The sequence below is a fragment of the Argiope bruennichi genome, chromosome X1, assembly GCF_947563725.1.
Source record: "Argiope bruennichi chromosome X1, qqArgBrue1.1, whole genome shotgun sequence".
In the NCBI taxonomy this organism is placed as follows: domain Eukaryota; kingdom Metazoa; phylum Arthropoda; class Arachnida; order Araneae; family Araneidae; genus Argiope; species Argiope bruennichi.
Window position 1 is genome coordinate 34,959,933 of NC_079162.1, and position 72,089 is coordinate 35,032,021.

At 27.6% G+C, this 72,089-nt stretch overlaps 1 protein-coding gene across 3 annotated transcripts; it reads left to right on the plus strand.

The window, feature by feature from the left end:
- Window positions 1-12,936: 12,936 nt before the first annotated feature.
- LOC129959481 (uncharacterized) lies at window positions 12,937-53,590 on the plus strand. Of its 3 annotated transcripts, none has more exons than XM_056072333.1 (4): window positions 12,937-13,148; window positions 47,992-48,293; window positions 51,017-51,088; window positions 52,378-53,590. In XM_056072333.1, exons 1-4 carry the CDS (start codon window positions 13,097-13,099, stop codon window positions 52,768-52,770), a joined length of 819 nt encoding a protein of 272 aa, XP_055928308.1. In that variant the 5' UTR covers window positions 12,937-13,096; the 3' UTR covers window positions 52,771-53,590. The 3 variants fall into 3 exon arrangements, with proteins under 3 accessions (XP_055928308.1, XP_055928309.1, XP_055928307.1); XM_056072334.1 differs by lacking the exon at window positions 12,937-13,148 and adding an exon at window positions 31,444-32,473; XM_056072332.1 differs by lacking the exon at window positions 12,937-13,148 and adding an exon at window positions 39,546-39,693.
- Window positions 53,591-72,089: the final 18,499 nt, after the last annotated feature.

The window sequence follows — 72,089 nt, forward strand, 5'->3', positions numbered from 1 at the left end:
ATATTAATACACAGTTATTAATTATGTATCTTAATAACCAGTAATTGGAATGAATGATTTCAGTTTCATAATAAGCAAATTATTATTGCTCGTTTTTATTTAATTTGACTTTTTTCGTTTTTGGAAAGATAGAATTTCGTAATCGATTTTTTACGCTTTTGATGTACTAGAGTTTGTAAGCTTTCTTCAACTGTGAGTCACGATAATAATACAATATTTTAATATTTTAAGAACTTAATTTTCAGTTAATCAATTCAGTTAATCAATAAAATTTGATTCCATATGAATTGTGCCGTCTGATGGTGAATTTGAGTAAAATTTATTTTAAGATGGTGTAATACTTACAACAATAAATTATGAACTAAGACTAAATGTAGAAAATAATAAAAAATGAGAGCATGCTCTTATTAGTGTACAAATAAGAAATAATTTTTATTAGAATATACGGACCTTAAGACGAAATCATAAAAGCATAAGGCGCTAGAAACAACAATAGAAAGAAATTAAGCGAAAATCATAAGAAAAGTCTCTAATCATTCTTTAAAAATTAAACCATATAATAAATGTAATTGAAATTCAATTTGCATAGAATATTCCATTGGAATCTCATACTTTTACGATTTCAAGAAGTTTAATAAATTAAAATATTAATGGTTCTAAACAACTTTTATTTTTTCAGTTAAAATAAAAAAAATATTTATTCTTGGAAAAATGATATTAAATTATTATTGCAAAATCTGTCATTGAATAAACTATGAAGAAAGGTTATTGACTGATTAATATCACAGATTGAGTTATTTGAATCGTTTTTTTTGTAACATTTTTTAATCTTTGAAAATTCATTTACTTCGCAATGTCACATTGGAGTCATTCTGATAATAACTATTAGAAGAAGTTATCTTCCTGATGAACGAGCAAACAAATAAATGCATTTTCTGATAATAATTATCTGAACAAATGAAAAAAAAAACAGATTCAATAATTTAAAATCAAAGAAAACCTATCTTTACTTATAAACTGCTATTTTACTGAGGTCATTTGAGTAGAAACACATAAAATAAAGTTGTGTATTGAATTTTTTAAAAATATTAATAAAAAAAAAGAACTGTTTGCATGGAACATGAAACAGATAGAAAAAAGAATTTTTTTAAGCTTTCGGCCAGTCATTTTTATTCATTTATTTTGATATGATATCAATTCTTTCAAAATGTATCTTTAATATATGGACGAAAAGCTATCACATAAGTATGCAGATTCTCGCTTTTGCATGGTGGTTTCAGTTGGTTAACGAACTTATCGCCAATGACGGACTATATGTCTATCTGCGCGATTCAATTCATCGTTCAATTCATCTCAGTTGTCTGGAAAGGGTAGGAGAAATTTCTTTCTGATTTCTTTTCTATCTGCAAGATAATTTCAAATGCGATAAGTCGGATGACTTTTATCATTAAAAAAACACGAAAGATTGACTTTTATCTTGAGTACCAATTGAAACTTATTCATTTTTTACTGGCAATTATTTCAAAAGGAAATGCCTGAAGCTGATGAAGCTTTAATTGTGAACAGATCAATGTACCAGTTTGTTATATTTTTCAATGCTGCCGAACAGACAACAAACCATGAAAATGAAACAAAATAATGCTATTAATCCCATTTATAATTTAATATAATTAATTTTTTGAAAAAAAAATATTTCAGAAATTTTCCTTTAATATATGCACTTATTTTAAGGCCTGAATCAGTAACTGAACATTTTTAAATCACAAACTTTATACAATTTAGTTTGCATTATATAACAATTATTGAGAACAAGTCAAGATATAATAAACTAAAAATTTTGAATTGAGATTTCTGCAATCCGTGTTGGAAATATTAATTTTATATTATTATTAAAGCATTAATTTTTTGTGTATTTTAATAAAACAGATGCTGAAAATATCTTAATGATAAAACGCCATTTCAACTGCCTGTAACTGTAATCCTCATTTGGAGAAACTTGTCATCATTCTAAGCAGGAATTTTAAAAATTTAAAAATTTAAGAAAGTCTAACGACGGTTCAGCGATAATGAATGTCTTTTTCAAATTTTATAAATAGTAGCTAACACTCCCTTTTTTCTGGCATAATAACTTTTTTGAAAAATTTGTACTTATTGTCGGAGATCGGTAAGTGAAAAACTGTATTCTTTTTACCTTGCTTTCTTGTATTCTGAATTTATAATTGGCTAACGTTCTGGTTTTTATGGAAAAAAATGTCTTTAAAGAAAACTTTTTTTAATGAAAAATAACGTGCGACGTCCTTTGTTATTGTGTTTTAAAAGATTTGGATACAAATAGTATTATATTTCAAAGAACAAGTTTGAAATTGAACAAACGACTAACATAATAATGACATATAAAATATTAAAAGCTGGCTTTAATATTTCATATTCTGAAATTACACGTGGTCTATAAGGCAGGACTTCATAATCCACTTTCTAATCTACCAACGTTTTTCAGGATTTCAGAAGCCAGTCCTGTAGCATCATAAACAGGAAATCTTGGTTCAGAAGTGTAATCACAAGTCCTAGGAAACTGTCTTTCAAAATTATTTATATAGAAATTTATTTATATAGAAAACAGTTTTACCTAAATTTATACTTAAATGAACATCACAAATAAAATTAATTATCCGCGATAGAATGTACAACCAAATAGGAAGAAAAAGTGTTTTTGGGATCTATAAATATTTTACCAAACGAAAACGAATTATTGTTCATATTAATAATACTTTGTGTATTACTGTTTTTTAAACGAATACGAACTAATTGACGTCTGTTATTCGCTTTTGTTAATATGCTATTGTTTCAATAATATGTAACGATTTTTAAATAATCTAGCATATAACATGTGAAAAAATCCTTTGGGTGATACAGTTTAACAGGACAGTCTTTATAACGGGGAATCAAAGAATTTTGGAAATATATTGAATATACGCATATGAAATGGTGTGACATTTTAAAGGCAGCAAAGAGTTCGAGAATTTTTATTAAAGCACAAAAGAAATTATGAATAGAATTTAAAGCATCAATATTCCTTTAGAATGAATTACAGTTTAAATGAGAAGTAACCAAAATATTGCCGTCTTTTTTAAATGTATTAACATGTATTCAGAAAAATATTTACTATAATTCAATAGATGCAATTCTTTCTTCAAATATTATTGTACTTTAATTCACATTTTTTGTTGCAGGTACTGGAAATTAAGACTTATTATAACATTTTAATTATATTTGAATTAAATGCAGCATTAATTATATTTGCATTAAATGTAACCAAACGAACTGAATTTCTACACTAATGGAACGGGATGAAGATAATCACAAATTTAAAAACTAAAAGCAATTGCTGTTAAAATTATATGCTGAAATAAAAGGGAATTTAAACTTAACTGAAATAAGAATATTTTTAAGGATAAAAACAAGTGTTTCTATACTGTTATTGAGATTATACAAGAGTTTGTTGAGTGATTAGATTTTCTGAATTTAATACCAGGATTCTCTAGGATTCGGATAAACAATCCAGGGTATTATTATCAATGTGAGAAGAGAACGCAAGTCCTAAAACATTATATATATAATAAAAGCGAAAGCGAAAATAATATTTTGGAATTAATGCCTGATGAAACAATAAAATCTGCTTTAATTTCATTACAACAATAAAAAAGCATTAAAGTTAAAAAAATAAATTTGGAAAAATTTATTAAAGTTTCAGAAAATTGCACAGAAATAAAATTGTTACCATTGGAAAGCTAACATCTAAAATCTTGAACTGGTTTTAAAATGATTTTCCTGCAATAATAGACTTCGGAATTATTGAAAAAGAACGTTAAAATACCAATTAATTTTAATTAATTAGCCTTATTAAATTTCTGAAAAATATTCCTCAGTGAGTCTTACTACCAAAGAAATTTGGTAGCTTTAGGTTCAACAAAACGTCACATTTTGTGAATAACGGTTTTTGCATGACGCAATTTACACATTGTATGCCAGCCAGAACACATTATTATGCAAAAATCAGCACTAGGCTGTGAAACAATAACATTTACTTATAATATTTTTTCAACCGATTTATTTATTTAAATTGATTATAATAGAGTGACTATATTCTGTGTCTGAAATAAATTGGGAAGAATACCCCGAAAGGGAATTTGGAGAATTAAATATCATTAATTCTTTTTTATCATGAGCCATGTAACTGATTTTTTTATATATGAAAACGGGATAATCTGAAATACTTTTTATTCAAGTTGGCAAATCGAAACTATTCCAATTCATCCATTACGTCTCTTTACTTGTATACATGCTAAGTTTCGAGAAATGATGTAGTAAAAAAAATGCTATGAGGAAGTCAGATGAAACGTTACCGAATTCATTTAAAGAAAACATGCATTTAATGATGTAACAAACAGAATTGTTCTATTTATACATGTTTTTGATAGTGAAATAACGAAATAGGAAGTATGTAGGTAATTTGAATTACCAGATGATAGAACATTTTATTACGAAAGTAAGTCAAGAATTTTGAGCTTATCTCTTCCTTATACAAAGAAAGATTGGTCAAGAATGGGAAACACGCGAACTTCTACGCGTAGCAGACATTCAGCAAATACGTTATACTAGAAAACAAAACGGCTGATTATGAAAATAGTAGTTTGAATCATATAAAAAGAATTTTAATATGAACAAATGCAATAGATGTGCTTTTCTTTTGTTTACACAACAGAGCCTTGCTAACAGTGATGAGTTACGATTTGTTTTGACACATTAAGGTCAATAAGTAATAGGAAAGTTATTTTTTGAAAAAGAAAAGCAAATCATGACTCTTGTTTATTAGTTTTAGTACCATTTGTATTTGCAATTCTCATCGTTTCTTGTCTCTTTTGTTTGCTATAGTACAGTATATAACGAGTTGAAGGTCCTATTATTACATCATTTCATAGGACAAGGCACGTAAGTACGTTTATAAAAGTAAAAATATCTTTTGGGATAGAGTTATAGGGTACTTCATTTTCTAAAAATTAAACACTAGATGCTATAAAGAGTTTCAGATTAATTTTTTCCTACCAGAAAATTATATTTTACCCATGAGAATGTATATTCAGAAAGTATAGTTTGTTACGGTTAATTCATTTAATATTTCAGCAATAAATTTAAATTAAGGATAACGTTTTTACATTTTGGTAGGTGGGAACAAAAATTAGTAAATTTAAGATTGAATAATTTGATTAAGTCCTTAAAATTCTTCCATCTAATGTAATACCGGTGCAACGATTGCAAAAATTAAGTTAAATTGCAATTTAAGTTAAAACGAGGATAAATACAAAAAGGGAGAGAAATATTTTACATGCCGCACTCGAGTGAAAGTTTATAATATTGTCATTTGGTAAATTCCTAAAATGATTATCTCCTTTTTTATTAATATTCTAATAATATTTGGTTTTATATGGTAGAATTTGATTTTAATTGAATATCTTTCGTAAAATGTATTGTTAAACCATTTTTAAAATAGAGATTAAATAATATTTTAAAATTAATTTAAGTCATATTTAAAACCTATCATAATAAAGTTTTGCTTATAAGTGTTATCTAGATATCATGATTATGAGTAAAACTTTAAATATCTCATCAGTCATAAAATATTTTATTTAATGAATAAAAAGGAACAAATTTGCGTTTTACCTCTGTTTGTATAATAATGAAATATATGTTTCACGCAAAGTACATAATAATAATTCAACGTTCGAAGATAGTTCTTTTTCACGAATGTTAAATTATCCTGATACTATACTGTTACCATGGTTACATCAATTTTAAATATATTTAATTTCTGTTTCAGATTAAAAATTTCCACTTGTTTAAAAATTTCAGCAAAGAAAAATTTATTTTTTAAAATCTGATTTCAAAAGTAAAAGAGCTCTCAGCTTTAAAATGTTTATTTTTGTTTTAAAGGAAATTTTTTCTCAATTTTTCATCGACAAAATATTCTGGTGATCTAAAAAGATGATTTCATTACGAAACAAAGTTCAATGTGAAAATCCGAGACTAAGATATTTATTTAGGTTTGAAAAATTACAATTATTATTTATTGACTAGCATCAAATAAAAGTACTTTTACCCGCTCCGTTGTGATTAACAAAGGTGAAGTGTTTCACTTTCTTTCTGTTACTTATTAATATTAATAAGTAAAATATAGTCAAAAATCAGCGCTTAATTTTTTTCTACATAATATATTTCAATTTATTTTCTACATTATAAATTCCAATAAATAAAATAATGAATTCCAATTTTTATTTATAAATTATGAATAAAAGTTATAATTTATAATTCCAATTTAAATATATTTGGAACAGTAATGCTGCTTTAAATTTAGAGCTATAAGTCTATCAAGAAAAAAATATTTTATAATGCTCATTCATCTGCAACTTTTTAGAAATTTTCCAATCATAATCAGGATCAAATAATTTTGAATTTCAAAAGCTTCAATTTGAAACCAAACATTGAGTATTCTTACTGTAATTCAGTTAAGTGTCAGAAAATATATATTAATATTGGGACAAAAGTGTCAAAAAGCATAAATTTTATTTTGAAAATTTTTTAACAATTTATTATAAATTCAATATGCTCATGTATTTAACGCAGGTTTAAAATTTTATATATCGAATATTAAAAGCTCGTTGATTAGTTTTAATATTTACAAATAAATTAGAAAGTTTTAAATTAGTCCTCCGTTCAATTTCTATTTTTAAATAAGGTATTTTAATATTCATTATGAAAATAAATAACACGAAAACAATTAGTAAAAATGAAACATTCACAAGAGTGAATTGGCCAAATCTGTCCAATCAACTCCGACATAAAATTTGATTATATTTTATTTCTTTAATTTTTTTTATTTATTACTGAATCAAAATAATTTATGTAAGATAAAAGATTATTAGATATTTCAGAAATAATTATGCTTTAACACAAGGTTTGCATAAATCTCATTTTAGAAAAGACAATGAAAATTCTTTAAAAACTGAAAAAAGATCTTATTTATGCATATTTCTTTAACCAAAATTATAATTTATTTATTAATTTATAAACAAGATAATGCTTCTTGATATCATTTAATAACAAAAGCAATTTTTAAATATAAATTAAAATAAAATATAAGCGAATCTAAATTGGTTTAAACACGTTTTGATCCAACGTGAATGCGTTTCCTGTTCTTAACGAATACAAGATACACACCTTGAAAAGCTTTCAAACATCCATATGGATAGATCCATATAATGGATGTCCACATGATGGACAGATGTGACTAGAAAACTAAATTTTAAGTCAGGTGCGCAAGTCGGAAGTCTAACCTGCCCTTAGAGCTTGAACCTGATACATCAAAATATTGTCTTTTTTAGGGTGACAGGTTAGTGAGTGAAATGGATCTATTGCGACATCTAAAGGCAGTTTCCTAAATTCTACTAAAAGAAAAGATAAAAAAAAAAAGTATCGGGGCCAGTCAGATCTCACATTATTACAGGCTGGCCAATCCAAGGGTTACCACACCATTCTATTCTACCTTTATTCGCCAAAATGTATTTTTTTTTATTTTCAAAATGCGCCAGCCCATCTCTCAGGTGCTGCTTTGATCCAGCAAAATGTAACGATTCAGTAAATGAAATTTATAATGTGTCTCATTAAAATTATAAACAATAAATGCTCGAAAGCGGAAACTTAAATAAACAAAGTGAGAAATTACATCATATTTTTATAATACCGTTTTAGAATTTTTCTATTGCACGTGCAATAATTGAGAAAATCGGTTGTGAATCATATCTTTATAATGAAGGGCTGTGAATTTTTATTTCATAAGGATTCATATTTGTATCAATATCATTTTTTGCTTTTTTTGCTTAATATTTCGAAATTCAATGACGTTTTAATAAAATTATTCACTTATTTAACTTTTTAGTTGCAGATGGAAATTTCTAAGAAAACGAAGAAACAGATTATATTCTTAATAAATTAATTTTAATTAAATATTAAATTATTTAATTATTTTCCCTGCATTTCTTACATTCATTTTAAAGGTAGTTTCGAAAATAAAAAAAAATCGTTAAATATGGTGTAAATTTTCTTTTTACTTAACTATTTTTTTTATTAATAGTGACAAAAAGCTAAATTATTTTATGAAGTTCCACTTCAATTTTCCGTTGCTATTTAGGTAATTGAATTTAAATAAATTGTATCCCTCACATTTCAAAAATATTGATTTAAAATCGTAGTGAGGAGAATTTTTTTAAATTTTACTTTTTTTTAAAGGGATAAGGTGAAAATTATCTTATGAAGTTTCTCTTGAATTTTCCATCGCTATTTTATCTAGCTGAAAATTCAAGGAAAGAAACAATAGTTCAAGCAACTTAATTTAAACAAATTGTATCTTCACATTTCAAAAATATTGATTCACTATGACATGATCTAATTTTAATAGAAAAACTATTGAGAAAATATGTCTTAAAGCTTTGCTTTGAAGCTCAGAAAAAAAATAATGATGGAAAAATTATCTTTAAAAAGTGCTAGCAAAAAACTGTCTTTTCGATAGAAATTTCTATGTTTAAAAAAATGATCAAGCAAGTATACTTAGTTTCATATTCAGTGTGAAATTGATTCGACACCAAATATAAGCTTAAATATGCGCCATTATAATACAAAGGCCAAGGTGACCTCATGGCAGAGACTTCGGTGTTGGAGGGTCTCTGTTTCGAGGTCCACTTCCATAAAGAATTCGATGTCAAATATTCGTTCATGTCACCTGTCTTTTCACTGTTGTGAAATATTGGAGTGGGGGGGGGGGGAGGTTGTGATTTCGTCTTATTTATGGTTCAAAATTATTAATCCAAATCTAAATTTCGGTAGCTTCAAAACGGGAGATTATTCTAATTAATTCAAAACTTAAAAATACAATTTGGCGAGACTGGATTTACTTTTAATAAAACGTATTACACACATTACACTTTCTCGAACATACCATGTAACAGTACTTCATTTTACTCCTTAAAAAAGAAAAACCCAATCTAAATTTTCTATAAGTTAAATAAAATAATAATAATAAATTAATTAATGTTTTCAGGCATCATGGATAAGAAATGTATTTTGTTCGAAGATTTGTTCCAGTCTTCATCCAGTATCACCTGAAGATGCTAAATATTTGAGAATGAATAACTACAGGCAAAGACACTAAACTCTGAGAAACGGTACTGTATATCTAAAATAATGAAATCTTCCGTGTAGTATTGAATTGAATTGAATTTATATTGCTACTATCGTTTTTTATATTGATTAAATTTATTATTACATGAGCAAGAAAAAATCTATTTTCAATTCCAAATTCACGAGAAGATTTGCATTTTGTTTATTAAATTTTTTAATACTCGAAATCATATTTCATAATTTGGATAACACGAACGTCATTGCTCATTTTTATTTGTTTGATTTGTAGGAATGAATGAAGAAAGCAGATAAAAAAAAAGCTGTGTAAAACTGCAATATTTAAAACCATATTGCCAATTTTACAGTAGAGGTTCCATAACATTTGCATGTTACTAAAAAAAGACATTTATGAAAGCAATTTATTAACTTCACTACCTCTTGAGATTTAAATTTATCGAAATTAATTTGTTAAAGCCATCAATATAGTTAATATTATTTAAACTCTTAAGTTTGTATGCAGAATTACTCTTAAATAAAATTTTATTTGATTTGGCTTCAAACCATGAATTTAAGTAAACATTACATAATATGAGTCGAAATCAAGAAATATTCCACTTATCGCACAGCTTAAAATGATTAAAATGACTGAAGTGAAAATGAAATTTATTTCAGAATTTTTGCCTTGACCTGCATTGAGAAAGGTCTATTTGTCGTTGTTTTAGGTGCGAAATGGAAAAATACAGCATTTTTCCTGTGGATCTAATAAAAATAACAAAAGCTTTTGCAGACGAAGGAAAACCCCGCTGTCTCCTGCTTCATCTTCATTTCCATTTTATTTATTATTTTAGACACGGAAAATGTCTGCATTTTAAAAATCTGTTAATCAGCTTCCCTTTTATACTTAAATATTGTGGAAATTTTCATATGCTAAGCGCAGTATCTAATAAAATGTTATAAATTATTTTGAAGAATTGAAATTAAACTTTACAAAATTATCAATAAATGACGAAAAAAATCCGGAAGTCTAAGATATAATTCATTGAAAGCGCAAATAATTTCAGATATCCATGAATAGGCTCTTCATTGTTAAATGTTCTTACAAGCATGTAGTAGGTTAGGATTCAATGTGATAGCTGAGATACTAATCATCTGCTAATATTTTTATTTTCGTAGAATTATCCATTAATTATTTTAAGTATCCAATATTATTTTCATTACTTCGTTTATAAGTATTGCAGAAATACCTCTGATATTTTTCTGTTTTTAAGTTTATTAATGATGTTGGATATCTTTCATTATAAAATCAATGCAATGAAGAACGGCGAGAAAAAAAAAATTACCTACTTTGAGGTGTATTTCAAAACATTTTTTGAGCAAAAATAATTTACAGATTGTAAACCTTGTTTATTGAAAAATGAATTATTTTTAAGAAGAAAAAGCTTAGTTCTAATGCCTATGTAATAAGATTCCATAAAAATTTAGGGAACATATCATGTGAAGTCAGTACATAAAAAACCCACACACATTCACAAGGAAAAAGGAATTTAAAGTAATCAAGTTACAGATATAAGTCAAATAAAGTCTTTGATTATTATAGATTTCATATTATATTCTGTATGTGAATACAAAGAAGCTAAGTCGGTTTTTAAAAAAAGCTACCCCTGTTACAACTTATTTTGTAATAATGCAATGATTTTGAAACATTTCTTAATAAATATTTCGCAACATATGGACAGATTAAGTTAAAATTTCGAAATACGATTAACTATGTTCGTATCTTATAAAACTGTAAGAAGTTATTATTTTCAGAATTCAAATTAAATATCGAAGAAACGATAACAGGAAATTTTTAACGCCAGTAATAATTTTGCTTGATACAATTGCGGCGAAAATATTCATCTCGTATATATCAATGTTTAATTAGGATTTATTTTAAACATTTCGCAAAATATTATTAATGAGTATATATTTTAATAAATACTAAGCAAAAAATAAAATTCTTAAAAAAAATATCTTTCTTAAAACATATTAAAAAAGAACGCCAATTCTATGTTATATTGGTTCAACTATGCATTGTATAGTATTGTTTTATATGTAATTTTGGAAATTATCACTACAAAATATTGATGTCTTTTATATTAGAACACAGTACAATATAAAGAAATATATGCATACATACTCTTTCTTTAGAAAATTTATGATGCCAAAATTTTTTTTTGATTTGCAATTTGAAATTTAAATAAAATGAACTTTAAAATTTTATTTGAATTATTAAAAGTTATTTAGAACGACTAAATCTCGATATTCGAATGAAAGTTATTTCGATTTTAAAAATTATCTTAAATCTAATTTAGATAATTTTTAGCAGTTAAAATTCATTTGAATTTCTCTATAGGTGTTTCTATGCTTGATTTATTCTCAGTTGAAAATAATTAATTACAATAATCAAATATCTTAATACATACAATTATAAGATAGACAATAAAAACCTCTATTTTAATAAACCTCTATTTAAATGATTTTTTATATAACTTATTAGTATTTCAAAGAAATTTAAGATAAATTAAAATATTAACTTTCTTAATTTTTTTATCCTTGAAATTATTATTTGCATTAAATCAGTAAGGCATCGTAACAGAAATTCATTTCTAAATAAAAAAAAATTGCTTGTTCCTTATGGAATTTTATAAAATGCTTCTTATGTAATGCTTATTAGCACTAAATCTTTCTTTTTAGATTTTGAAATCATAATTAAAAATCTATGCAACAAAAATCACATTTTTCAGATTTTTGTTTGAAAACATTATAAAATACGATATAATTTTTACTTTTAGTTGAATATTTCTTACACTTTTAAAATTCATAATTAAAGTTTATTTAACCTCTATTGCCATTCGTATTTCACTCTCTTCTAAAATTTTTGATACTTATTTTTAGACATAATGAAACGAAAAAAAAAAAAGTTAATCTACTAACGAAAGGTTTGACATTAATCCTACAATTAAATAATTTTAACCTCAGGAAATTGGCAAATCAATACCAGTTAATATGATAATACAAGAGAAAGCGATAAAAAGTTAATTTGAAATTTGAATTAATGATTAAAACTAATTAATTAAAAATATATGATTTTAGTTAAAATCTCAAAAAATTCTCCCATTAAATTTTTTCTAATTTAAGTAAAATGAACAAGAAAATTATTTTACAACTTGATTATTAAATTTAAATTAATTTTAAAAAGGCACCATGCAAATATGAATCACTGAAAAGCGTAGAGTTAAAGTTTCCTTCATCTTGTCTGATACCTATAACTTGCATGTACAATAAAATAAACTCATTACAAATAGAATTTATCTGATGTTTCCACCTATTCCAACTATTTGCTATTCAACCGTCAGACTAAGGAAATCTACACTGGAACAACTAGAAAATGACATATTTGACGTTTCCTCAGACATTTATCTAGATATCAAATACACCAGAAAAAAAAATGCCTCTCATTTCTTGTCTTAGTCTCTCTAGTAGTATGTTGATGGTGGTTATCGTGAAAGAAAGTTTTTCTGTTTTCCGGCCTCAAACCGGAAATATTTTAACCAATATAATTGCTCGCCAACCAGTTGATTATACGCGTTCATCTGGCAACCCAGCTACCACTTTGGGCTCTAAAACTTCTCTGGATTGCTCTCCGATAACTTTTTAAGTGTCTCTATGTAATTTAAGCCTACCTTCTTTCCTATGACAGGTGACGTCATATTATGTCAAATCATATAAAAAGGTCATCGAAATGGGAAGATTTTAAGAAACAAGACAATCGATCTGAGGCAATCACCAAAATTAATGGCTGAATTTTTGTCAGATTTCTCATCCAATGGACAGTTATAGAATCTCTTCTTTTTCTTCCAGCATTTACTGCACCACTAGTAAGTCAACATTTCATTAATTTATTTAAATTAAATTTATTATTAAATTTTTTTAATAGGGGTTAATTAAATAAAATAAATTTAATAATTTTATTTAACTTGCAGAATATTTTGATATGCGGCATATATATTTGATCTAACATTTTAAGTGAACTTAATTACATCATTAAGCTTTTTTTATCATTATATGATAATAAATATAAATTTCCTTTTAAGATTTGATGTGAGAATTTTATTGTTTTGCCATATTTTAATAAAAAGGTTCAGAGAAAATTTGTGTGATGTGAATAAATATTTAATAGTAGTCTCATACATATATTGCGTGGATAGTGACAATTGGAAGGAAATAATAGCAAAAGAAATAATACTGAAAATTGTTTTGTTAATATTGTTGCGTGCAAACAAAAACAGCACTGAAATGTGAAAGTTCTTCAGGAAGTTTCATTTTATTTCTTGATAAACGAAGAAAAAGATCACATAAGCAAGTTACGATAATTTTTTTGTCTTGAATTATAATAAAGGAAAATAAAATTAAAAAAAGAAAAATAAATGTTTAATTCATGTTGTTTTATAATAAGATAGTATTATTTGTAGTCAAATTGTATGTGCATAAGAAAATTTAAGGAATGTTTATTATTTTTGAGAAAAATTTTATTTCCAAAACATTGCTATATATTAAAATACAAGAGTTAGATTTATTCAGATTTTCTTTATCTTTCTATCAATTAAGTCAGTTTTCCAACATAAGAAAGAAACTGAGTAACTGTTTCTTAGTTTTTGAATGTCAATGATTTCCTTATTACTTTTCAAAATTTAAAATATAAATATAAACAGTTTCATGCTTGTATCATTTTTACAAAGAAAAAAAAAGAATTAATCGTTTATCATAGCTCTCATGTGTTTAAGTAAAAGTTAAAAAAACATAAAAGCAAAATGTTGAAAAAACATTAAATATGTACTTAACGTTAGAGAATAATTTTGTTGAAATATTGTGAAATAACATCATGGTTTTTTTAAATTTATTTAAGATCAGAATTTAGAGTTATATCAAGGATAATAGAAAATAAGGATTTTTTTTTCAAATTTATCTTTAATTTTTCTTTTCCACTTTTAATAAAACCCATTTTTTTAAAAATTTCATTTAAGAATTATTTCCGTTTATCTAACGGCTTTTTAAAAGATTTTTTAAAATCAAACTATGAAAAAAATACAACCGCTAAATAATTTCCTTAAATTAACACTAATCAAGCTTGATTTGCAACTAGCGTAATCTATCTGTTGTCTAAAAAATATCCCGTTCCGACTGATATTTTATGTGTTAAGATTCAGAGTGTTTCCTTTTCTTCTAGCTTGGTAGAACTTTTTCTTTTTTAAATTTAAAAAAAATATTTCCACTTTCTTCAGCATGTCTAATTAGTATTTTTATCCCTTGTGCGATTTATAAGCAACAGTTATTTTTCTCTGAATTTGTACCTAATTAAAAATGATAAAGCTATATTATTAAGCTATGATGACATACAATTATTTGGAAATATATATGCAAAAATATTTCCACACATTTAGAGCTTCTCGGAGCGATTAATTTGAATGAATTATTTTGCTTTAATTTAAAATGAAGGTTGACAGTTTTTATTAATATTTGTCAAGAATATATATACATATATTTTATTATTGTTGTGAATTCATATTTGAGCTGTTCTACACGGATAAGAATGAGATCCTCTTACATTATTGTATCATGAGAATCAGTACTTAAACTGAAAAGTTAAAAAGTAATAGATGAGCAAATTAATGCAACTGAGAAGGAAAATGACGTCACAATGAACTATAAATCAAATTTATCAAACAGCACTAATTTTATACTAACTTCTCAGACTGTTCACCTAAATATTTACTGATAAATGCAGATTTCTTGGATTTTGACGTAATTTTACTGATGCACAATTTTTTAAAATCTTTTAAAAAATTAGTTCAATTTAGAAAAATAAATCAAACTTATTTCAAGAAAAGTTTCGTAGATTTAAACAGTTAAAACTATATAACCTCTAAAACTGTTTTTAGAAACGAAAATTTTTCTTTCGATTATTCTTAAAGCGATTCTGAAGAATTGAAAATTACCCGCTCGATCCAAATCGGAGGCTGAAAACTGATTTGACCTGCTCATGTTTCGATTTAGAGACCTTTTGGATTAAAACGCCGAAAGAAATTACAGAGAATACTTTCACTATTTATTACTTTATATATGAATGATCCTTTACTAAAACTGAACCATTCTAATCTGGCTGAAAAGAGTCGTTTATAATTTTTCTTGGGAAAAGTGAGGAGATACAGATGCTTATTTTGTAATACACGTGAATTAGAGGAAATGTTTTCATCTTCGCTTGGAATATATGAATGATCCTTTACTAAAACTGAACAATTCTAATATTGCTTTTATAATTTTTCTTGGAAAAAGTGAGGAAATGCAAGTGCTTATTTTGTAATACACATGAATTAGAGGAAATGTTTTCATCTTCGCTTGGAACATAAAATTGAATAGCTGTCTTTGTAACAGCGGGCTTGTCCATTGCAAGTGCCATAAGAAACAACAACAACATAAAATTGAATTATGATCATATTATTAAAAAAAAGCCGTTTAAAATTTTTTCCTTATGGGAATTAGGGAAGATGGAGGAGTTGTTATTTCGAATTACACGAATTTAGAGCAAAAAAATTTTAAGCATATTTGAGTACATTTTAGTTGTGCCATAACAGGTTTCATTTTTATTTTTACGATAAAAAAGATAAAAATAAGCGTTTTTGTGAAAAGTTTAATTCAGGATGGGGAAGGGAAAATCATAACTGAAAATATATTTAATTTTATTTATTAAATAATTTATTATTTTATTCTTTCAGAATAAAGTATATTAGTTGAGGTAATATAGTACTTTTTTAACCATTTATTTTTTTAGAGAATGCATTATAAAAATGATGGAAAAGCTAAAAGAATCAGTATTTGAAACAAAAAGATATGAGAAAAAAACGGGCAGGATATGACAGAATTGAAACATTTAGATTTATTAAAGGTAAATTAATGAATTAATTTTTAAAAGAAACATTATTTATTAAATTTTAAATATTATTTAAGATTATATTTTATTTTTTTAGTATTCACATTTTTAAAGAAGGTATTATAAAAATGACGGAAGAGAATCAGCATTTAAAGCAAAAAAACATGAGAAAAAAATGTAGAAATTATGTCAGAACTGAAAAGTTTTAGGGTTATTAGAGAAAAATGAATTATTTAACATTTTAAGAATGAAGAGGGGAAAAAATCCAAAGGATTTAAAAATTAGAAACAAGAGTCATACTTTGTTATTCTTTATTACTATTTAACAATTATAATCTTCAAAGGAGATTTGAAATAGCATGTAGAAATAATTAATATTTATTATATGGAAATAACTCTTTGAAATGTTTTTAAAGTAAATAAAGGTGTGTGTATAGAGTTATTAAAAAAGCTTTATTTGCGCATAAAGTTCCTTTTGTTGAAACGTGTGCGTGCATAAAGAATCAATAAATCTTTTTTATGACTAAAAAGAAATAAAAAAAAAATTGTAACCAAACACGCTGAATTAATTTGGCAGATTAAGAAACCTCAAAAGCTTTCGAATGGAAATGCAACTCTAATTCTAAGGTTTGAGTAAGCTGTCCTTGGTAAATTATATATTAGGCATTTTTCTTTCGCTTTTGCGTGGTACTCTCTCTGAGTAGTTTAACTAACGCGGAAATAGGCGAATTTTCCTGACTTGTTCACTCAGATTCTACAAATATTATTTACATAATTTTGTATTATTTTATTAACTTTTTAAGAAACGAAATTTTTGAAAAAAGAGCATCATTTAAGAAGAAATATTTTCAAAAGACTAAAAGATTAATTAATGAACAGAATATTAATAAGATTCCATGTTACATAAAATAAAGGAAGTTGATTATTAACTTTCTTTATTTTAAAGTTGAAATTGACTTCTATATACATACATTTTCTATTGTTATTTTAATCATCCCATCATTCTGTTTGAATTTTACAGTCACTTTTTATTATTTTATTTAACTAGATTTGACTTTTAAAAACCTGTTTTCTGATAAGTAAAAAAAAATGAATGAGCAAAAATGCTACATCACAGAAGTTTCTATCTTTTTATAAGGTTTAATAGAGTATTCTTAATAAATTTGACATGTCATAAAAATAAGGTACATACGACAAAACAATACGATTTAATATTGAAATGTAATATTGCAACAACAGGATCAAAATGCTAGAAAAAAAAATTCTGTAAAATGTTAAATATAGTATTAAAAAAAACATTTAAACCCCTACCCGGAGTCCAGGATTTCATTAGTGTACAAACTCTTGCTGCACATAGTATTATAATGTTTACTTAATGCTTATATCAATTTTTTCATTCATTCATATTATAAAAAATCCCATTTATTTATACGAATAAACGATATAAAGGTTAAAATCATTTCCTTCTTTTTCTTCACTACATATTTATTTAATTTTTTTTAAAAATTTGTCTCCTATAGTATAATTTTTAAATTATAATTTTATTTTAAAAATTTGGTACTGAGCTCCATATAATCCAAGTAAATTTCAAATCATTTCATTTCATTTTCTGAAAAGAACTTTAATACCTATTCGATTATTATTAATTTTATTTCTACTCGTGTATGGAAATGTTCCTTCTCCGCGCATTGCTTGTAGTAAAAGTATAATCATATAATAAGCTTGTAAAAGAGATAATATCCAAATCTTCTTTCGTTTATTCTTAATCCTACATTACATAACATTTTAAATATTTATTATAGAAGTTGCATAAAGCGAAATAAATGAATGCAAAATGCTGGAATACTTGTTGATATTTTTTCTAAGCTTAGTTTTTAATAACTTTACTTTAACAATAACTTTAATGGTTAATTAAAATTTCTCTCCTAAAAACTTCCGTTTTTGAAGTCAAAGTATTCAATCAAATAGTTTTACTAATCAGTTATTAAATTTTTAAGAATTAACATTACAAAAAATTTAAAAATCCTAGTGATGAAAATTTGAATCATTATGTACTAGGGCGGAAAAGTTCGAAAGTTTCTACATTTTTAGAAAGTGTTAATCTAGAGCAACTCCTCTTGCCATTATATTAAAATGTGACATATATTTTCTACATTTTGACTTTTTAGAAAAATGCCTCATAATTTCAAAATAAGGCTTGGCGTTTAAGAAAATTATTATTTGGTAAAATGTATTTATTCCGAGTAAACAAAAATGGCAGTTCGGAGTATTTATTCAGACTTATTCATATGCAGTTGAGTATTTATAAGTGATTAGATGTCACGTAAATTCCCACCATATTAAAAATGTTTTATTGAATTGTAGGTAATTTTCACGATATAAATTAAAGGAGTTTTCAGTTTCTATTTAACATGCCAAACATGGCAAAACCTTCCCTTAATAACTTAAGAGCATCAGATCAGAGTTTGCTTCATTAAATTAGCATTTGAAAGAAACTTGTAATTTTCATGCAAAAACTGCAATCTCCGCTTGTTAGGTGCTCTCATGTGTTGCTCCATTTTATTCAGTGAAACCGGAAAATAAATGATAACAATAGATATTGTAATCATTCACAATAGTGGATGAATATTGTTTTAGGCATTTCAATTGAAACCAGCTCCATTAAAGTAGTGTTTCAAAGAAACATTTCGTTTTCATGCAAAACTGCAATCCACTTAAGTCAAGTGCTCTCACTTGTTGTTCCAGTTTATACATCGAGTGAGAAAAATGAATGCTTACAATTAATATGAATATTATTTTTTAATGATATCTAATCTCTATATTTCATCGAAATTTTAAGTTCTACTTGAGTATTAAGTAAAAAAAAGAAAATGAAAGTTTGCAATATTTAATTTCAAGGTGAATTTCTTTTTAAAAGACGATTAAAAAGAACCTTTTAATGTCAGAATATATTTCGATTTTTACCAAGTAAGAATCAGAATTTTATGAAATCGTTCGATATGCGTGTATCATATATAGTTTGCTACCTTCTGCAAATAAAAGGAAGGAAATAACTCAGACCGACTGTAAAAAAAAAAAATGTGAAAGACATAACAATTTTTTTGAAATATAAGAATAATACGGAAATTCAACCACGACGTACGAGTTTTCACTGGCCGAAACGAAAATAATTCATCAATAATATGCCTGTGTAAGAGTAATATATCATTTGGCATGGAATTTTTTTTTAAATGATTATTTGAATTTTGAAAATTCATGTCTATTACATTTTATGCAATATTATTTGTTACTTTAAAATATTTAAAATACAAATCTTTTAGCTTTATGAGATGAGGTACACTTTAGAAGGCCTAACTTTTTATATGAAATACAAATAAAAAAGTTTCGTTTTTTATCTTTTTGATTGAATATTACCTAGTTTTTCATTCTCTTTTGTGCATCCTGTTGTAAAAATAACGATCAAAACATTATGAGATGAGAAAAATATTTAGAGCATTATTTCCAAAACTTTTATTGAACAAGATTTTTTTGGTACTTGTTGATAAAGAGTTATGGTAGCTATTAATTTTGGAAATTTTCTTCCAAATTTAAAAGTCTCAAATAATTTTAGCAGTGTGTGTCCTTTAAATGTTAGCATATCTTATAATCTAAAATATATTAATATTTAGTAATCTAAGATGTAAATTTCTGTTTTAATTTAAAGATAAGCAAGATTCCAAAGATAAGCAAGAAAAGGATACAATTATTGTTTTCGCTATATAAAGAAAATGAAGAATATCTATGTTTCTACTTTCCAAACCGTTGATCCCATTCTAGAATTTTCTTAAAGATGAAAGATTTTTTTTTTTTTTTTTTTGTTCTTCTCTGAACTCTTATTTTATATTTTTACTAATCACATTAGAAAATTATTGTTTTAATCTCCCAAGAAATTCATTCAGTACATTTTGATAAGATATGTCGATAATAACAAAATAAATGGCTAATGAGTCATCAACAATGAGATAACAAGACATTTATTATTTCTTGTTGTTTGCATACGAATGAAAGGAGTCAAAATTGTGAAATTAATATTAGAAAATGCATGCCCTAAAATGTTTCGAAAATATTTCATTGCTGCGTTTCTTTGTGTTACATGTTATGATTATTAATTAAACCTTATTTAGCATTGTTAAATAAAAATAAAATAGGAAATAGCTAAAATCATAGAGCGTACAGAAATATCATAATGTATAGAAAAAGAAATAGCTTGAACAGTTGTTAAACAGAATAACATTAGCCAACTACAGTTGTAATAATGCTATTTTACTGCATTTTATAATATCTTACATTTTTTGTATAGGAAAATACAAATAAAATATTTGCTTAAAAAACTGATTAAGTCAAATGCAAAATATACGGTTTCATTCTAGTTCAGACGATACTTTCCGAAATTGTATGTATCCCTATCACTACCATTCGAAAATGGTCATTTTGAATGGTTGTGTTAGTCTTCAAAAATAAGGTGAAATATGTCATAATAATTTCAATTCGAAAATTGGAAATTTATGCGTAAAATGAGGTTTTAGGCACAAATGTCTATACCAAAAACGCTGAAACCTACCGATACTGCAAGCACTGCTATTATCATAGGAAAACAAACATTTAAAAACGTCATAAAGCTGCCGTGAAAGATAATATTCATGTTATAAGGAGTCTGGATGTTCAAAGCTTAAAATCAAGCGTCAGACTTCAAAGCTTAAAATCAAGCGTCAGACACAGAAGTGCGTTTATTAAGACATTTTCCCCTAGTTTCTCCTATATTCTGTAGTAATAAACGATAATCGGTTTCAACTCTCTGTGCCTTCTTGTTTCGTCAGTGCTCGATAGTAGCAGGCCAAATATTTCATGTTTTGACTTCACGTCACCATCTGACTTCTTTATGATGAACATGAGAGGGAATAAAGGTAAAGCTCTACTACTTCCTCTCTTAATAGATTCTGTAGAGACACTTAGATAGCAAATCGGTCATGTCGGAAGTAGCAAAACTATTAATTTTCACACATATACTCTCCTTCGTGGTCCCCTAATGTTGCCCCAAATTGTCTTTCCTTATAGTGTATCTCTCCTTCATTTAATAACCGTAGTTCTGGAAGGACACCTCTTCATTCAACACACGTAGAAAGGAAAAGCGGCAAGTGGGCTGATTTATCAGTTTTTTCTACCTTGTTGTCCTGCACTGTCATTTCTAAATCCAATGCACATACTTAATGTATAGGAAAACTCATTATTTATATCGCCTCGAAGTAAAAGCCCATTACTCTCATTTCATTCTGGATGTTGTGTAAACCCTGATAAAAACACCCATAATTTTACTTTGTTGTTACTGCCGTAACTTTCCGTATCCTACACTTGAACGAACTATATGAATTATTCAATGTATTGGGATGAAAGACGTTGAATGGCTTCTTACATATGTCCCCACTGATTAAGAAGTTCAGCTCTTGCAACATTCTTGCCAAAATGCCTTTTAATTTAGTGCTTACATGTTTTCAAAACGTATAATTAATTTATCTATCGCTGCTGTGAAATATATTGACGCTTATTAGAAATACTGACTTATGTTGGCGATTCGATCAATGACCTTATATAATGCAACTTAATGAAGGAAAAACAGAATTTAATTGGAGTAAAGATAGAAATAATTTGCAATAAAAATGATATTCGAATATATGAGATTTTTAGTAAAGTGAATTTTTAATACTAATATATGAGATTATTAGTAAAGTGAATTTTTAAAACATAAGCATATTAACAAAACTGAACTTTTTTGACTTCTTCTCTTCCTTATTTAATGAGTAGATACCCATGAATAACATAGCAGTCATCTAACATCAATTGATTATTTCAAAATTAAACTATTGTGCTAAATTAGCAGCGAATTATGCACTTATGCGTTAATTAGTCAAAAGATGGAGACACAAATTTATTCATTCAAAGCTCTGAACTGCATCAAATGAAAAGGGAAAATTAACTACGAATATACAGAATGAAACAATTTCCTCAGATAATAAAGCATAGCTGTTTTAATAATTGTGTTACCTATGGAAGATCTAGAAAGTTTTGAACTCGAATAATTTTTTTTTGAGAACGTACTATATGTAAAAAGTCTAACATAGTTCCTTACAATTATAATATTTTCATATATTAATAGATAATTTAAGCAAACAGCAGCAGGACTCCAATTGTGCTACCACTTTTGATACTACTTTGGCTATTAAAAATCCATTTGTCCTTTATTTAGAAGCAAATTATCAGATTCGCCTGGCCAATTAAATTCATTAGGATATTTTAAGCTTCACTTCATCAGTCTACGAAAAGTAAATTCGTAATAGCTTGTATTTTAATATACAGTAAAGAGGATAATAATGCTAATTTAATTCTCTGTAAGAAGTACATAGTCTGATTCACTGGATAAAACTTTGGCTCATAGACTATTTAAATAACAAAAACAGTTCTGGTTATCCAAGACATGAAGTAGAAATACCTTCATATTCGATAATTTGACTTGAATATACTGAGCAAAATTTGAAACTTGCAATACAGTCTTTTCCTTTAAAAATCTTAGATAAGGAGGTTTAAATAAACATGCCGCTTTCCTCACGTCCGATTAAATGACTTTTAATTAGCTTAATTAATGAATTATTCATTAATTTCATTAATCAGGCATCTATCTAGAAAACTGATTGTAAATTTTATAGAATTGTCTCCTATTCATTTGTAAACATTGAAGACAAAGCTGAAAGAAATGAAATGTAAAATACCACTTTAAAATTTAAATCGCTTATAGAAATTTTAGTTCCAGAATTAGCACAAACATGAAAATTAACCCAAGAAAACCATATTCAGTTTTCAAACTTTAAAATTAATTCAGATAATACATACTCACTTTTTTACCAAAAAGTCTATAAAAATAGAATATAATTGGCTCTAAGAATTTAGTTTATTTAAACAATAAACATGCTTATATTCAATACAAAGTAATTAACAATTTACTTAAATAATTTACTTCCCAAATACCTCTTTGCCTCAATTTACAAAATAACTGGTTTACGAAGTTATTTTATAAACTACTAAAAATTATTATTATTCAGTTGTTATGCACAAAATAAATAATAAACTATTAAAAATTATATATATCGCTATTCTTTAACTGTAACTATTAAAAATTATAAAAATAATAGCGTAAACTTCGCTTTTCAAAACGAAATTAAACATCAATTGTTATAATTTTTTTAATCTGTTATTGCGTAATAAATTTGTATCATTAACGCTCCCACACCCTTTTTTTTTCAATTATTCTGAAATAATCGAATAATTATGAACAGTTGGAACTATCATTTAAGATTGAATTTACTGTTTAATTTTGAATTCACTATGTAATTTTTATTAATTCGTTATTTAATTATTCGAAGTTTATTTCAAACATTTTTGAAGTGGGAAATGTTTATTAAAAAATTGGAATCAGACAAGCGTTCTTAATCGGTTTATTTTAAATAAAAATTATTTTATTATATATATATATATATATATATATTAATCCTTTCAATTATTTATATAGAATTATATAAATTCAGCTGAAAAATAAGAATGTGCTAATTAGGCTTAATCTGTTGTAAAATCTTCATGCATTTCGATTTCACAATAAGAAAAATTAAAGCATAACTTCAGATATCCCCGATATTGAATAATTATTAAAGCACTTCGTAAGCAAAAGGATTAAATTATGTATAACAAAAATAATGATGCCAAGGAAAATTGTTCGAGAAGGTGAAAACGTTGGAGCCACGGAGTTCGTAATAAATTTTCCGAACCAAGAAGAAAGGTCAAAATATGCATTTTGTTTTTTTATTCGCTTGGGAATCTGAGACGCGGATCATTGACTGCGTTTCCTCATGGTTACTCATGTATGATTTTTAACAGAATTCGCACCAACTTGGTTTTCATAACATAACAGCCTCTGACAACCGTAGTATCTTTTAAATTACTTCTCATTTTTTATTGTATACGCCGGTAAGAATGCTATCATACAGCGGCATCAAAAGCTCAATCAAACTTCTTTATATTGTCTTGTGTTTTGATTTACAGAGTAGATTTTTCAAACGAGTATGATTGACTGAATTTAACCTCACGCTATGCTGTGATTCATATTTGCATCACTACCATTTTTGACTTCTTTTCAATTTTATTTTCAATCTTTCATCGCAATTTTTTTTATTTCTTTTCAATTCATTTTGAATAATGTAACTGGTTTATTAACAAAATGTATAAACTACATTTCGGATATGATGAATAGAAATTTTGCAATAAAGAATTTTTTATTTATCTGCTAAAGTTTTAATTAATTATTAAATTTAAAAAACTAAGTTGAAGCCAAAATATTTAAATTATTTTCTTGTATTTATACAGATTTGTGCAACTTTTGTCGAGAAATAAAACATTGAATAGTATAAGATTAAATGACCACAGTGGTCTGGTGGCAAGGTTTTAGGATCAGAAGATGTCAGGTGAGAAACTCGATTCCACCAAATATTTGGTCTTGGTTCACCTATGAGCACGTTCAATCGAAAATCAAACGTCCAACCACTAGGGTGACATAGAAACAGGCAGTGAGAGTAATTACAGTTTCAGGATCATAACGTAGAAGTATGGAGAAAGGGTCATTCATTCTCATTTCATCATTTGACCATGACACAAAATTTCAAAATCGTTTCTAAAACAGTCCTCATATTATTTCAAATATAATTAGAAACTAAAAAAGATATTAATATAATTAAAAACTAAAAAAGACGGCAAGGTTCAGTTTATAGATAAAAATACTATCAAACAATTTATAGAAAAAATATACAGATCTTTCAACACCAAAAATTGCAAGTATTAGGAAAAATAGTTATCATAAATGTGAATAACGGAAAAAAAGAGACTTATTTGAACTAATATTTAGAGCTGCGGAATTCATTAATATTTTATTAAAGTGCTAATATTTGATGGTAGAGTCTGCGGTTTAAAAATGAACGACCGCAGATTCACAATACAATTTTCAGCAGCTGCCATTCTTATATGTGAGCTTATAACACGTTAAATTTTCGTTAAAAATCCAACCTCCTCACGTTGGCATTGAGTTTGCAAAGAAAGTTCTCGAATCAGGCATCATCCTAGTATTGAAGGTGGTTTAAAATTATGAAACTTATATAGTTTTAAAACGAAACTTTAAAATATCAAATCACATACTTGGTATCAGTGTCAATAAAAGAGTGAAAATATAAAACTTCTAACTTTCGTGTATTTTTGATTATTCTTCTCACGTGACATGCTTACAATACACTTAACTACTCTATTTTCGTTTCAGATCTGGATAGAACAATTTCTGATGCTTTTCACTTGATTAAGCTTAATTAAGATGAATAGTTTGCTTAATTAAGATGAAACATTTAAATTGAAATGAAACTGTTCCAATTTACAAAAAATTATCAGAAAATTTGCATTACTAAGTTTTTTTTTTTTTGTATAAATTGTCTTTTTATATCTATTTTCATGCCTTACTACATTTTCTAATAAATAGATACATTAAAGAAATGAATCGATCACTTTTTTCTAAAGGCAAGTCATACTCGTAATTAGGATTCTATTAAGACATATAATTGTATATTTAAAATTTTTGGGGAAATGGTGATACAAAATTTTGAATGCATTTAATACATAAATGTAATATATATATAAAGATGAATGATATTATCGATATTTATTTCTTATTCTCGAATGTATGATTCTGAATATGGATTAAGATGAATTAATATGTATAATTTAGTATTTACACATGTGACACGCATATTTGGTCAATTGAATTTTTTTTTAATGTTGTTAATTTTTGTATGATTTGCACATTAGTAAGATATTCTTAATATTCAAAGTTAATCCTAATTCAATTAAACATTCGTTATGCAAACTACAAATGGAAAAATAAAACAATAATCAATTTTTATTCTGCTGGATTTTACTTTATTTATCTTATCTGGTTTCATTCTATAATATCCTATGTTCTTCTGTTACAATTATTCAAAAATTAGTTCACCTGTTCTTCTGTTACAATTATTCAAAAATTAGTTGCTTTAAAATATGTAAAAAAAAGATTTAATTGAAATTATTAAGGTTTTTAAATTTTGTGTTTCATTTATTCGCAAGGAATTATATAAAAAAAAATTTTATTTTAAATATAAGAGAATAGTGAGAATTTACAAACCGAAGCGTGGAATTAATTCATCCAATAAAAAAATTTGAATTAATAATGAGTTATTTTTGCCATAAGTTGTATATTTTCTTCAGAAAATCACAGTTCTAATTAAAGAAACGAAAATATGTGCATTTAACCGCGAAGGCCTGATGGCGAGTGTCGGCTTTGGGATCGGAATATCACGGTTTCGAGGTATCGTCCTTGACATTTGACCACCTTTCAAAAATACGCAGCCCTTCCTCAAATGACCCTTGTGTAATTTCAGAATGAAGCATTATTTTAACAAATTAACTATCATTATACATTTTTTTTTATCAGATTGCTACTTTTTCCCATTAATAGTAATAGGAATATTTGTTACTAAAAATATAGGTCTACATCTATCAAACTAAAGTAAAAGTTAAAAGCGTTTCGGCGAACCAAATATTCCATCGTGACGGACCTTTTAAAAGTGAATAGCAAAAATCTGTGACCTTCAAAACAGCTTTAAGCATGGTTGCCCAATTTGCCTGCTAGATAGAAAAAAAAAAGTGTTTTTCTGACGAGAAAATAAACAAGGTGATTCATACTTTTCAATGAAACAAAATACTGTTTACGGTAAAAGCCTTGATAATAATTCCAGTTAAAAATTCCGAGTTTTTAACATAAAATCTGATAGATTATTTTGTGAATTTCTTACCTGACCGCGAAGCAGCACCTTGTGTTTTTGCTTTCATAACTTTTTTATTACTTGAAAAGAGAAACTGAAGGAGAGGATTAACTTTTAAAAACGGTGTATACCATACGCATCACTGGTTGCCTTGTATGATAAAACAGATATGTAAAGTATTTGGTATTGTACCTACTTATGAAAAGTACGTTTAAAGAAAATGATATTCAATAGCCCATTTTAAAATTTCTTTTATATTAGTAATCTGAAAATTTTCTGTCAACTTTATTTCGTTAAAAATGTAATTTCATTAAACAATACAAAGTGACAAGTCATATGTATGGTGGATATGGTAAAAATTTTTGATTTCATTTATTTAATTAATAGTCTGATACATACTGCATGGTTTTGAATAGCGGCGAGATGTTGAGTCAAAACTTGATATGGTACATTTTCTCTTGTGCTACCATTACCATCTAATTTGAAAATGTTAGACATGTTAGCAGATTTGATTTTATATACGATACTCATAATAATTTAACTTGTCTCTATATAAAAATACATATATATATATATATATATATATATATATATATATATATATATATATATATATATATATATATATATATATATATATATATATACGAAGGATTCCTTGTAAAATTTATGGCTGGAAGAAGAATTATAAGTTCCACCTTCAGAAGTCTAGCTAAAAGCTGGCCGTTATGGGAAATTAGATATTCAATAACATGCGATTAATTTCATATATAAGTTTCTGTTTACAGAAATTTTTAATTTACGCATTTGAGGAGATAATCAATACAAGTCTTGATTTTCAAATAAATAATTTTCTTGAGAACTTATCACCTAAATTGGTCAATGCATTTTTTAAATTGATGTTAAGAATTATTTATTTAAGTTCATCAATAGATTTATAGAATAAGCTGTATTTTTCTAAAAATCATTGTTAAGGTAATTAGAGTGTTATAGGAGTTTTTGATAAAATTGAGCTATATAGCTATCTTTTTTTTTGCTGAAAAAACAATAATTAAAAATTGAATATTAAATTAAAATATACATTTAAAAAAATATCATCGTTATTGGATTTGCTGTTTGGGAGTTAAAAATCACAAATGTAATTATTTTCTTGATCAAATACTGTTTTCTTTTGTCCCTATTTTTTAAAAAAACTTCCGAGCATTTTCTCTTGGAAAATATTCTTAGTCGCATATGCCTAAGTTTGCAAGAAAGATAAGCTCTAGTCTTTGGTAAACAATAAGAGTAAGTTTTCACCAAATATACCGGAACTGCAATAAACACATTATACTTATTGCTTACTCTGAAATAGTAGAGTTCCTTAAATGGCTTTTAATGTATTTTTAATGCAACTCTAAACGAACTGTGAGGCTATTTTTTCCCGTATTATCTTTGCCTAATCAGTAAACTGTTGTTTCTATTTTTATCATATCTACAAATCTAAACTGAGAAACCATTCGGTGGAAATTTGAAGAAAAAAGGATCGAAGAACCCTTTGGGCGTGGCGTATTCCCTGATTCTAAAGAAATCTAAACGTGCCCAGTATTTTTATTAGATAAATACGATGACCTTATAAATATGACTTCTAAAAACACTGGATATTAAACGACTTTTCTAGACATATTCATATAGAGACAGAATTTTTTTTAAAAAAAAAAGATGACTTGTACAGATTGTGAAAATCTGATGAGGGTCACATCATCACCATCATATGAACTTTTGATAAAGAGGTCATTGCTGAAAAGTCGTTAATTTTCTGACAGGAATACCAATCAATTATTTCCTCCGAAAAACTTCGTGCGTATGGATGTGGGAACGTCAACCAGCAATCTTCAAAATTTACACCAGTCACGTCCCATACAATTGTAGGACACCTAAGTTCAGTTACGGAACACCAAAGATAGATGATAAAGGGAACGGAAGCGGCTACAGAAATTATCTCGTTATTTGATAATAGATAATGTGAAAATTCCGTAGGCGAAATACTAAAAATTCGATCAGAAGCAGCTGAAGTTAACTGAGCTAATTGGTCACGTGCTGCAGATGTTAACTCTTGGTGTTCAATACCATCCAGCCCCCCACCCCCCACCCCTTTTAATCTGAACGCTTTTGTCTGAGTGACTTCATCAGTAACAACGTCTCTCCAACCTTATTTTCAGATTCACAAAATTCAAATATTTTGAAATCTTTGTCAGATTTAGATGTCTTAATACTTTTTTATATTAATTTTGAGTTTCCGTCATTTATGAGTGTGTTTATCAATAAAAATAATTAGTTTTCTTCGGAATGGTAAGTATCATTCATCTTAATAAAAATTAAAATTTTTGTCGTTTATACATAAGTTTTTTTTTATATAAGACTGGCCGAAGGTCGAAAAAACGTGAACAAAAATTTAAATTCATAACTTTTTTATAATTCATAACTTTTTTTTATATAAAAGTCTTGCTTTTTCTTTATATTAGACGGCGAATATTTCACTATTTCAGATTTTCTAGTTTGAGTAAATATATAAATTTAAAAAACTGAAAGTAATGCAGAAAGTTTTATGTTGTTCTTACAAAAACAGATAACCATTTTATTTTATGTTCACAAATAAATAATGCTGTAAGATTAGAAGAACATTTATATATATATATTTATTACTCAATAGAAGATATATATATATATATATATATATATATATTACTCAATAAACAGAAAACTAAGCGATAAAATTTAAATTGCTTAAACATCTTACAAATATAAAAAGAATTAATGTGTGACTGAAAACCACCAACTATGACTCTTCACTATGTCATAAAATGTACGTTTTTGGGAGATTTGACCATATTCGACAATGTCACTTAACAGCACCTATAAAAATAAATATTCTACTTACATGGAAATGTTTATTCAGAATTCTTTGTTGAAATTATTGCAATTTCAGTTAAATTTTGACGCAAATTTTTCAAAGAAATTTTATTAGTAATGAAATGATTGCAATACTTCAAATTGCAAATTGCAAAAATTCTTTCTGATCTTTATTGAAATGTTCTTTGAAATTTAACCAATCTGATTCTTGTTCTAATATTTCATGTAATTATACTTTACTTTATAAAATTTATACTTTAAAGAATCATTTTGACTTTGATTTATCAGATTGCCTTTTTGAAAACTCTAAATAAGGACTCTCCCGATTTATAATATAAATTGATTCAATTCAGAAAATGAAGTGAAAAATTTTCAAAAAAAAAAAAAAAAAATGAAACTAATTCTTATCCGTAATGAAATTATATTAATAATTTATTAGTATGAATAAAAGCAGTAATTTAGGATTTGTTTTATATAACTATAAATTATTAATATATGATATTTACAATTATTTTTATGTCTCATATTAATAATAACTAAGACATGTTATCTTATGCAAAATTTATCTTTCCTATCATAAACTGAAAATTGGATCTTTTTTTTTATTTATTAGTCAATAAAATAAGTGACAATAACATGCACATAATATATCTTTAACATCAGAAATTATTTTTTTAGCCTCTTGTATATTGTAAAATTATTGATATGCATTTAACATCTGAAGTTGTTTATTTATAAAATATGTAACAATATTGATTTTTAATAAAATTCTATTGTTTGATGATAATTTTTATTTATATATAATAGTATTTATGAAAAAAAATTTTTTTTTCCGAATTTAAACCGAGTTTGAGTAATAAAAGTTTTTATTAAAAAATGTGCATGTTGAGGAATTTCTGCACTTTATACATTTATTTGAATAGCGAAAATCGTGCCTCAGAGATACTGCGAAGAATTAAATGTGTACTTATAAAGTGTTAGGTCATGCAAGTTCAATATCCCTGAGTGAAAAACTATTTCGTCGTCTGTAAAGATTGGTGCAACATTTTGGAAAACTTGCCAATGTATTTTATTTTCTTCTGAAGAACTAAAACAAAATTAAAAAAAACTAGCTGATGTTTTAAACCGATCGAGCGTTGTATGGTAGTTGCCAAAACAAACAGGTGTGTTAATCTTTATATAGTTTTGTTTTAAATAAAGAACACGTCCAATACCTGGCATTGTTTATTAACCGATAGCATCGAAACGGAAGCAATTGTTTCGAAGCCAACTTGGAAATCCCCGTTACTTTTCTTTTTTCCGCGGAAACACATTAACATTTTAATTTGTGTTAAGAAATGTCAGATTTGGTGGTAAGTTCCGGCTCTTTGAGGTGACCTTGAATGGAAGTATACTTTGTTCTGAGAGTCAGATCGGGAATGATTGGCCTATTGAGGCGGCAGCGCGTGTATTCCACACTTCATGATGTCATCGTTTGCGTCCTTGCGCACGCCTCACCACGCAACTGTGCAAACTCCCCCTGCTATTTTAAAAAAATAAAATAGACGTAAAAAAACGAGAAAAAAAAGGAGAAAAAAAAAACGCATGGAGTGAGTGAGTGGAGTGAGATAAACAGAGCATTCAGCCGGCTTGCGCACAATACTCGTTTGTGAAGTTCTATTGAGTGAAGCAGTCTCATTGTTCATGAGACGAGCGACCGACTCACATGGTTTTGTCCGTCTCACTATCTATCTTTCCCTTTCATTCTCTATCAATCTTAGCTAAATCCTTGCGGCACATCAACCACTGGCTCACTCTCTTCATCTTGCCAGTTGCCGATATATGGGACAATGACGAAAAGTTTTCGCCACGGATCAACGACATCGCAAATGTCAGTGGTTTGGGAAAGGGTCGAAACTCATCATTACCTGAGGAAATAGTTACGAGAGGAGGAAAATCCCGCTCTTATCCTTGTTTGTTCTGGCGAGGGTCAAGTTTACTAGGGATTGGTTTTCAGCAGAATCAACTTGTTGCTCGCCGGAAAACCACCGGATGTAATTGTCTAAATGCCACAAGTGGTGCACCGCAACTTTTGAGATTTATAAAAGCAGAGCGGACTTCATTCATTATCAAAACAAACGTGCGTGGTGGATGCGTTGTGTGGACTGTTGTTCGGAAAGATATATTTTGATGAGCAGAAATTTTCATTTTGTCTTTACGCTTTAATCGTCGTTATATATTCAGATTGAAATGACATTAACAATTCATTACGAGTGAAAGTTAATTTATCAAGCACTCGTCCGAGGAGGAAAAGACGATATCTCTAGAAAATTACCCGTTGTTTTATTTTTCTCCTCTGAAAATAGAGCAATTCACGAGTGCAGAATCATTACTTTTTCTGCTCCAAGTTCCAGTGAGAGTTTCCTAATTTTTGATCTGAAGCATATTGTAGCCGATGCTTATTTGGATTACGGCGCCCTCTGCCGCCATAGGTAAGCTAAATTTTATAATTATAGTTAAAAAAATTTATGCTTACAAAAGATTTCTTTAAATATAAATGAAAGCGGTGTAAGTATTTTTTTCTCGATCATTTGGATATTGCTATCCTTCTCCATGCTTGTGTATAATGGCAATTTTTTTGAGAAATTATATAAAGCTTACTCCATTATTTGTTAACCCATGTCTGTTTCAGTAATTGTTTTGTAAAAGCATTTTAGTGATGGTATCTAAACAAACAATCGTATTCATTTCGGCAGTTTTAATTGAAACAAATTTTAAAGGAAAGAAAGAAATTAAAGCAATTTTCTTAAATTTTATGATAAAACATTCCTTTTTTAAAAGCAGAATAAAAGAAGCTAATAAGTAGAATAAACTTAATCTAAGTTCAAATTTATTTTGTCAAAATTTCAAAGTTCATTGATTTTTAGTACTTTATAGTATTTTTTCTTATTAAATATAATATGTTTCATAATTGGAATTAATCTTAATACAATTCTTTCATTATTAATGAAATATTTAACTCGAAGAAGAGTTTAAGTCTACACATTTTTAAAAATGAAGTTAAATACATTTTATCCTTTTTTTACAGATTCATTTAGTTAATCTTGCTCGATAATATTAAATATTCTTTATTAAAAGGAAAGCATATCATTATAAGAAAAGATCGTCTTATATATTTGAGAAGAGTTTATGATTAAAAGAATTTGAAATAATTGGGCTATGAGCTTTTAATAATTATAAGAACTTTTTACTGTACTTTCTATTGATATATGAATAATTCTCCTATACACATGTAACATTTATTTATATTTTATTTGTACTATCGACTGGAAGCAATCATGTATAATTGCATATTGCTTGTCTAATGACTGAAATTTAAATTGTGAACAGTGATGAAATTTGTATATAAATTAGTTATTCCATGGAAGTAACTAGCATTGATGCAAAATTTTATATTGTTATTTCATAGTATTCAAATAAAATCTGTATCCTTTTAAAACAAACAAATTAAAAACTAAATGCGCAATCCAATTTTAAAAAAATCTCCTATGAAATTTTTAGTTAATACATCAAAAAGAATTGGACAAAAATTCACTTAAAATATATAACCTAACCTTAAAAAATATAGAAAAGAAACTAATACTAAATAAAAGTTTATTGTGAAAAATAATAAAGTAAGAACAGAAGGGTCATTTTATCAATGAATTGAAGCAGTTATAATGTTTCATGACATTTCATTCAAAATGAATGACTTTGAAATATGAACTAGCTCACCTACTGTTTTCGGATTTTTCCAATTTCTTTATTGTATTCAAAATACTTCGGAATGTCAAAGCTTTAATGAAAAAAAAATTACATAAGCTACACGAAATTATGTATTTGTATGTCCAACATTCAGCAGTTACAACCCATGCATATGGAAGTGCGGTGCACTCCAATCAATGAATCCCTGCACTTCCGTCGCTAATGCATTAGACCTACTGAACTATAGATCTAGATGACTAATTGCTCTGGTAATTTGCTTCCTGCAACATTCACGCTTCTCTCTGCTTTCGCCTACTTCCTGCCGAAACAAAAGTATCCAGGGTCAATACTACTCAAATGGTGGATTCACGCCTCTAGTTTTGGGTCAGCGACTTTCCCCGGCAGTGAAAAGATTCTATACACAGTCGGTGAACCCGAAAAATCTATTGATGAACGCCGACTTCGAACATGACATTTGTTGATTTAAAATAGAATCTACTAAAGTTAAAGTATGTGAGATCAATAGCTGGAATGTGGATGTTCTGCACTTGTGTAAGTTTTGAATAGTTGAAATCTCTCTCTCTCTCTTTTTTAAAAATTAGAATAATATACATTAGCATTCTATTCTTTTTAATATTCTTGAATGTCTACATTATATAATTGTTGCTGAAGTTGAGGCAAGAATGTTTTACTGCTTTGCAGTCATTTCAATGGCATTCATTTTCTACGTTAGTACCAAAAAAATAATATTCTAATAACTGCTCGGAAATTTTATTCTTGTTTGGGAATGAAGCTTAATATTCAAATCAATGATTTATGTAGATCTGTAACCTGCTGATATGTGGAATAAATTATGATTCGGATCTTTATTCAAAGTAAAATCTGAAGATCTTTAGAACTATCAAAGCTAGATAATAAATGTATAAATATATATAAGATAAACTCGCACATATAGTACAAACTTTTATAGTTTGATTCTCTATTTTTCTAAAGTAATTTCCATTTTCATCTTAAAACTAAAATTATATTATAAGAAATCAATAGCTAAAATTAGAATTAAAAAAAATATTTTCTTCCGGAATTCAACATGATTTGATAATGCTTATTTTGAAAATATTCACATATATATTATATTCCAATGCGATGCAGCGTTATGATATTAATAGGGATGTATTTCCTATGTTACTGATGAAAGATTTTAAATTAATTTTTGTTAATAAAAAGTATGAGAATTAATAAAATGATTTAACTTTTTACTATATGAGATTATTTTTTAAAATGCTCTGATACACACAAAAAATTATTAAATATGAAAAACTAACTTATATTTTTCTTATTTATTATAAGAAGAAAAACATATTAGTTATTATCCTTTGTCAAACTTATATAAATTTTCAGAACATAACTTTTTTTATTGATAAAGAAAATTCTGAATTGAAGATTGTAAATTATTAATTATATTAATCCTTTTTTATCAAAATTAAGTGTTTACGTTAATTAAAACCTTAATTACGTTATTTAAAAGTTACATATTTTTTAACGAACAGAAAGAACCAATTATTGACATGAATCATCTTAAAATTCTTTACTACAGATTTTTTTTAATGAGAAACCTTTAATCAGTTGATAAATTAAAAGAAATCTAATATTACTACAGAGACCTAAATGCAAATGATAAAATTCATCTATCATATGAAATCAGATTATGATGTCAGATTCTGAATGAGAAGCTGAAGAGTTTTGTTGTTCATGAAATTTTATACTCCTAAAACAAATCTGGAACAAGATCATGACTTGATACAATTTTATTAATTCTTCTTTCTATGCTAGAAAATGTTCTTCTAAAATCCATTTTCTTCGACTAGAAAATATCCATGCTTTTATTAACTATTACTTCTAGTTCCAAAAGCGTTAACAAAAGAATACCTTCCCCCATACTTGATTCTTCTAGACATAACCATTTAACTTACGGTACGCATACGCTCTGATGATTTTCGAGAAGCAATCTTTTGAGAAACTTTCATCGTTTAAAAAATCTCATTCTTCTAGGCTGTTACGTCATATATCAAAACAGTTCGTTATATGTCAAAAGAGTGAGAATATTTGAAAAACTAAAGGCATTCGCAAACAAAGCAGAATTCTAATAATACCTTATCGAGAAGAGATTGTTAGGATGGTAAAATGTCATGATTTCTCGATTATGGGAAACATAAAGCAATATGATTAAAATTACAGAGTGCAATGTTCTACAAATCAAAAATAGCGCAGTCTGTCAGCAATACGCTGAAATATTTATATGAAAGAGAATAGAAAAAATAAATCAGTTTTTTGGATTTTTTTCCAATTGATTTGTTTATTTTTCTTGATTGATTTGGAAATCTTTTCTCTTTATTTGTCAAGCTACACTTTTGACGAATGCATCCCATTTCTGTAATTTTGCATTTGAAGACCATTTATTTATTAATTTGCAAATCTTTTATTATATTATACCACTAACTTTTATATCAAGAGATAATTGTGTATAAACTAAAGAGTGAAACTTGATGATGTTTTGAAAAGTCTAGAATAAATCAACACAAGCTATAGTGAAGAATAACACAGTTACAAATTTTTGCTTTTTAAAAATTCTCAAATTTGTGAAAAATTGGCTCTGTTGATTATAAATTTTTCATCTAATAGTCAAATTTTGAGCCACACTTAACATCGCTTTATTAATTTGGTTCAAATATATTTTGCCCCACTTTGTTAAATATGTCATTTTAATAGCACTACTATTTATTAACCTTTTAATATTATAGGCTGTTTTGTTATGTTTTCTTCCAATGCTCTAATGATTGAAAATATAATTTCTGCATATTTAAATATTTCTGAACAATTTTGCTTGAATAAATTTTATGTATCTGATCAGTTTTCTTAATACATATAATTAACATTTTATAAACAACACAGATAACCAAAATTTGTACCAGTACTTTCCATAATTATTAGCTTTGTTGAAGTTACTTCCTAAATATGAAAAATTCGTTAATTTACTAGTGACTCGAGGATCTTTTTCATTATATTATATCTTGGAAAATATAAAACTACAGTTTTAAAAATCCTAAAAAATTTTAAAAAGTAAAATTCCTCTTGATAAAAAAATTTATATATCAAAGCCTGCATAACATTTGTTGCCCTTTTTAGCATATTTATCATTTTGCTTATAGAAAACATTAGAATTTTTGTGTATAAAATCTAAAAAGAATTTTTAAAAATATTTCGTTTCTTAGCATGATGGGAATATTATTCTCTCCATGTCGGAAAATGTCTTTCAATAGTTTGTTTCTGAAAAAAGCAGACATTTTATCCACTTAACATCTATTCCCACATTACTTTAGAAAAGTCATTGTCATATGCTTAGGAAGAGATCATTACTGACAATGCATGCCATCATTTTTAGACGTAAATTACTCGCTTCGGCAAAGCACTGAAGGAAATACAGCGAAAACAACATGCATTACCTTCATTTTTTGGAAAATCTTATCTATTTGCAGCTCTACATTATAAAGCGGCAAAGTTATTTTTTATTTTCAGTTCAACAGTATAAAGACAGTAAGGTTTTTTTTGTTTTTTTTTTTTAGCGCTACATTATAAAGGATTTTCAAATCTTTCTGATCTCACGTTATTTTGTCAAAAATTTCAATAATGAAAAGAAAAACACATCTGTCCTTGAAGAAGCAGTTTTGTAAAAATTACGATTTTCATTTCATAGATAGCGGAATGTTTTGGGGGGCGTTGAAAGTTGAGATTGCGTGCTTCTCAGACAATGGTTGGTATTAAATTTCTAACAAACAAGACGGTGAATATTGTAATTTTCCATTGACGTTTCTGACGTAGTAGAAGGTTATATACCCAAAGAAATAATTCTGGCCGACCTTTAATTTTATAGCGGAAGACATACGAAAGAGTAATGACACTAAAAGGCCGGAAGCTTAGAGATGATTAAGTAATAGTCAATTCTTTTTTTTTTTTTTAAATCGCAGACTGATTAAAAGTCGGAACTTGATTTTATTTATGCGCAGTGTTATTAAGATGCTGATCAATAAAAATGACAATGTTTTAGCTCATTTTTTCAGTTTTGATAATTTTCTGTCATAATATTTATAGTAGAGAAATTAATTAAGTTAACAGGAATTTTGTGAATTTCGTTAATTATTAGCAGCTGATTTTTGATTTTTTTTAGATCGATTGAGTTGTCGTTTCTTGAAGTCTATACACTATGTAGACAAGATGTGATGTAATATTTAAATTCAACTGGAATCCGATTCAATTCTTGATTTTTTTATTTTATAATTCTAATAAAAAATAGTTTTTCCTTTTAATAATGGATTTAAAATCTCATATTTAAATATTCAATACTGAATGCTGGCTCGAATATTAGTGAGCAAATTTGTTGAGCGTTAATTTTTTTTAATGAATTAAGGATAAAAAAAATCCACACTTGTTTGACAATCTATCAGTTTCAAAGTATATTACGGAGTACTTGGTTGAATAATGTCAAACATTTTCAGAATTTAAATCGAAATCTTATTTGTAAATCAAGAAGTAAATTAAGAAATAAGGATAAATGGGAAAATAAATATTAGCAACTTCATAAAAATTGAATTTCGAAAATTTTCTGAATTTTTTTATTAACTCAGAGAAAAAAAATAAGGCTCAAACATAAGTTTGTTATCGATTCAATTCAAAATTTCAAAATGGAAGTCTGTCTACGATTTGCTTTCAAATTGAACGGTTTAAAGCAAATCTACTTCATAACTCATAAAACAAAACTGTTTAAACTGTGCAGAACGTTAGTTAACGACCATATAACTTCTGAAATATCTTTAGTAATAGATTTTTTAAATTATATAAAGAGATCCTAAAACTTAAAATTGTTAATATCAAAGTTAGCTAGATATTTTTGAATGGTTTAGCCACCTTTTATGTTCGGAAATACATTTTTGACTTGAAATAGATGCTTTATTTAGGAAACAGCTAAGCTTTAAGCTTTTTAAAGATTTATACCTTTTATTAATTAATTTTCAGTGCGATCTCAATTGTATTCAATAATAATTGCTCCCATATATAGAAAAAAAAATTTAATGATATGAAATGCCATCAGAGCAATTAAAACACATTAATGAAAAATTTTAATATTTTTCGTCATTTTAAATTTCAGAGTTTTTTTTTAATGTAACATATTTTTAAACGGTTATAATGTATTTCCACTTATTGCTTAAATGATAATATTATATTCTTTTGGAGCACAGTTATTTTTGGGAAGACTGGCGCAGCATCTAATTAGTAGCCAAAAATGTATTATGAAATCTCATACATATATTATTTTAAAACCCCATTTTAAAACACAATATTATCGAAAATAAATTTAAAAATAATAAAACATGCATTAAGCAAAAGAATTTACGGAATATTTATATAAGATTGAACATAAAAACTTGAATCATATTTATTTTAAATGACAATAGAAATAGAAATAAATTTTATTCTGATGCATTGCACAGTATAAGCTAAAACTTAATCTAAAATTTTAAAAATAAAAAAGATAGCCATTTTTTTAATAAATATAAATAATCTTGAATAAATATAATTGAATTCATTTAAAATGCATTTCTTTTTTCACCAAAAACATTCACTTAGAAGTTCTGAACACTCAGTTAAATTATTAATAAATTAAATCTCAAGAAGAAACGAATACAAATCTTACCTTTCCAAAGTTAGTTAAACTTCAATATCTGAAAACTGGAGTTACATCTTCATTTTTGAGGCCCCTACCCTTGAATGAACTTGCGCTGTCATGTTGCAACTCGCTTTTATTGCTAACTCGCCTGACAAGGAGTACCTTCATTCCTACTCAGTATAGCTGCTACTGTAATGCTACGAAGTACAGAACTGGATCTGATGAAAAACCAAACGGATGGAATCAAAGGTAATACAAAGCATCGTAGGTGCCATTATAACTGCACTGTAGAGTTCCCAGTGTGAATTTATTTTGAACAGGGAAGGGGGAGAATCCGCAAATAAAATCTTACCAAGATAGGTCTTACTATGGTCAAACAATGATATTTTAATGCAGAATGTTAAAACAAAAAAATGTAAATAGCGTTGTTTTTGTATTAATTAAATTAATAAGTTTAAATCTTATTTCGTTTTTTTTAAAGAATCAGCTTTTCCCAGTCAGTTATGTAATTAACTATTCTGATAAGTCTAGTCTCAATTATTATGGATAATCTCAATTCTACTGCATTAGCGAATACGCATATATTGATTGCAAGAATGATTGCAAATGAAATAATACTTCCTTATCTTGGTTATAGATTTTAAAAAATGCTTGGTTTACTGTGGGTGTTTGTGTTTAGGAAGTGGAAGTTTGTGTTTAGAAAGTAAATTGTTTATTATATCATACTTTTTATGCATATTTTACAATTGTTTTTAAATATTAAAATTAAAGATTGGATTTTTCATGGAATTAGATTTTTTCTCTGAATATTAGGAATCTTATTACAATAAGATATGCTTATAATAGATTGGTTGTAAAGATTTATATTTTTTATCCATATTTTGCATGATCATTCCATTTTTTTTTGGTAGCTTATTGGTATCCATTATAAAATGAGTCTCATATGTTTATATTCAAAAGTTAAATATTCAATGAAATTTTATTTTTAGTACGTGTAAAAATATTCTCTTTATTTATGTTTGAGATTGAAGTATAAAAATTCTTTTTGAGTTTACATGTTTACAAATCCTTAAATTTTCACTACGAAAAATACCTTATTAATCATGTTAAACATTCGCTGGTCATCAAAATAAAAGTTATAAGCTTTGTTCTTAGAATACTTTTGAATGAAGTTAAACTATTGCTAATTGCGTTTATCTCTTTAAATGGAATTTTAAGTGTTATCATAACAGGTAAAAAGTAAACAAAAACTTTGAAAATTATGAAATTATCCTTATTGTTATTCTAAATAATTCCTAATAAAATCCTAAATATAGAATCAGTTGTAAAATTCTACAGTCAGTTAATGTAAAAATTGTACTGCTTAGTTCAGCGGTAATAGTATGACTGGCTATAATTAAAAAAAATAAAAGTTCATGTAAACAGAACCTTAAAAATTTTATTACTATATTCAAAATTGTATTCCATTTCGAATGTGATTTCTTTCAATAAATATTAGAAAGTGTTAGACCTTTGATAGATTTTCAATATCATTTTTTTATAAGCTTCGAGTGTCAGTTCACAATCTTCTTGTGAATGCTGATCTTAACTATATTTAGTTTTGCATTTATTACATATTTCAAAAAGCCAACATTTTTATTTTAAAAATTCTTAATATTTTTTTTAACTTATATGTTGATCAGTGATATAGTATTCTACCTCTTACTGGAGAGTGCTGTACCTCTGACCTGAATTTATCATGAAAAGAAACCTTAATGAGATCCAATCTCAAATACGTAATAGCAGAAGCATGTCATTTACAAGAGTTCATAGTTTCCAAAAAGTTTCTTCGTTTAAAAATACATTCAGTATACTACCATTTAACGAAAAAGGAAAATCTTTGCTGAACTTTATAAACTGTAAAAAAATTTACCACTATTTTCAGAATTTATTTTTTGAAAACTTTTTTGTTAAAACAGCAGTAACAGTTCCTTTTGATTTTTTTTTTTAAATTTTTGAGGGTATCGTTTGATTTCAATGCTTTCAAAACTAGATTTTAAGGATTATTTGTGATAATTTTTAATTTAACATTTGGTCTTTCATTATTTGTTCCTATTCTTTGGTGAGCATTAAGGAAAAGCCTCATATTTTCAGGAGATATAATTGAAGAGGTCGATGGTATATTTAGATTGACAGGACTTGGGTCAGAGTCGGTGTTGACAAACCTGCAATGGCTGAACCATGCATAAGATTTGGATGGATCATCAGCCTATTCTTACAGATGAAGGGATAAACTCATCATGAGTAAAAATATTTTTATTACAGGGAACAAAATCTATAACATTGAACCCTTCCATGCTACTGTTTGGATTCAGATTTAGTAAGCAAATGAACCACATTATATATGGCAAAATGTTAACTACTATTACTTAGTCTTAACATCTAATTTTTCATCGACTGGTTGTAATAAATTTTGAATGAGCCAAGTGCATCCTTGTCAAATGGATGCATTCGATGATTATAGTGAGAATGAAATATCTTGAAAATCATACTATTTTCTATCCTCTCATTAACAAGAATAGCTATGCAAGTTTCGTAGTTGTTAAGAAATAATAGTGCAGAGTTTTCAGGAATTACCCAGATATGATCGATAAGTGCTTAAATAACACAATACAAGTAGTTATGTAATGTAATCTAAAGACTAAAAGTAATGAAAAATAATCTCGCAAGAAAAGAACCGTTAACGAAAAGTAATCTAAAAATTAAACCACTTAGAATTAAGATATTACTCAATATTATGTTTTAATTGTAGATTGGAATTATGCTTAAAACTTAAATAATCTTTCTTTTCAAGAGTAAACTTCCAATCTACCAAAACATATATAATATCCAAACATATCTCCCGAAATATATTTACATGCTCACCATCATAAAAGCTTAGAATGGAAATCTCCTGCGATAGGACATATGACCAAGTGTCAAATAGAAATGGAATACACAGATTAATATTTTCCTTACAACCTTAAAAAATGATTTTGAATGAAGTATTCCTAGTTTTCTTTAAGTAAGAAATATTGTACCTCTTTTTGAACAAAGGAACAACATGTCATGGTGGCCAAAGGTATAACATGGTAAAACTTCAAATTTAAACTTCTGCTTCCCAATTTTTCTTTAGGAATAGAGAAATCAGAATTTGTACAAAATAAGAATACAAATATAGTATTGAAATATGAAAAAAAATTCAAATATAATACATATACTATATTATCGTTTCTTAGTTGTATAAAAATGCTATAAAGCAAAGGTGATTATTCGAATTGGAAAAACAAAATTTCAAAAGAATCAGCATGGTCAAATGGCCCTTAAGCGCCATCGAAATTAAAAAAAAAAACAAAAAAAAAAAGCCCAACTTAAATAGAAATACATCTTCTAAATATGACACAGAGTAGATAATTATCCAGACTATTCAAAATTTCATTTGTATGAGCAAAATGTCAGATTAATATGAATAATCTTATTTTCTTATATCCGATTAATTTTGTCAAAAGCGCAAGATTATGCCATTTTAGAGTGGGAATTTAAACGATAAATTTTTGTCACTTTTAATATTATGTCAGACAGCTTTTGTTTGGTTTATAAGTTGAATTTATCACAGTTAAAGATACAAGAAATTTATTTAAATGCCAATTCCAATTTTGATAAATCTGTGAATTAAAATTCAATCTATATATTATCTGAGAAATATATAGAGTGAAATATTTTAAAACTAATTATGTGATATTTAATTTAGATATTAGTTCCAGTTAGAAGATTTTTTTTCTATTCTGGAATATATTACTCTTCCACTAATATAATTCCAATAATTTATATCACAGGCCTGTAATAATCCGATAATAGAATCTCAGCTTTGGGATGTGAGAATTATGTGTTCAAGACCAATTTCATGAAATTTTATCCTATACATAGGTATGGTGCACATAATGGGACAAATAAATTAGTTTATAAGTTCAGGGAACAAGCGACCGGGATTAGCGTCATCCATTCATCTATCCTTTGGTCAGAAATTGCAAAGTCCTGGAGCATTCTTAAAAAAAGGTCCAAAGTGGGATTTAAATATACTGATTCAAATTCTTCCAATTTTTTTCAGTCGCTTGAAAAAATTTAAATGTAGTTATGTCTTACACATTAATAAAATTAGAATATACAAAATTGTTACAATTTTTTTTTTTTTTTTTTTTTTTTTTTTTGTAATTTTGAAACAGAGAAATTTACTGTGACTAAATGCTAGAGGTCTTTTCTGTTCTTGTTGCAAGGCACTTACTTCAAATGACAGTTCTGAATGTTTAAATGTGGAAATTTACTGTGATCGAATGAGAGAGTTTTTGAGAAACCGATATCTATCTTTTGGACACTCGTCGCAGTGGCAACGCAGCTACTTCAAACAACCGTTTTTGAAATTTAAAATGTAAAAATTTTCTATGACCAAACGCGGGAGGCCTTTTTTGGGAGAAAGCGATATTTTTCGGTTTGACACTCGTCACGTTGGCAGCGAAGCTACTTCAAAACGACCGTGAACTTGAAAGCTGTGCGTAGCTTGTGAAACTTCCTTATTCCTGAGCGAAACGTGATATAAGTTGACTAATGCCTTTGTATGCATCAAGCGTAACGACAACAATTTTATTCTTTTGCCATCAGATATCTTCTAAATATAGAAACCCTTGCAATGACGTTAATTAATTTTAATTATTGCTATCACAACTGCGACCAGTAGTTTCTTTTTCAAATTATTGCATTAATGCGTAGTAATAAGGAATGTCTAGTTTTCTCTTGAAAGATGTGAAAAGAAATGGAAAGTTTAAATTAGTCACAATAAATTAGCTATTTAATCAAATAGCTCGAAAGTAAAGGAATTAAACACTGCTGTTTTTACACAATGTTATTTTTCATCAATATACGGTTTTATGAATTTACTGCAATACAGACAATAAATCCTTTTGTCTATCGAGATGCAAATTATATACTGGCTAAATCATATCTATGAAGCCTATTATTAATTTACTTTAAAAGAATTATTGGATCAAAATGCATAAATGACAGTTCAAATTTTCTCCCTAATATATTAGTTTTCTTTTATCATTGATAATAAAAAAATGTTGGAGCTGCTACAAAAGTTTTAATAATAAATTTAATAAAACCATTCTTAAAATAAACTTTTATTTATGAACTAAAAGCAGAATTTATTTTCTACATCTCGTCTTTAATTTTCATTTAACTATTGAAATTAATATTTTTTTATCAAATTCACTATAAATATGAGGCCACTAATATGGAATAGAGTTTTATTCATGGATAAATAAATTATTTAGAGCTTAAATGATAGTTATGTTCTGAAAATTTCAAAATAATATCTTGTAACCGAGAATACAATGATGTATGATCATGGGGAAAATTTCAAACATCTAGTCCATCAGGATGCGAGTGAAAATTCTGTTACAAAATGCAACCTTTATAAGCCTGAAACAAGTCAGGGTAAATAAAAGTCATAAAATATATTTTTTGTTTTGAAATTATGCAATATATTACGTTTTTAATACAAATAAAACATTGTCACACAAAGCAAATTTTTGTTTTTTAATTCAGGACAGTTTCAAAGCTTCACCCGCATCTTTTAATCTCTGTAATTTACCTATTGATAGCTAGATTCTTGCCTACTGATTAAATTTTCGACAAAAGTCCAGATATGTTTCTAAACTATGCTTTTAATAAAATAAAAAAAATACTTAAGTTTCAAACCGAAACTAATGACATATATTTTTGGTCATAAAAAGATACATATTTGCAATTGATATAAAAAGTTAAAAGATTTTATATACCATTAATGTTCTGTCAAGGCATTCATATAGTACACAATCTTATTCCATCATAGAAATAAATCAGTGTTTAGTTTGATTTATAAAGCCGCGGTGGCCTCAAGGTAGAGTCTCGGCTTTGCTAGTCGACAGCCGCCGATTCGACATCCATTTCCATGGAATATTCACTATGTATAGGGCTGGGTAAATGTTAAATCCTTGAGAAGGGAGGGCGTAATAGGACAAGAAGTTTAAGAGACGTGGTGGTGAAGACTAGGGGTGGCGTAAAGTAAGAAAGGAGGGTGCCAACTTAGCTATGATCATCGGCAACTGACTACGATTCAGAATTATGAGTTCAGTCCCCAAATAACTCGATGTATTTTCAAAATGGAATGATAGTCTAATAAAATTAAACTAGATTGTTTTAGATTTTATACAAAGAACAGAAGCACATGAAAAAAATATTTGTTATGCAGAAATATGCTTTCCAGAATCACAGGTGTAGTTTAAACAAGCAATAAAAGGTTAAAAGAGCACTTCGCTGAATGTAAAGACTAAAAATACTCGATATCACAGAATTTATTATTTTCATAGATTTAAATTCGTTCTTTTTCATTAATTATATTCTGATTTATAAATGGAATGGCAAGGCGATTCTCCAAAATTGATTTCTCAGGGGAATGTAAAAAAGCCCAACTTAATTTTTCTTATTTATGGGTTTTAATCAAAGATTTTTTTACATTATAATTTTACTTAGTTATTTTCCATTCTTTTTTAGCATTTCCCTTTGAGCATCTATTTGGCAATAAGCATTTTCTGCACAATGTGTTTAGATATTTTGGCATTATTTCCTTCAAACTGCTGAACGAAATTGTCGCTGATTTGTATTTCTTTAAGAAAAATCGATCATAATCTTAATTAATATTAAAATATACTTAATATTTAATAATCGAATTTAATATAAGTAGAGAAAAGAATAAACTTTAATCCTATTTTCTGTAATACTTACAAGTGAAATTTTGAGTAGAATAGCTTTACAAGTTGCATGATTGGTTATACACAAGAATAACAAACGTTTCTGATCTCCTAATATCCGATGAACCCAAATTCTTTTAGTAGTAAAACTTGAATTAAAGAATTCCCGGTATAGTATTTGAACGTTCTACTTTGGCAACAAAAATTTTATAACATGCAGTAAAACTTCTATATTCCAATCGACAATAAGAGCAACTTATTTTGTGCAGAGAAAATTTTGAATATAAATTTAGAGATTAAACCACAGAGCTGAAACTATTTAGTTTTTTTTTTTAAGTAAAAAGTGTTGACAAGAAGAATATTGTTGATTAAAATTTGACATGAGAGACGATCCATTATTCTACATTGACATTTATTTAAAATGCATTACAAACGTTTAAGACAAATTTCACTTGACAAGCCTTCCAAATTCGTCCTTGAATTTTCTGTATTGACTTCTAAGACAGTTTTGAGTAAAAAAAAAAAAAAAAATCATTAATAAAAGAAAATGTTTCATCCCACCAGAAAGAAAAAAAATGATAAATTTTTAATATAAATCACAATGACTAATGCACTTCAAGAATATTGCCATCAGAACTCGAAATAGTTCAAAATGGCCTTTCATGCTGGTTGCATTTGCTTTTTGTTTTATAACACTCAACTGCCCTGAGACTTGATAGATGATGATGAATGCTCCAAATGCTTGAAGAATCTTTAAGAAATAAACATGCTATATTGAAACTGAAGAATGACGAGTTACTATGAAATCGAACTTTTCATTAATATTTACGCTTTGATTTTTGAATTTTGAGAAAATATGTAATTAGAGGTTTTTGTCCTTGTTTGCATTCAAATGTCCATGTTAAATTCAAAACTGAATGACAAATAAAAACAAAATAAATAGCCTAACTATTTTAAAGATTTTAACTATATTTACAGTTCCCAGCATCTTAAAAACTCAGAAGGGCTTCATTGTAATTATTTCAGAGGTTGCAAAAATTTGTGAAGAGGCATTTTTAACACTCGCCAAAGTTATTTCATTGGCCTTTATGTCTTCTAATGGCACTTTGTATAAGCAGGATGTTTTAAAAATAAAAGTATAGTTAATTTAAATGATTATTAGTATAAATGAATTGAAATTATTTAGAAGAATTAAAATTTGCAAGAATAGCTTTTTAAAATTCATTAAAGAATATTTATCTATCGGAAAACATTTATATTGAGTCTCACAACTGGTATTTAAGGTAGGAATCTTTTTGTTACCTGCTGCTCTTAAGCAATATCTCAGTTGAAGAAACAAGTAACAACAAAAGGGCTCGTCATGAAACTTTGTCACACAGCGATAAGAATTTTTTTAAAGAACTTACTTTTAATATATTTTTTAAAAGATAAAATAATCTCTGTCTCTGTAAAATAATCTCTACCCAGATGGTGATTAAAGCAATATTTTTTGCAGCCCTTTATATCAGCATTTTCTGAAATAATAAAATCAATGTAGCTTAGAAATGGGGATTTCTTACAGAAACAAAACCAAATTTGTCCGATTGTTTAAATAGTTTCAATAAAAAATGGAATTGTATTAAAATGATTTTTTTAATGAGCAGCTGCTAATTTTTTTCCTGTTTAGAAATATTTTTACTTCTTTAAAATGATCCCTGAATATCTTGGTAATCTGGTATTTACTTTTTTTTAATTATCTTTATAGGTATCCTTGCGTTACTTGTCTTACTGAGTACCGCTCCATCTGAAGGATATCCCACTAGTACGATTTCTAATGAGACTACGACGCTTCCCACCGATGAAGTCAATGATTCGCAGAGCCTGAAGGTCAAAGATTTGCCATTTGCCAATTATATTTCAAACCCTTGCAGCCCTGGCACTAGCAGTCGGACCACTGACAGAAGTCGCTCAAAAGCACATCGCCAAAGTTATACCATTGCGTTTTACAACTACATGTCTTCTTACGGCACTTTGTACAAGCAAGACGCTATGAATGTGATTAACGAGGTAAGCAACATAAAAAAGTCTTTTGTTGAACATAATATTTCCCAATAATACAACATTTAATTCATAGAGAAGGATTTTATCTAAGCATAATATTTCCCTAAAAATCCTATTTCATTTCTGTTAACAAATATATGCTACTTTCAAAACCATCATTTTATCAAAAAATATTCACTTCATGGTTTTTTGCTTAAATATACAAAAATATACTTTTGGTATGTTTCTAACATATTTTTATCTTTTCGCTGAAATACATTTTCTGAAATATTAATAGTTTTTATTAAATGTTCAAGAAATGCTTTAGTAAACATACAAAAAAAAAAAAGGATGAATATGAACTCTTATATGAACTATGTTCTTTAGTGATGCCATGTAAGTTTATAGAAAAACATTGCCCTCAAAATATGTTAATAAAAGCAAATAGTTCCAGCAGAATTAATTTGAATATATTTTCGAATAGTTTTGTTGATGTAGGATAAATATTTCCTGTAAAAGTCTATCCGACTTTCTACATTTTGTCGCTTACTAATTCAGATTTTTCACTCTCTGGCAATTTTTTAATTCTTTCGGAAATCAGACTTATTAACATGAGAACAAAGCCTCACCGGATCCTTTTACTGTTTACATACAATTTCGTTGCCAATCTTCTATTAATATTTGAGAGAGTTTCGATTTATGAAAAATTTTAATGGTTTATTCAAATCCTTAAATGCTTGAATTTATGACAATTGTCTTTCGAATCAGGCATATTTTACTTTACAATTTGATTCATACATGATTGTTTCGATTGTTGAATTTTGTATATAGTTAAGAAATCGGTTTTATGCTTAAAATAACGCTTTTATATTCTTAAATCATCTTCAAATAAAGGATTTCAACTGTAGCCTGTAAAACTTGGTTCTATCATTTTGATTGAAAGAGAGTTTCTTAAGAATCTATCAAAGCTAATACAAGGCATCCAATAAAAATGAAAATTCCTTCTTTTCCAAACAAGAGAATCAAATTAAATGCATTTCAGATTTTTAAAAGTGCCAACAATTTGAAACGGTGAAAATTAGCCAGTTTATGCTGCTACTTTGTTTTTGTCATACAACAATGTAACTCTTGAATTGTAACATATAAAAAAGGAGTAGATCCATTGTAACTAAAATTCAGTAACATCGTATTAAGAAAAGCGAGTGCAATTGGGATATGCATTAAACTTTCCATATATAATTATCTCACGAATTTATGCTGATGGTAAATTCTCAGTCAAGTTAGGTTATACACATCTCAACCTAGAGTTCTGTCTCCTCACGAATTCAAGTTGGTTGTATTGCCTTTCCATAAGATAATAATCCGTAGAAAGGGTAAAAAAAGGTTCACCTACCAATTTATAAGGCAAAATTTCTGATGCTAACTTTATCACCTCACGCAAACCTGCAGTAACGACGCGTTTTACTGGAAAAACGAAAGAATAAAAAATATCGTAGTGGGTCAAGTTCAACGACTGTCTGCTGCAGACACTGAGTGAAAGTTGGCTTTTGTTGTCTTTCACTTCTGTTCCTGCCCTTGACGCGTGAAATAATAGAACCGTTTTTTCCTTTTTGTTTCTCTTTTTACGCGTAATAATAGAGCACGGAATCTTGACACTCTGACACATCCAAGTAAAAGGCGGATATTCCAGAATTAAATGGAAACTATAGCTTTCTACTTCAAGAGCTATAACTGACATCTACTACTTTTAAATTTAGTTCCTTCCTAAAGTTGATTATATCCTTTAACTAGAAAAGTACTTTTTAGTTGTTTTTGCTTTAACCGACAGTCATGAATCATTGCAAAGATCCGTGGAAGAGCAATAAAAAAATCTTTAAGAAGATACTGTATTCTCCTAAAACGCCTTGTGTGGCCGCCGTACAGCGAGCGAGAACCTGAACATGAGCGTCAACTGATATATGTTTTTGATAAAATCCAGCTATACAATTAAAACATTTTAAGCATCAGTTGTCTATATTCAGATATTTCTGATTCACTTTTCAAAATAAATAAATAAAATAAAATAAAAATAAATTGAAAAATAACAGTAAATAATTTATTAAACACTTTATGGTAAGGAAGTGGAGAAGTTCGCGAATATTGGCAATTATTTAACAATATTAAATTCCATTGAATAAATGCGGTTCAATACATCATTGCAAGAATGTAATATTGCTAACCAATTGAAAATTGATCTGGGTGATATAGTCTAATTGGAAGGATGAGGGATGTGCAGACTTACGATTTAAGTAAAATTTAGTAGGCAGTGTCGTTTAAAAAAATAGTAACATTTTTATAGGATTCACAAAAATAATTATAGAAAATAGTTCAAACAAGATTAAAAATAGATTATTCATATATTGATAAGTTGTTAACAGTAAAATTTTATATAGTATAATGAATGATAGATAAATTGAGTGACATTTTGTTTTATTAAGCACACAATTTAATAACAGAAGAACCTGTACGAAATTTCAGCAATTATTAGAATCTATTTTTTAAAAGTGACGATAGTCATTAATTGTAAAATTAATATATTGATGTATGTGGGGATCACATTAACTTTACATATCACTTTTTAACATGCAAAAAAATATGTATTATCTTCATATATGAATGCAGTATTCTATTTTTATGACACTATTCTCATGTCAGACATAAATTGCTTATTTTTTTTTAAATTTCAACTTTTTATTTTTTATTTTTTACAGTCCACTATTGATGACTGCGCTGTGCTGAATTTGCCAGAACTTCCATACACCCCGACATTATCAGAATTACAAGTAAGTTATCTTTCTTACGAATCAAATTAAAATTCCTGTTTAATGAATTACTCAACTTAATATAAATATGATAGGGGAGTGTTTTGTTCTATTTAATGTTAATAACGCAGTATCTTTATTTCATATTAAAATAAAACGTATGAAAAGATGACAAAACTGGAATTTAAATTATGATAAACCGTCGCTGCAACGCAAAATACGCTAGAAGTTTTTAACAGAAAGAGCGGATGACTTGCTATCTTTAATAAATCTAAACACATTCGCTGATGATGATGCACTCATGCGTCATAACTTTCATAAATCTGAATGGGTTAAACCTGCCGAGGTCGCGAACGTGATAATAGAGTTGTAGTAACTGCAACTTGTTAAATAACTCACCACGATTCGATTCTCTCTAGATTCCGGACGCTGTCAGCTTTCAAAGCCACTACTTAAGAAAACAAACATATCTTTATCAAAAGGATGCATTTCTGTTGTATTAGCTCATAACACGTAACGAGGCGTGGTCTTTGACGTCACGTCTGGCACTATTCCAGGAATTTCTAATTTCTAATGAGAGTCACGATCTAGTTATTTTTTAAACGCTGTTAAAAAAAATAAAAATATGAGAATCATTCCAATTCTTGAAGTGGGATGTGAAATTCAACTGTTAAAGTTCCATTAATACGTGAACGTGATGTAAATAAGTTGTAAACCTTATAAAAAGTTACCTTTATCATTGTTATATTTTCTTTTCATTATTGCATCATATTGCTTTAAAGGCGTGATGTGCAACGTCACTTCAGTCATCAGATCAAATTGAACTTGCCACTTTTTCACACACACACACATTCAGAAGCTAATCATGTGTGTTTGATAAATAGAACATTTAACAAAACGAAATGCATAGAACAGATTATTAATTATTTTGTAGAATAATAAATGACTGCTTGAAATAAATGATTTTATATCAAAATGGCAGAGAATTTGAAATTCATGTTCAATATACTTTTCTTTCAAAAACAGTTTCAAATATATTTCAGTAAATCTCGAAATTTTTTAGTCCCTGATTTTCGAATCATTTAAGTTTTTGTATGAATATTAGTTCAAATTACTTTGGAAAAAATTATTCAAGCAATTTCAATATTCTTTAAGATTTTCTCTGCTCGTCAAAGATGTATTTGATGTAAAATAACGATCTGTTGTTTAAACACTTTATATATTTAAAGCATAGTTATCAAATATTTATTAAACTTTTATTTTTTTTCATTAATTTGATGATATTAAAATACCAAATCCCTTATTTTTAGGAAATGGATGCAGAAGGAGCTCTTAAGCGAATTCATTCATCATTGCTTATGCATGCGGCTCATGCTTATTTTGTTGAGTATCAATATCTTACATCCAGTTCAACATGCTCAGAGGCATCCGCCAATCGGGAACGGAACTTAGCTAGAGAAGCAATCATCTTAGCCAGAAAACAGAAACATATGGCTTGTATGACCCAAATGACAATCGAAGAACTTGGGTACACTCCAAATAATACAGATGAAATTCTGGATGAAAAATTTACGAACTTGCAACTGTGTTCTCGTAGAGCGTTGAGAGACTGTCAGATCATGCTCAGCATTGTTCGCTTATTTGATGTGATAGCAAATTATTCAAAGTCCATTTTGGAACCTGCACCTGTGCCGATCATTTGAAGAAATTGCATCGAAGGTTTGCGAATATTGACAGAAATGTCTTAAAGCATTCGACTTGCCCTGAACAAATCGAATACGCTGGTCGTATTGCCATCTACAGTATTTTAACCATTTCATTTAACTATTCATTGTTGCGCGATCATGCATTCACATTTGTACTTGCCAATTAACGAGGTTTCAGTATTTAATTTTAGCATTACTGTATTTATTAAGACTAGTCCATCGAAATGTGGATTTTTATCATGACACGGCAAATAATGATGGTATTCTTCCCTCCGATATTGTGATGTTTCTCATTCAAGTGCCTTAATATCCGATTGCTTGTTCGAATATTTAATGCTGCTTTTAAGTAATTATTATTCAATGGAAGTTTGCTATTGCTTTTCATATTGTATGTAGATTTTATTTTTTAAATCATTTGAATAAGTTCCTACTATTTAAAGAGTTCTACTCCACTTCTTGCCTGGGAATATATTCGATGTAAATTTGTCGAACTAAATTCTACAACTATTACGGAAGTCGTAGACTAAAGTTCTGTAATTGCAATGACACTCAGGGCGTCCCAGTCATTTTGGAGCAGCATTAGCCAACAGATGTTTCGTAAAACTTCATTTTCAGCTTCAGTTTTAGAAATGATACGGGCAAAAGCAGAGGGACTAACAGTTTTGCCCAAATCATTTGTTGCCATTCTTAGAGAAAACGTTTCTTTACCATAAAAGCCAAGTGGCTAGTGTTACTTAAGCCAAGCGTATTGTTTTACAGTTAATTTTTTTATAATCTGTGTTGTGTATAAACTGAATAAATATTTTTTATCCATTCAGATTGAAATTTGGCTTTATTTTTATTACTTGTTTCCCTCAATTATCTGGAAATGCAATGATTGAAGAACATGTTAAATATAATTGAAATTTTGTTCAGTTACTTTTTAATTTTTTGACTTTCTAATGATTATAATAAATTATTCGCATGTTATAAAGCTGCAAAAATGTTTGGCTTATTGAAGTAAGTACCATTAGCTGTTTACTTTTTCATTTCCTTCAACTAATTTGCCTCAGACGGAATGCAACCAGTAGTCGATTTCTGATTAAACAGACTTCAAGGCAGCATTCAAGTCAATTAAAAAGACGTTATTAATCAATTTACCAAATAAATATTTTATGAACAAAATATTATGAACTAAAAATTATTAGAACTCTATTAACAGTGTCAAGTATAATTATTCAGGTTCTTATCTGTTTCCTAATGCTCGTTTATCTATCACTGTATTTATAAACCCTGAGCATATAGTTAAATAATACTGAAAATAGCTAAAAACGCTTAAATTTTCAAGTTACTAAAATAAGAAAAATTAAACTAAAATAAATCATTACCATTGTATTAATTTAAAAATGTTTTGAAACATATGTCTAAATTGGAGAATTAGGAAATAGTATATATAGGAAGGGAATAGAGGGAAGGAAATATATATATTCCTACATTAAATTGTAGTAAGTGTATCTGTTATATTTCAATCATCCTGAAAGTAAATTTTTTACTAGAATCTATACCTTTTTTACTAAAATTGCATTGATTAACCAATAATAGTATTAAATTTTTACAAATGCTCATATGAGAAATAATTCAATAATTATACCCACGCACAGACTCAAAAAATCATTGCTCATTCTTTTACAAAATTTCCATTATTGTGTTATATGAAAACCACAGAAAAAGACCCTTCTGTCTTTTCTCCTTCTGAAAGCGAAAAATTTCGGGGCATTTGATCAAAAATGTTTTTTAAATTGTTATCAAGAAAATATTTCTATGAGAAAAACCATGTGAGGCAAAGAATATTCTTTTTTACAGGAATTATAATATTTAATACGAGAAAAAATAACGCCATAATAAACATAAAGGACAACGTGTAAAATCATTATAACGTTTGTTTAATATATACAGAAGATAAAATATATATCGATAAAATCCTAAATTATTTATTACTCTAGGTATAGTTAGTTATGAGTAAGAAAAATAATTTTAATTAACGAATAATAGCAAGAAATAAAAATCTTTATATTTCTTTAGTCGGGTATTTTATGCTTTGAGTCTAAAAAAGTGATTTAAAGGCACTGATCAAGAAGAAAATTTTCTCTTTAAACACTGAAACTTGAACATTTTCTACTCATTTAAAAATGAACTTTAAGATGCCAAAGACAATGACTCTAGATAAGGGCAAAATATTGCAAAAATTGCATCCAATATGCTATATATACAGAAAGGAGAATTTGAAAATTTATCCATATTAGTTTTTCTGATATGTCTAAATCATTAAAATAAGTAGAATGTATATTTATAACTTTTTTGTATTTTTCACAATTTGCCGTTTCTTGTTAAATCTAATATTTCAACCAGATTTTCTTTCTTTACAGTATAAAAAAGAAGGATATTTCAATATAATCTCATTCTCACTTTATTTTAAAATGAGTAATGTTTTTATTATGAGAGAAATAACTTGCTGATCAGCTTAATATTCAAATAGCTCAGTTTGAAAGATATATTCATAATCAAATCTTTGTGTGTATGTCTGCGTATGTCAGCATGATTTTTAGTATATCAGTTATGATTAAAGTATTTTTTTTACAGAACTAAAATTTCGATTTTCATTAAAAAATATTGAACATTTCTTACTTTCTATTACAAACTATGTAGCTTCTTTCCTTTTTAATTTTGTACAAAATCGGACAGTCAAAATTCCATCAAAATCCCTTTACAGATTTTTCTAAGAATGTGTCCGATTAATAAATCAGGATTTCTAGAAAATTAAAAATAATACTGTGATTACGTCCATGAGAGTTGCTTTCTTTTAAATGCATTTTTCTCTATTAAGTCAAAGCCATTCATTTTGAGGCATGGCTCATTGTTATTCTGCAAATTAAAAATGTGTCTTTAATTTCATGAAATTCTTTATAGAAATTTATTAAACATTTAATCCAATAATATAAAGGTTTCCATTTTTTATTGTAAATATGAAAATCTCGGCGAAGGAAAGATCTTATAATAAGATCACCGTGGTACGAGAAAGTGTTGTACAAAAAAACTTGCTAAAATGTTCTAATTCTCTAATTATGCGAATAGAAAGTTTGTGCTTAGGTATGAACGTTCATAATTTAAATACAATTCTTTATTTATTTTATATGGATACATTGTTTATTTTTTTATAATTCTTATTTCGCATAAATCTTTAAGACATTTTATGCGAATGGTTGCAAAATATCTATCCAAAGTATAAATTAAAATATTTATGATTTCAGAATTATTATAAAATGATTAATAAATAAATGTTATACATTATTTTTTTCAAATATGAGATAGTTAATTAGATTGCAATATTGAACGTTTAATTTCTCAAATGAATGCATATAGTATTATTCTGGAATTATTACTCATCAAACTCTTGAATCAAAAATTTTCTTGACTTATCTCCATATTGAAAAAAAAGTATTCCTTCTATTTTGAATTCAACCAAATAAATAAAAGGAATTCAATATTTAGAGTTAGAAACTTATTAAAGCCCTCAATAAATATAAAATGAAGTTTATTCGGCCATGCTTAAAAAATTTGAAACATAATTAATTGTAATTCTAAAATTTGAATCTGTAATGTTTGCATTTTTTAAATGGAAGAAAATGATTTCGTGTAAGTTACTGCAGTCAGTGAGCATCCAATCTAAATGGAAATAGGACGGGCTTAGTATCCAAACTCCCACTGTATACTATTCCAATTCTTTTTCGCGTTGACGATCGATTCATGAGTGCCACCACACCACTGGTGTGGCTTGGACTGGTCGTGAATATTCGGTTTGATCCCTTTTTCTTTGTTTCTGCATTTTTCTTTTTCTTTTCTTGTCTTTCCTTTCTGTTACCCAAAAATTTTTTAAAGAAAAATAAAATACTATGTTTGTCCTAGTTGCTTTAAAAAATATTCTATATCTATTTTTACATTTGTAATAACATATGGTTACAGAAAAATACGTAAGTGTGAAACAATATGACATACGAACGGTTGATTACCGTATGCATTTTTTTAACTGAATGCGCATATGTCGAATTGTTGGTATGTTTCTCATTTACGTCACTTATAGCTTCTGGCAGTTATTTTATATCATAATTCCTGAAGTCAAAATTATGTGGAAATAATAGATACCTTAAATATTTAATTTGGTTCCGAAATTTTTAAGAAAAAAAATGTGCGATCGGCAGATGATATTTTAAGCGAACCGACGATAATGTAATTTAAAAAACGATAAGAAAATCACGATCTAAATATTTTAAGTGGGTTTATTTACATTAAACCCGTCATAATCGATCAAATAACCTATTGTAAGCATGGTAGACATAAGTAGGTGTTAAGTGCTGCTTCCTTTAATGCCAAACAACCATCCCATTGGGGAAAGAAACTTGCTATTTTTGACCACTCACCAGACGTGCTGGATTCCACGCGCGCATACTGCCATCATTTTAGCATGACTCTTAAAGGACAACACCAAAATAAAAAGACAAAATTCTCTCTAGTGCCCATCTTCGCACAGACAATGACTGTCTGCAAGTCAGGTTTTCTATCAAATAGAATTCAATTCTTTTAAACGGTCCAAGTGAAGTTTGTTAATAAAACAAACACAAACTGAAACGACCAACTGCAGCAGCATTCAGTTGTCGTGATTGTTTTGGCAGGTCAGTTTCGATTGTCTTGTTTTACAAACGCACATAGACACCGCTCCTAACAGCCTGTAATTTACTAGAAACGGAAGCAACAAATAATTGTTTTGTAAGCAGCTATGTCACGACCAGAACAATTGTTTGTCTTTTCAGTCCTCCAGTCACACATCAAAATGATTTAAAACCAATTTCTGAACAATTGGACATTATAAAATAATTTCTCAACGCAATTTAGCGCCACCAGTGAATTTACATGAAGTCTGAAACAAGATGAAAAAGCGTCTCCAAATTTTCGGCGAAAAAAGCTGTTATTTTTCAATAAACCGGAAGAACTGAATTTTATTTTCCCGGAATCCTGATTTTTGAGCCTTCAAATATTTTGTAGAAAACCGTAGCAGGTGAATATCACCATTGAAGGCCATTTGCCAATAAAATTTATCAAATTTGAAGGAGGGTCAGTTAAGCTTTAATTATTTTATACACATTTCTACTCCAAATGATTTACATAACTTCTCAAATAAATGTTTTGTTTTGTTTTTTTAGTCATTGGCCTTTGAGTAATTATGAGTCATTGCTCTATAAACTAAAAATAATTGTAAATTGGGAGAGATGAATTTTTTTTTCACAAATTATTTTCAAATTGTTCTGTTCTACATTGAAATAATGAACGAGCAAAAAATATCAATAGCGAATTTAAATGGAGAAATTTGAGATAATATTTTAATAGACAACATAATTAATCAACAATATCCATCGTTTCTCCAAATAGAAGACTAATTTAATAGAACAAAGAAAAGTTAAAAATATATGCAAAACATAAATTGAAGCAATTATGATTTTTCCGTGGAACAAAATCCTTCAATGTTACGAATATTCGGTATAAATAGTGAATACAATAAGAGTAAAATGCGAGTTTTTCCTTTTGGTGAATTTTTTGGCTTTTTTGAAAGCATTTGTACTGCTCTTTATATAAAAAAAAAAAACATACTGGGAAAAACTCGTTATAAAAGATAGAAAAATTAATTGCACGTTGGATGCCATTATCCATTGTATGTTGACTTAATACTTTAAAGAAGTAATACTAAATATTATATACTTCCTTGAGTTGCAATACCCTTAACACTTCTGCCCTGTTTGAGTGTCAAATTAATAATATTGAATAGATTGCATTAGTATTCAAAATACATTAAAATGGGAAAAAATCTGCTCCTTATTTATTTCGTTGGAAAGCTCAAAAGATTTAGACAAAATTCTGCTAAAATCAGTTAGGAATGTATTTTTTCCTCATAAGATATATTTATTTTTGCAAAAGCACATATATTTTTCAAATGCACATATATGAATATATCTCTTCTAATTTAATGTTTTTATTTTTCACTTTTTTCTTTTTTTTCCTAACAACAGAAGAATGTGTGTGTGGGGGGGGGACCTAAATAACTGTTATAGAAAAAATTCGAGATTCAGTGCTTTCCTTTAGTAGTTTGTTCCCTAATTTTTTAAACTTTAGAATTTTTTTTTCTTGCTTTTTAACAAAGAACTTCAAGGATTTTTAGAGGTTACGAAAGGAAAGTCTTATTGACAGTTGCATAAGGGCAGGAATACTTTCCTCTATTAAATGTGAGCAGTAATTGAGAATTGATTAGTAAGTAGTCTTACATTTTACCTTTTCAAAAAAAAAGTTATTATCAGTTTTTCAGTACAGATCTTTGGGCACACCAATAAACGGGGATCATATGGATCTTGTTTCATAATTTTTGCGCCGTTTTGCTGTAGATATTTACTGTAATTTCCCAGGTAGAAGCAGCGTAAGTTAATATACTACATAAACGAGTCCTTGTTCGGCAAAGGACTCGTTTATGTAATATAACAAAGCTATTTGTGCATAGGAGGAATTAACTTCCAATTATAGGTTATAATTGCTTATACTTTTATAAATGTTTTTTTACGATATTTTAGATGAATTATAAATTGAAGTTTGTTTTTAAGAATAAAGTCCAGATCTTTAAAAATAAAAATTGATAGATGATTTTTAAAAAATGCTTTCTCTGAAGAGGCGAAAGACTTGCTTGAAAGCTTTTTAGGAACACTTATGACTCAGCGTGAAAAATCTGTGATAAAATAAGCATAGTATAAAAGCATTTCTTCTTAAATTTATTTACTTTTCATCCTTTTTTCCGGTTGGAAAAAGAATTCAGTAACCACTTTATTATTATTAGTGACCTCAAAACTGTACATAAATAATATAGTTAAATCGAAAAACGAATCATTAATTGATAATAAAATATCTGATTACATCCATTTATTAATGAAATTTTAATAAAACATTTCTTCACATAAAACATTTCTATCTATCAGTTTTGCCAATTAATATTCAAGAATATGACCCGTAACATCCGATCTCCTTTAAGATTAGAACTTTAATTGTTAGTTTATGAAATCCTGAAATGATCGTATAAACTATTTGAAAAAAAAAAAAAAGGATAGATGCTCTTAAATTTGCCATAAAAAGTAAGTTTCTTCTTTCCGAATTTTTGTCACTTTTTTTAAAAATTGGATTGAAACAAAATGTCTTTATGGACTTTTTTGTATAAAGAGACTACACAGATTTAATGGAAAATATACCAATGTTAAATTATTTCGATTGGCTTATTTCACGATATTTCGAAGGGCTTATTTCACGATTTTCGTGATTCTCTTATAAGAATGAAATTGATATGGGATAAGAATCACGTATTTTTTGTGGAAAACCACTTTTACCATGCTCTTGTTATTGTGGGATTTACCAGTGCATTTTGTTCTCAAATGAAATGGGTAAAGCCCAGAATTTAAGTGTCGAATAAAGATGAAGATTCCCAAAACAAGCCGGAGAAATGAGGCGATTCTCAAACAACGAACTTCATTGAGAGACCAGAGACTGCTTGTAAACAAACAATTCAAACAAACAGAAAATTCTGGAGAACTACACTCGAAATGAGTCAGATAGCTTATAATTTTTTAAGTGAGCAATGCATCTTTACTTCAGAAGAAAGAAAGATTTTTTTGTCATTCGGATAAAAAATATGTTAAAATTCCATGGGAATATTAAATCGAAATACCAACAGATATTAATCATAATATTTGCTGTCTTAACGACAGGAAATCTTATTTCGAAATATATTTCTTTAAGTGTATTAAAAATATTAAAATACGTAAAATGTAGTGTTAGAAGTTTTGGAAATTTTAAAATTAACATATAAAGGGGGATGGATATTTTTCTATTTAATTTAGAGCAAAAATCTTATGTAATAATTATAGCATACATTATTTATTAAAATTATTTAAAAAATTACTTGAGAGTAAAATCTATCCATATTACTTCGTATAGAATAAAATTATTAATATCTTTTCACATTTACGTTTGCGTAACGATTAAAAAAATGTTTAATCTTTCGAAATCGATATCAAATGTTTTAAAGTTATCGAGTGTGCAATAAACACTGTGTCATAAAACCGTGATAGACGAAAATCGGTAATAATAATGACATCAGAACCTGAAAGGAATTACTCTTGTGTTGATTTAGGCAGCTATGTGAAAAAATGACACTGCAAAAAATTACTGCTAAATCACCGTTTTTGGTTTTCAAGAAATGGCTGTAAAATGGTTTTCATTAGTTTTTTTTAATTAAATAACTTCGAAATTTGGATTGCATAACTGAAAATAAATCTCAATGTTCCTACAAACTTAAATAACTTTATACATTGACAAAGTGTATGGGTTCTACAATCCCGCAATGCCTATACATGAGATATTTCTGAAAATTATATTAATAATAAATCAATGCATTACAGTCTTAAATAATTCTAAGCATAGCATTGTGCTAATTAAATATGAAAAAGGGATTGTATTACTGAAGATAAATTTCAATATTTTCTCAAAGTTATCTCCTTAATTGTCATATATTCATTATTATCTAATTAGATTATAGCTTCCATTCTGGAAATGCACTGTTCTACAGATTCTATTAAGAATCCATTAAGCTCTTGCGGTGTTTATATATCGTGTATAATTATAGAGTCAAGTCAAAACGTCTATGAATGATTTAATTTCAGATTTTACGTTTGGGAAACGGGTATCCGATGTCTGCACGATGCAAGGGGACAACAGTTAAATAGAGAATTAATTTTTATACTGGCTGGTTGGTTTGTTGGGTTCAATGGCCCAAGAGCTAGGTTTCGTCAAATATATGTTTAATTTAAACATTAATAAAGTTTATGACTTCTGCAATTTCACAATGACTCCACTAAGTCTGAATACGAGATATTCTTCAAAATAAAATTAATAATAAATAAAAGCAGTGTAACCTCAAATAATTCTTGAGTATAATATTCACAACTTGAAATCATTTATTAAAATAAGATTAGATTTGCATATTTTTTCCATTTCTTTATATATCAGAAATTTTGATTGGATAGTTAAAAATTAAAAAATGATTCATCTCCTTGACCTTCCTTCATTTTTCAGTGTTGTTATGAAACGGGTTTTGCCATCGTGTATGGAAAAAACTTGTACGTCTGATTCTCTTGAAAGCATAGCACAAAATTGTTGAGATTAAATCATTTTATTTCCTCTTATTTTTGGAATCCAATGGGATAAGTAACTGTAGATTATCAAAACAGTAAAGAAACTGAGTGTATCGTATTAATTAATTTACTGTTATTATTTTTATTTCATTTTTCTTCTTTTTTTTCTGTTAAAAAATTGAAGGTATAATTTTTGGGAGAGCAGTTCAAAATGAGAAAGATTTACAAACTCTATTACCATACAAAACTTTGGATTAAGGAAAATTGTATTCTCAAAATATCTTTTTAAAACTTGGACTCTACTCCGGGATTGTAAAGTTGCTTCTTTATTTTTCAAATCCTTAGAAAATAAAATCTGTTGCCCTCTTGTGCTGTGACCTTCTCTTGCCTACTAAAACCGTGGTGTTACTTATTTTCCCTTCACTCATCAGGAATAAATAAAACCTTCAAACATAAACGATACAATAGGACAAGGAATAAAACTATCTTGAGTGTGATTTAGAGGCCGAATGCTAAATTTTACCAGGAAAATGAAGTCGTAATGGCTTTGTTTTATAACATTTGTACCAGCTTTATTGCATAGGAAACCTACTACTAGTTCAAATCTATTATGATCTTAAGGGTAAGGTTTATAAAGTTGATTTTTTGAAAATCAAAGAAAAAAATTGGTTTTCTCAACACGTTTTTCAATACTCAAGAAATGATTCACAACAACAAAAACTTTATCTTTCAGGTTAGTGCCATATCAGTCTCATATTTTCAGTGGGAGGCTAAAAAGTTGTTTCTACTCTCTTGCATAATCAAAGTTGGTTCGTAAAAATTAGCTTGTAAAGCTACATAGGCTATCTCAAACACAGAATCGCTGTTTTTGTAAAAAAATCCTATTATTCCTATCGTATCCTATAAATTAACAGAATTAATATAGTTTTCATAAAAATTATTTTTAAGCATTTAAGCAATAAAAAACTAATCTTCTTTTATAAAAATGTTAGCTGATAATAATAAAACAAAAAAGAGAATTAATAACAAATTTAATAATGCTCTGACGAAATATAGCTAATTTGTATATTCAGTAGCTTAATAATGAAAAAGCCGTTCATATAAATTATTCATTTATATATCCAGTTGCTTCCTAATGAGAATGCAATTTATATATGTTGACTAAAAAACCGTCATTATAGAAATTTTTGTGGAATTTTCGTTGAACTCGTTTCAGCACATTTTTCTTATCAAATAAATTTCTGAAAGTCTAATTAAATTATACAGCAATTATAAGATGTTAATTCACATCAACCAAACAAGAGCATAAAAGCTGGAAATATTTTTTAAATACTATATTTTATCAGTTATTTTGTAATCACTTATCTCAACTTTTGAGACAAATGTCTTTCAAAACCAGGAGAAATATAAAGAAAAGAAAATGTACAATTTCATTTGTTTCATGGTCTTCAAAGCATAATATTGAAATCAATTCTTGTGACATCATACTTGACATGCAATGATATGATAAGTATTACTTTGTATTTTATCAATAAATAATATTAAGTTGTGACAGAATGTCATATTCCTTCATGTAGGATGTGTAATGAGTTCCGAAATTAGATTGATTTAGTCTACTTGAAGTGTATTACGCGCTTATGAAATGATTACATTATTAGAGCAATAATAAAAAATTTTCCTGCAAGAAAATCCTTTTCACTCGAAAACAAAAATCTTATGTTAAATATATGAAATCTTCCATATCAGTTTTAAACAAATGCAATTTTTCTTTTTCATTTGAAATAATCCCTAATAAATAATTGAATGAATTTTCTAGCATGAAATGATCTGGATTTAATTCACAAAACATTATTGCTACAGCGATTTTGACTTGGCGACATTCTTTGGCAAACTGCTGAAAGACTTGGCGCCAACTGCTTTTTCAGGAAGTGCGAGGTCTTAGTTCTTGAGTTTTGGAGAAATTTCCTGAAAGTTCAATCCCTCACCTCTCCGGATTATAAAAAACGGATAACTGAACTTTTGTTTTAGATTCGACCAAGCTATTGAATGCGATGAAGCATGGTGAGCTCTATGATACAAGCAATTTCTTTCTAGTATAGTTGGTGCTCTATTGCAATTGAATTTGAGTTATATAACCATACTTCACATATTTGAATTTGTGACTTTGGACAACAAAAATTATCTGTAAATTAAATTATCATAATCCATATTATATATATATATTGGTTCTCGATGTATAAACTCCTTGTGTGCCAACAAGTATACCACAAGGCTTACAAATGTAAGTCATTACACAATTGACAGTAGAATAAATTTCAAATATAAGAACGCAGGCACAAATGCAAAGAAAGAAGAAAGAAAAATGGGGGAAACAAGTAGATACACAAACAAAAGCAAATTTGAAACAAAATTGCTCACATAGTAATAGAAACATTCAGTAGATGATATAAAACAATTGAAGAAGCATGATCAAATAAAATATTCAAAATACAAATACAAAAGTATATATGCAAATATATGTAAGCAAACACACTGATGTAAAGTTTAAATAATACGGGGGGAAATATTATTAATATATGTACAAAATGAAAGATGATTTACTCTGTACAAAGGCAGAAAAATGAGGAGGCCAAGCTATATTGTTCTTTAGAAGGCAGTTCCTGAGTTTACGTCTTTCCGGAATAAACTTGGTGCATTCAAATATCAAATGCTTGGCATCCTGGTCTGCACCATTGTAGCACGAACACCTACCTATCAGTTGGTTACTAACTGAATCGTTTTAAATATGCTTTAAAGCTTCCATGACCAGTCAGAAACTGGATAAGCTTAAAATTTGACTCAAATAGTTAGCCTTTAGGCGTCTCTTTATGGATGGAATAAATACCTTAGTGAGCTGCGCATTAGTCGATGTTCGATATAAAGTATTCCATTCAGATATAACTTTATCTTTAAAGACATTCTTTAAATAAGATTTCGGAATGTTCATAGGAATGAAATTAACTAGTTTTGTCGTTTCTTTGGCAAGCCAGTCGGGCGTTCATTGCCATAGATTCCTATATCACCTCTAACAAAAGAAAAGGAAACTTGCACACCTCTGCCTTGAAGAAAACTCGAATTGGATTGTGTTTTAACAATTATTTGGTTTAGGGAATCGATGTTATTTAAGGCATGTAAAGATGAAAGGGAGTCGCTGCAAATTAAGAACTTTGATGAAAATTTGAGATTTCGATAAAATATAAAAATCATACTAAAAATAAGAATGCAAGGAAATTCCTACTTCGACCACTTGTAACATATTTTAACTAAAGTATATTTTGTATCAAACCATTTCAGTGTTTGATCTATTTTTTCACTGCCGTCTTCAATGCGAAAAGCAATAATTTAGTTCTTTAAATAAATTTATAATCAATCAGTATCAAGTTTTAGCTTCAAAAATGAATTTATCTCATGTTTAAAAGTTGTTTTATAAAATTAATTCCTAAGCAACTTCAGATTTCAGAAATTAATTGCTCTCATTTTCTAATTCACTTCGTGTGAAAGAAACAACGTCGTATTCTTATGCTAATAATTTGTATTGTGTTTATAAAGCGATCTCGGCTGTTACAATATGTATAGTGAAACTGACATAATCCCATTTGACGTGATGAATTATTAATTATTGGCTTTGAACTAAAATGAAAATAAATGCCTCAAATTGAACAAATACTTTTTAAAAAGAATCAATATTGGTCTTTTCTAAAAATTCACTGTTATAAAGGATATAATAAAATTGTAAGTATATATATGTATTCTTTTTACTTAATTTCGTGTTTAAACAAAAACTTAGCAGATATTGTAATAAAAGCAGAAACAAAAAACACACGGAATAATCTAATTTTTCTGGATATTTCATAGGTGTAGCTTACGTTCTGTTTTTCTATATTTGACTAGTTCGAATATTTGTGTCAAATAAAAAAAAAATGGGATCCTAAAAACCCAAGACGTAAGCAATTTGCTAACACAATCATAAATTTAAAAAATAAGGATGTTGATTCACATTTAAAAATAACTATTGTATTTATATATCGGAATGCTATTATTACAGTTATACTACAAAGAGGTAAGAGTCAAAAAATGAAAAGCAAGATGTTACATATTTTTTAAGAAGGAAAAATTCTGGAAAATACTAATCTTACTCCAAAATCAGAAAATCGTTGAGTCAACTAGAATAATTTCGGCTGACATCTTATCAATTTGTTAAAAGTATGTAAACTGCTTTTGTGAATCATTTATAACAACTTTAAAATTTAATTTCCAAGGCATAGCTGAAATTATTGATTTCAAGAGTTCATCGTACTTTTTCTTCACATTTACTCAAATAAAATAAAATAAAATACATAAAAAGGCAGTCCTTCGTAGACCCATATTATACATATTATTATACTCTATATAGGGCATTTGTATCCCATAATACATAAAATTTTGCTTGAATAAAATCACATACTCGCATTACATTCGAATCAATATTTCTAATCTATTTTACTTTTAAGCAATTGAACAGAAGACAGTCACAAATTTTGTTGATTCGAGGATGGTTTTTTTTTTTTTAAATTGGCACAATACGCGATCTTTGATCGAAATCTTTCTATGTATAACCTATGTGTAACCTATCTCGTTGTCCATCGCTTTTTTTAAAACTTTCAGCTCTATAATGGGCATTTGTATCCCAGGGGCGGATTGATTGTAACTGTTAATCGTTTATAGTATTAGTCTTTCGCCCCATTCGTCATCAGTGATATGGAAAGGATAAATGACATTATTTTCTCACCCTCTTATAATATTTTACTTTAAACAGTGCCATGAATGAACTACTTTCAACTCATTGCACCTCCTAAGACTGGCGCCTGGAGCAACTATACTTTTCGTGTTCTCCGACAGCTACGCCACTGTTGTATCCATGCTTCTTTAATATCTAAATAAAGTAGTTTATTTTAATAACGACACTGCTTGATTAATTTCTTTTGCACTATTTTGCATTAATAAAATTGACTGCTGCTACAGGTAGAAGTATTACTTCTAAATGCATCAAATCCATCCACCAAATAATTACCATTATTAATATTTAAAAAAAAAGAGTTGAAATAATTATATTGCAGATAGGAAAGGTTATATATTATTAATTTAACTCTTCATTTTACTGAGTATTAATTTGTATCAATCAATAAACCAATATTGTACTCAAAGTTATTTCATTATAATAAATTATGTTACTAATATTTGTTTATTTGATGTGTTTGAGGTTTCTTGCTTTTTTCGGTATACCTTTAATTCGTAATCTACCAGCCCCATATTAGTTCAAAAACATATTCAATGAAAATTTTCGGTGAATTCGTCATTTTAATTATTTATCATTCTGTTTTTATTTGATATTACATTGAAAGTTTAAATAACAATTAATTCCAGATTATTAAAAATTAATGCAATTACAGATATTAAAACTGCTGTAAAAATAATAAATCGGTTATCTTATTTATCAGTTTTTAAAAAATTTGAGAATTTGAAATAAACACATCGAAACGATTAAGAAATAGATGTAAAAAAATTTGTGCTGTTGGAAATTAAGTACAGATAAAATATTGGCTTTTATAATAACCAAATTTTAGATACAAAGAATACACTTATAAATACAGTGTTGTTTCAATGGGTAAATTTACAATTATCTTGCCAAGTTAAAATTGCTCACTTCAAATTTATCTCCATTTGAAACGAAATGAGACATAAAAAGACAGACTATATACTTTAGAACTACTTCTCATTTAGAAATTTCACACTAGATGTCACCACAACTCATAATTTAATATGAAGCTGTCTGGTATTAAAAGAATGTGAATTAGTGAACTTTCTTGTAAAAGTATCTTTGAAAAGAAAATATTCTTGTTATATAATAATTTTGAATATTTTCCAGACATTTTTTGTTCGTGTAGACGATATTATTTTCTTCGTTTGTAAATCATATATTCAATCCTTTTAAACAGCCTAAAATTTTCATTCATCATAGTATTTCATACATTCATTGTCTGGAAACTTAGAATAAAAAGCGAAACAATTAATTTCTTCAGTCATGAACAAGCCCCGGCAATTTTTCTACAAATTCAAAAATCCGACCATTACTGTTAACAAAGTATCAATTATTTTTTTCCTAAATTTAACTTTCAAATAACATTCTTATTTTTTAAAAAGGCTATTATCAAGAAATTTGCATTAATGCGTCCGTTGTCTGGACTTAAGTATCTGCGACTCGCTTCTATCTAATTAGATGTCCATTGACTGTTTCTGTTAAGAGATACCAGAAAAAGGAGTAATCTAATTAGGTAAAATTACAGGCATCAGTCAATTAGCATATGCAACAGCCAGGGATGTGAAAAGTCATGAAAGGAAATACCTGGAGAATCAGATCTTTAAAACATATTAAAATCATTAACACAATAATTAGAAAATAGATGGAATATAAGCGCAACATGCATATTTTGTCTCATTAAATAAGGAAGGCGTTATTTCATTTCTCGAAGCTTTTTAAAGAATCATCTCGTTTTGAAACAGAGTTGCCAAAATGAAAATCTATTTCCATTCTCCTATAAGAAGATGGTGAATTTCCTATTTTTTGCTTGCAAAACGATTCTTGACAAAGAATTTGTTTTTGGTCAATGCATCTTCATCTTTATTTTGAACAAATCTTCTCAAGGAATTCAAGGAAAATGTATAAATAAAATCGATTTTTGAATCAGCGACTTTATTCCAACAACTTCTTCAACTTGTTCTCTAAAACAGGAAAGTTGATTTTTATATCGATATTAGCACAATCATATTAGCACAAGATATTGCTACGATGTCTTTGCGATGTTGTTCGATATTTTGAATGCTTCACAACTAGAGATGCATAATCCACGATTTTTTGAATAACAAATAATTTTGCTATTGTTATTTTTAAATATTTGTTCCAAATATCTGTTATTTCAATCATATTATTAATTTAAAATTATTATTTAATATTAAATATAAAATTTATTAATTGTAATTAATACTTAATTTACTAATTTAAGTAACGTGTGATTGAATTAATTTATCTATTTCAGCTTACTTCTTAAATTTGATTTTTTTTCAAAACTATTTATTTAATTTTTGTATTGGAGTAAACCATTTTCTGAAAAATTTGAATTAAATATAAATGTCATTTCTTTAAATTGTTTACTTTAGTTCTATATTCTACCAATAGATGGCGCCAGCAATAAATGGAATATATGCAAAATCAAATCATAAGCAATTAAGAACGATTTGTATGGAACAGTGCATCAACACATACGAATACCAATAAGACCGGTTACTCTCATGAAGTGGAGCGGCGACTTCACACTTTCCACACTTTCCAGTGAAGTCACCGCTCCGATAAATTTCAGTGATATGCAATTCAGTGATACGATGATTCCAATAACCGGTACGTTCACTTTTCAATCCGTTCACAGATTTCTCCTTTTCTGTTATGTTCGAGAGCTTCCATTGGACAGATCGTATCGATTGTTACTTTCCAGCGAAGTCACCGCTCCGGTAAATTTCAGTGATATCGTATCGATTGTTACTTTCTATCTTGATCAAAACCTGTAATCGAAATATCACCAGTAAGATCGTATCAAGGATTTGAATCACACCCCTCTTTAAAATGTATTGATCACTTGTATTTGTGACTTTTTGATATTGGTTACGTAATAACCGCTCGTAAAATATTCGTCATCCCTATTCACAACATTGTGAAGATAATGTAACAAATTGTAGAGCATCCTTTTTCAATATGTACCTCCAAAAAATTGCGCTCGAACATTGTAAATTCCTTAATCTTCAGCATATAAGTAAAATACAGCGTACTAACATCCTATTGGCTTCTAATAATTCCGTTAACATTGTTAGGATATCTTCACGATATTGGCTGTCATTCAGATTATCGAACAACATCGTGGAGATGTACAACATTTTGTGCTAATAGGGATCCTAACACAATTCCAGAAGATCTGACACCAGGAACAATTATCAATTTAATTAGAATTTTCATTGTTGCGTGTTTGAAGCTCCAGTACTCTTCCATGCAGTATACAATCATATTAGCGAAGATAAACATTATATCGTACTTATAGTCAGCTGGTTTGCCTTAAAAGTACTTCAAGCCTCAAATATTATTTCAAATAAGTTATAAATTTCTTAATTGAAGAAATTTCTGAAATAAAAATGAATTAGTAGATTCCTTAGTTCATACTGCAACTACATTCATTTCTTCTAAATTATCTTCTCAATTATTATTAACAGAAATATCATGAAAATGAAATGGATACAAGAAAATTCGAAATATTATCTGATAATTTCGCATCTGAATAATGCCAAATTGTAATATTACTTACTATCACTTAATCTCAAATTAAATGTGCTCTTTTCTTGAATTTGAAAGAACGCTTATCTTAGTGTGTTGAATTGCATAGATTTGGCACTTAGAAAATTTCTACCGACAGACGCATCTTTAGAGCCTAAATAGATCCAAAGCATGAGGTAAGAAGTTGGAAACTAATGGCTAAGAGGACTTTACAAATGAAAAATTGGATGCATTTCCCTTTTACCTCTTTCCTGTATTTTTGATTTTCCAGGTGACAAATGAAAAATCTTCGCTTTAACGCAATATTCATATTCACAAAATTAGAACTGAGTAAACCTAACCATTCACTATATTCTGTGAATTCTGATCAAACATTAAATAGATGAATGTAAATAAAGCATCTGAATACATAATAAAAGTATTTCACATAAATAAAGTGTTTATTAAAACAAATTTCATTATTTCTCTATTTAAGAGTACTTGATTTTATTCAAATACAAAAAATGAACATATTTAGAGTAAGAAAAACAGTAGCTTATCGTGGATAAAAATCACCAGAACGAAATAAATCTTTTTCGCTCCACCTCCATTAAGTTTTTAAAGTAATGTACTTACAATGTGTATTCGTGGTGCATGCCAAGCTCAGGATCTAAAATATTTACATCTCTCTTGCCTGAACCTGTCGCTATACCATTGTTCAAAATCTAATGTCTTTCCCAAAATGGTAAACTCGAGTGGAAATTGAAACTTCAATTAGAGTCTGAATGCAACACCAAATGACTTAAAATGATGTTAAAACAGCTGAACGTGCATAAGAAAATGATAAGAAAAGAACAAAATGCCTCTGTTCTTAAAAGATGTGCGAAACTAACAGAGCATGTACATTTTTTTTTTCTGTTTTAAAAATTGGTCGAATCGAACACACAAGTAGGGATCATTAGAATAAACATAATTTCGAATAAAATTTTTGACCTTCAGCTTTAAATAGGATTGTGTTTATTATTTTAAATGTTGTTAATTTAGTGTCGATACCTAATTTGATATAATATTCTTTAAATAAAATAATAAACACAATCTGGCAACAATAACGCAAACAAACACATTACTGTAAGAATTTAGTTTCATAAGAGCTGAAGCATTTCAGTCTTTAAAAAATTATTTTTGTAACACTATTTTTTTTGTGAATTGGCAAGTTGCCTCTACTATTGAGAATACAAAGCAATTGAAAAAATGTAAAGCTGGATTTTAAAAATGGAATAACATGATTTTTATATAAAAATTATTCAGTTGGTATTGTAATAGAAGTTAAACAAAATAATTTTTTTAAACTTTGTTTTTAAAAATAATTTGTCTGCATTTTTTAAGATGATATTTTGTTTCTCAAGAGGGAAATTTTCAAACAGGTATATTGTTCAGAAATTTGAATCCATATTCTCAATTATAGCTAGATACTCAATCAAACTAAATAGGCAACTTTTATTACAGTAAATAGTTCAAGATTTCTCAAAAGAATATCACAGAAAATCAACCTTGTCCTTCTGGGTATACAGTAGAAATTAGTCCCTGAACCGCCGCATACAATAATGGAAGAACTATGAGTGAAGCAAAAGAATTACCATCGCCAGGGTCGCATGTTCCAAACTTTTATAAGGGGGAAAATTTCACTACTGGTG

Bases quoted from the DNA above. Each gene is read 5' to 3' on its own strand.
- LOC129959481 (XM_056072332.1), top strand. From the start codon at position 39,639: ATGCTACGAAGTACAGAACTGGATCTGATGAAAAACCAAACGGATGGA. The intron at 39,694-47,991 runs GTAATACAAAGC...TTATCTTTATAG, and splicing joins CCAAACGGATGGAATCAAAG to GTATCCTTGCGTTACTTGTC. The intron at 51,089-52,377 runs GTAAGTTATCTT...CCTTATTTTTAG, and splicing joins CGACATTATCAGAATTACAA to GAAATGGATGCAGAAGGAGC.